We start from the raw sequence: 72,089 nt of genomic DNA on the forward strand, positions 1-72,089 counted from the left end.
TCCATTCAATTTAATACAAATGAAAAAGGCAAAGGGACGTGGAAATTTAACAATGCTTTATTATACGACAAAGAATTTATTGCTAATACTAAAACTTGTATTGCTGATTGTATTGATCAATATAAAATAGTTGATTCTGAAAATAGGGAAGAAATAGAATTTTCCATTTCAGACCAACTGTTTTGGGAAACATTAAAACTGATGATACGAGGAAAAACAATATCTTACTCATCTTTTAAAAAGAAAGAACGCAGTAGGGAAGAAGAAGAACTAGAAAATCAATTGAACAATTTGAATAATAATGAAAATATAAATGATAAAAGGGAAGAAATTACACGTATTGAACTTCAGTTAAGGTCTTTAAGAGAATCTAGAATAAAAGGGGCAATAATGAGAGCAAAAGCAAAATGGCAAATTGAAGGAGAGAGAAGTACAAAATATTTCTGTAATCTAGAGAAAAGAAATTATATTGAAAAAGTAATTCAAAAATTAACTTTAGATAATGGTGAAACTATCACTGATCAAGCAAAAATTCGTGCGGAACAAAAGTTATATTATGAGAATCTGTATTCATCCAAGAAAACACTTATAAATAATACACACAGAGCTAATTTCTTTTCTCTGGAAAACCCATTTATAAAAATTCTCTCTGATGAACAAAATATTAATTTAGAGGGGGAACTAAAAAGCTCAGAAATTCATAATGCATTAAAAAATATGAAAAATGGAAAATCTCCCGGTCTGGATGGTTTTACAACTGAGTTTTATAAATTTTTTTGGCACGACATTAATCCTTTCCTACTGCGTTCTTTCAAAGAAGCATTTCAAGGAGGTAAATTATCAATTTCACAAACACAAGGTGTTATTACCTGTCTACCCAAAGATGGTAAACCAAAACATTTTCTAAAAAATTGGCGACCTATTTCACTACTTAATGTAGACTATAAAATAGTATCAACATGTATTGCAAATAGAATTAAAAAAGTCCTAGATCACCTGATTAGTGAAACTCAAACTGGCTTTATGAAAGGCAGATATATTGGTGAGTGTACAAGACTTATATATGACCTCTTGAAAAAAGTAGATGAGGAAGATATTCCTGGCTTGCTTGTTTTGTTGGACTTTGAAAAAGCTTTCGACTCTCTTGAGTGGAACTTTATATGTGAAACCTTGAAATTTCTAGGTTTTGGTGACACAATAGTGAAATGGTTCACAACTCTTTACTACAATTCAAAAAGTTGCATTCAAAATAATGGCTATCTATCTGATTTTTTTGTAATAGAGAGGGGGGTACGACAAGGGGATCCACTGTCTCCCTATCTTTTTATTTTATGTTTGGAACTGCTTAGTGCATCAATAAAATATGACAACAACATTAATGGTATAAAGATTAAAAACTCTGAATTTTTACTCAGTCAGTATGCTGATGATTCGACTTTGATCCTGGATGATAGTGAAGAATCTCTCAACAGTGCTCTAAATAAGATAGACTTGTTTTACTCATGCTCTGGTTTGAAGGCTAATTTTGAAAAAACCCAAGTTATATGGATTGGGGCAAAAAGGGGCTGTGGTGAGGAGCTAAACACAAATAAAACAATAATATGGAACCATTCAGGAAATTTCAAACTCCTAGGCATTCAATATTGTTTGTCAAAAGTTGATATATGTGTTGATAATTATTTAGAAAAAATTCAAAAAGTAAAAAATCTTTTAAGTGATTGGTCATTCAGAAATATTACTATATATGGGAAAATTGTAGTTGTGAAAACTCTCGCCCTACCAATTCTAATTCAATGTTTTACTGTTTTACCAGATCCATCCCCAGATATATTAAAGCAGTTACAAGCTATGCTATACAGATTTGTATGGGATGGTAAAGGGGACAAAATTAAAAGAAATATACTTATCTCAAATTACGAGGATGGTGGTGTAAAAATGCCACATATTGAATCATTTATAAAATCACTTAAGTTATCATGGGTTAAAAAAGTTTTAGACCCCACAAATTATTCCTCATGGAAAGTTCTATTGGCAGATCACCTTGAAATGAATGGTGGAGAAAATATGTGGCATTTATCAAAATCAGCACTCAATGAAATTAAAAAAGAATTTAACCCTTTTTGGCAAAATGTAATTTCATCATTTGCCTCACTGTGTGAACCTCTGACCACAGCCCCAAGTGATATCTTGTCTCAACCATTGTTTTTAAATGAAAATATTATGATTGATGGAAAAACAGCTTTTTATAAAAGGTGGATACAGAATAATGTATTTTTCATAAATGATCTCATTAAGGAAAATGGAGAATTTTACAATTATGATGAATTTATTAGAAATTATAATATAAAAACAACTTTCTTAGAGTTCTATGGACTAATCTTGGCTCTTCCAAAGGAATGGAAGAATATTATTCATTCACAAGTATTTTTCAAACTAAATACTGTCAGTCACAAAATTGTTACCGCCATAAAAACAGTTGATAAAGTATCAAAACATTTGTATAAAATTTTTCTAGATAAAATAAAGGAAACCCCATCACGCATACAAGAGAAATGGAAAATAAAATTGGGAATAGATATTGTGGCCGAAGAATGGAATTATTTTTTTAGTCTTCCTTTACTTATTACTGAAGATCCCACATTAAGGGCATTTCAATACAGATTACTTCATAGAATTATAGGAACAAATGTTTTACTTATGAAGTGTAAATATAGTGAAACAGAACTGTGCACTTTTTGTACAGAAACTAAAGAAACATACATACACCTCTTTTTTGAATGTAGATACGTTCGAACATTCTGGCTTAATTTTTTTCAAAAGTTAGAAGATGTATGTAATGTAAGCTTTCTCCCAACCTTATCAAGTATAATCTTGGGTGTTAATTATCACCTATTTAAAGATATTCTTAATACATGTATTCTGATATTGAAGAGATATGTTTATTTATGTAGAGTTAGATTTACAGTCCCATCTGTTGCTGAAGCAATTGAATGGCTTAAATATTATTATAGGGTTGACATGGTCTCTATGAATTTGTGCTCTACCAATAAAGCAAAAAGAATAAAAGAAAAATGGTCAAACATTAATAATATTATCAAGAAATAGAGCTCAATACAGATGTATTCTGTATTCTTTGTACAATGTATTTTATAATTTATAACAAGTATGGTAAACCATATGTTTAGGATTTATAGCAGAATAATTTGTTTGTACATCTTTATTTGTAGATGAGATTTGAAAATGATATGAAAATAATAAAATATATATTACAAAAAAAAAAGATTTAGGCTCTAAATTTGCAATATGTGACATTTTACCCCCAAAAAGATTGAAATGTGGCTACTATTATCTCAAATGATCAGTTAAGACAAAAAAAAACAATTGTTTTCTGATTTTGATGTTTCACCGCATTTTGCTTAAAGAGACAAAAAAGTTGATTAGAAATCTTTTATTTTGCTTTATTCTTAATCCTTAGTCAATTTGTAGTTTAAAACAGCCTATCTGAGCATTATGCGACTTATAATAAAAATTTCACAGCTCAATTTAAACTGACTGTAATGTATGACTTTGATAGAAAATACTTGAAAATTTCATTTTGAGCTACAGGAACATAAACTTTCAATATCAAGATCATTGTTTGCTGATTTTTTCTTGTTTGTTCTACTTCTTTAAAGACTTCCAACAATTTTTGCAATGAATTTAGTTAAAAAAATCCAAGGTATTGAAGTGTCAAGGAATATTGACCCCCCTTTTTTTCATCTGGTGTCAGTAAAGTACTACAAATTGATCAAAAGTGCAGTCATGGTCATTTAACTGTGTTTATTTACATCAGTTAATAAAATTTAAGATATACAAATTTCATTTGGAATAATAAATGGAGCTTTTGTGAGTTTCTGCAGTGCTTACATTAGGCTATGCTATCTGCCAAGTACATAGTATGACGCAATGCTATAAGGGGTAAAAATCAAATAATTTCATTAAATCTGCATGACAAAATGTTTTTGGGGGTAGTAAACAACTTATGTTTCAATGTTTAACACCACAGAATAACTTTCTGTGCATTTATAACATTATTTAGGACATTTTTTATATAAAAGCATATTGTCAGGATGGGAAAAGCTAAAAATAGGACAAACTCAAGATTTAGGCTCTAAATTTGCAATATGTGACATTTTACCCCCAAAAAGATTGAAATGTGGCTACTATTATCTCAAATGATCAGTTAAGACAAAAAAAAACAATTGTTTTCTGATTTTGATGTTTCACCGCATTTTGCTTAAAGAGACAAAAAAGTTGATTAGAAATCTTTTATTTTGCTTTATTCTTAATCCTTAGTCAATTTGTAGTTTAAAACAGCCTATCTGAGCATTATGCGACTTATAATAAAAATTTCACAGCTCAATTTAAACTGACTGTAATGTATGACTTTGATAGAAAATACTTGAAAATTTCATTTTGAGCTACAGGAACATAAACTTTCAATATCAAGATCATTGTTTGCTGATTTTTTCTTGTTTGTTCTACTTCTTTAAAGACTTCCAACAATTTTTGCAATGAATTTAGTTAAAAAAATCCAAGGTATTGAAGTGTCAAGGAATATTGACCCCCCTTTTTTTCATCTGGTGTCAGTAAAGTACTACAAATTGATCAAAAGTGCAGTCATGGTCATTTAACTGTGTTTATTTACATCAGTTAATAAAATTTAAGATATACAAATTTCATTTGGAATAATAAATGGAGCTTTTGTGAGTTTCTGCAGTGCTTACATTAGGCTATGCTATCTGCCAAGTACATAGTATGACGCAATGCTATAAGGGGTAAAAATCAAATAATTTCATTAAATCTGCATGACAAAATGTTTTTGGGGGTAGTAAACAACTTATGTTTCAATGTTTAACACCACAGAATAACTTTCTGTGCATTTATAACATTATTTAGGACATTTTTTATATAAAAGCATATTGTCAGGATGGGAAAAGCTAAAAATAGGACAAACTCAAGATTTAGGCTCTAAATTTGCAATATGTGACATTTTACCCCCAAAAAGATTGAAATGTGGCTACTATTATCTCAAATGATCAGTTAAGACAAAAAAAAACAATTGTTTTCTGATTTTGATGTTTCACCGCATTTTGCTTAAAGAGACAAAAAAGTTGATTAGAAATCTTTTATTTTGCTTTATTCTTAATCCTTAGTCAATTTGTAGTTTAAAACAGCCTATCTGAGCATTATGCGACTTATAATAAAAATTTCACAGCTCAATTTAAACTGACTGTAATGTATGACTTTGATAGAAAATACTTGAAAATTTCATTTTGAGCTACAGGAACATAAACTTTCAATATCAAGATCATTGTTTGCTGATTTTTTCTTGTTTGTTCTACTTCTTTAAAGACTTCCAACAATTTTTGCAATGAATTTAGTTAAAAAAATCCAAGGTATTGAAGTGTCAAGGAATATTGACCCCCCTTTTTTTCATCTGGTGTCAGTAAAGTACTACAAATTGATCAAAAGTGCAGTCATGGTCATTTAACTGTGTTTATTTACATCAGTTAATAAAATTTAAGATATACAAATTTCATTTGGAATAATAAATGGAGCTTTTGTGAGTTTCTGCAGTGCTTACATTAGGCTATGCTATCTGCCAAGTACATAGTATGACGCAATGCTATAAGGGGTAAAAATCAAATAATTTCATTAAATCTGCATGACAAAATGTTTTTGGGGGTAGTAAACAACTTATGTTTCAATGTTTAACACCACAGAATAACTTTCTGTGCATTTATAACATTATTTAGGACATTTTTTATATAAAAGCATATTGTCAGGATGGGAAAAGCTAAAAATAGGACAAACTCAAGATTTAGGCTCTAAATTTGCAATATGTGACATTTTACCCCCAAAAAGATTGAAATGTGGCTACTATTATCTCAAATGATCAGTTAAGACAAAAAAAAACAATTGTTTTCTGATTTTGATGTTTCACCGCATTTTGCTTAAAGAGACAAAAAAGTTGATTAGAAATCTTTTATTTTGCTTTATTCTTAATCCTTAGTCAATTTGTAGTTTAAAACAGCCTATCTGAGCATTATGCGACTTATAATAAAAATTTCACAGCTCAATTTAAACTGACTGTAATGTATGACTTTGATAGAAAATACTTGAAAATTTCATTTTGAGCTACAGGAACATAAACTTTCAATATCAAGATCATTGTTTGCTGATTTTTTCTTGTTTGTTCTACTTCTTTAAAGACTTCCAACAATTTTTGCAATGAATTTAGTTAAAAAAATCCAAGGTATTGAAGTGTCAAGGAATATTGACCCCCCTTTTTTTCATCTGGTGTCAGTAAAGTACTACAAATTGATCAAAAGTGCAGTCATGGTCATTTAACTGTGTTTATTTACATCAGTTAATAAAATTTAAGATATACAAATTTCATTTGGAATAATAAATGGAGCTTTTGTGAGTTTCTGCAGTGCTTACATTAGGCTATGCTATCTGCCAAGTACATAGTATGACGCAATGCTATAAGGGGTAAAAATCAAATAATTTCATTAAATCTGCATGACAAAATGTTTTTGGGGGTAGTAAACAACTTATGTTTCAATGTTTAACACCACAGAATAACTTTCTGTGCATTTATAACATTATTTAGGACATTTTTTATATAAAAGCATATTGTCAGGATGGGAAAAGCTAAAAATAGGACAAACTCAAGATTTAGGCTCTAAATTTGCAATATGTGACATTTTACCCCCAAAAAGATTGAAATGTGGCTACTATTATCTCAAATGATCAGTTAAGACAAAAAAAAACAATTGTTTTCTGATTTTGATGTTTCACCGCATTTTGCTTAAAGAGACAAAAAAGTTGATTAGAAATCTTTTATTTTGCTTTATTCTTAATCCTTAGTCAATTTGTAGTTTAAAACAGCCTATCTGAGCATTATGCGACTTATAATAAAAATTTCACAGCTCAATTTAAACTGACTGTAATGTATGACTTTGATAGAAAATACTTGAAAATTTCATTTTGAGCTACAGGAACATAAACTTTCAATATCAAGATCATTGTTTGCTGATTTTTTCTTGTTTGTTCTACTTCTTTAAAGACTTCCAACAATTTTTGCAATGAATTTAGTTAAAAAAATCCAAGGTATTGAAGTGTCAAGGAATATTGACCCCCCTTTTTTTCATCTGGTGTCAGTAAAGTACTACAAATTGATCAAAAGTGCAGTCATGGTCATTTAACTGTGTTTATTTACATCAGTTAATAAAATTTAAGATATACAAATTTCATTTGGAATAATAAATGGAGCTTTTGTGAGTTTCTGCAGTGCTTACATTAGGCTATGCTATCTGCCAAGTACATAGTATGACGCAATGCTATAAGGGGTAAAAATCAAATAATTTCATTAAATCTGCATGACAAAATGTTTTTGGGGGTAGTAAACAACTTATGTTTCAATGTTTAACACCACAGAATAACTTTCTGTGCATTTATAACATTATTTAGGACATTTTTTATATAAAAGCATATTGTCAGGATGGGAAAAGCTAAAAATAGGACAAACTCAAGATTTAGGCTCTAAATTTGCAATATGTGACATTTTACCCCCAAAAAGATTGAAATGTGGCTACTATTATCTCAAATGATCAGTTAAGACAAAAAAAAACAATTGTTTTCTGATTTTGATGTTTCACCGCATTTTGCTTAAAGAGACAAAAAAGTTGATTAGAAATCTTTTATTTTGCTTTATTCTTAATCCTTAGTCAATTTGTAGTTTAAAACAGCCTATCTGAGCATTATGCGACTTATAATAAAAATTTCACAGCTCAATTTAAACTGACTGTAATGTATGACTTTGATAGAAAATACTTGAAAATTTCATTTTGAGCTACAGGAACATAAACTTTCAATATCAAGATCATTGTTTGCTGATTTTTTCTTGTTTGTTCTACTTCTTTAAAGACTTCCAACAATTTTTGCAATGAATTTAGTTAAAAAAATCCAAGGTATTGAAGTGTCAAGGAATATTGACCCCCCTTTTTTTCATCTGGTGTCAGTAAAGTACTACAAATTGATCAAAAGTGCAGTCATGGTCATTTAACTGTGTTTATTTACATCAGTTAATAAAATTTAAGATATACAAATTTCATTTGGAATAATAAATGGAGCTTTTGTGAGTTTCTGCAGTGCTTACATTAGGCTATGCTATCTGCCAAGTACATAGTATGACGCAATGCTATAAGGGGTAAAAATCAAATAATTTCATTAAATCTGCATGACAAAATGTTTTTGGGGGTAGTAAACAACTTATGTTTCAATGTTTAACACCACAGAATAACTTTCTGTGCATTTATAACATTATTTAGGACATTTTTTATATAAAAGCATATTGTCAGGATGGGAAAAGCTAAAAATAGGACAAACTCAAGATTTAGGCTCTAAATTTGCAATATGTGACATTTTACCCCCAAAAAGATTGAAATGTGGCTACTATTATCTCAAATGATCAGTTAAGACAAAAAAAAACAATTGTTTTCTGATTTTGATGTTTCACCGCATTTTGCTTAAAGAGACAAAAAAGTTGATTAGAAATCTTTTATTTTGCTTTATTCTTAATCCTTAGTCAATTTGTAGTTTAAAACAGCCTATCTGAGCATTATGCGACTTATAATAAAAATTTCACAGCTCAATTTAAACTGACTGTAATGTATGACTTTGATAGAAAATACTTGAAAATTTCATTTTGAGCTACAGGAACATAAACTTTCAATATCAAGATCATTGTTTGCTGATTTTTTCTTGTTTGTTCTACTTCTTTAAAGACTTCCAACAATTTTTGCAATGAATTTAGTTAAAAAAATCCAAGGTATTGAAGTGTCAAGGAATATTGACCCCCCTTTTTTTCATCTGGTGTCAGTAAAGTACTACAAATTGATCAAAAGTGCAGTCATGGTCATTTAACTGTGTTTATTTACATCAGTTAATAAAATTTAAGATATACAAATTTCATTTGGAATAATAAATGGAGCTTTTGTGAGTTTCTGCAGTGCTTACATTAGGCTATGCTATCTGCCAAGTACATAGTATGACGCAATGCTATAAGGGGTAAAAATCAAATAATTTCATTAAATCTGCATGACAAAATGTTTTTGGGGGTAGTAAACAACTTATGTTTCAATGTTTAACACCACAGAATAACTTTCTGTGCATTTATAACATTATTTAGGACATTTTTTATATAAAAGCATATTGTCAGGATGGGAAAAGCTAAAAATAGGACAAACTCAAGATTTAGGCTCTAAATTTGCAATATGTGACATTTTACCCCCAAAAAGATTGAAATGTGGCTACTATTATCTCAAATGATCAGTTAAGACAAAAAAAAACAATTGTTTTCTGATTTTGATGTTTCACCGCATTTTGCTTAAAGAGACAAAAAAGTTGATTAGAAATCTTTTATTTTGCTTTATTCTTAATCCTTAGTCAATTTGTAGTTTAAAACAGCCTATCTGAGCATTATGCGACTTATAATAAAAATTTCACAGCTCAATTTAAACTGACTGTAATGTATGACTTTGATAGAAAATACTTGAAAATTTCATTTTGAGCTACAGGAACATAAACTTTCAATATCAAGATCATTGTTTGCTGATTTTTTCTTGTTTGTTCTACTTCTTTAAAGACTTCCAACAATTTTTGCAATGAATTTAGTTAAAAAAATCCAAGGTATTGAAGTGTCAAGGAATATTGACCCCCCTTTTTTTCATCTGGTGTCAGTAAAGTACTACAAATTGATCAAAAGTGCAGTCATGGTCATTTAACTGTGTTTATTTACATCAGTTAATAAAATTTAAGATATACAAATTTCATTTGGAATAATAAATGGAGCTTTTGTGAGTTTCTGCAGTGCTTACATTAGGCTATGCTATCTGCCAAGTACATAGTATGACGCAATGCTATAAGGGGTAAAAATCAAATAATTTCATTAAATCTGCATGACAAAATGTTTTTGGGGGTAGTAAACAACTTATGTTTCAATGTTTAACACCACAGAATAACTTTCTGTGCATTTATAACATTATTTAGGACATTTTTTATATAAAAGCATATTGTCAGGATGGGAAAAGCTAAAAATAGGACAAACTCAAGATTTAGGCTCTAAATTTGCAATATGTGACATTTTACCCCCAAAAAGATTGAAATGTGGCTACTATTATCTCAAATGATCAGTTAAGACAAAAAAAAACAATTGTTTTCTGATTTTGATGTTTCACCGCATTTTGCTTAAAGAGACAAAAAAGTTGATTAGAAATCTTTTATTTTGCTTTATTCTTAATCCTTAGTCAATTTGTAGTTTAAAACAGCCTATCTGAGCATTATGCGACTTATAATAAAAATTTCACAGCTCAATTTAAACTGACTGTAATGTATGACTTTGATAGAAAATACTTGAAAATTTCATTTTGAGCTACAGGAACATAAACTTTCAATATCAAGATCATTGTTTGCTGATTTTTTCTTGTTTGTTCTACTTCTTTAAAGACTTCCAACAATTTTTGCAATGAATTTAGTTAAAAAAATCCAAGGTATTGAAGTGTCAAGGAATATTGACCCCCCTTTTTTTCATCTGGTGTCAGTAAAGTACTACAAATTGATCAAAAGTGCAGTCATGGTCATTTAACTGTGTTTATTTACATCAGTTAATAAAATTTAAGATATACAAATTTCATTTGGAATAATAAATGGAGCTTTTGTGAGTTTCTGCAGTGCTTACATTAGGCTATGCTATCTGCCAAGTACATAGTATGACGCAATGCTATAAGGGGTAAAAATCAAATAATTTCATTAAATCTGCATGACAAAATGTTTTTGGGGGTAGTAAACAACTTATGTTTCAATGTTTAACACCACAGAATAACTTTCTGTGCATTTATAACATTATTTAGGACATTTTTTATATAAAAGCATATTGTCAGGATGGGAAAAGCTAAAAATAGGACAAACTCAAGATTTAGGCTCTAAATTTGCAATATGTGACATTTTACCCCCAAAAAGATTGAAATGTGGCTACTATTATCTCAAATGATCAGTTAAGACAAAAAAAAACAATTGTTTTCTGATTTTGATGTTTCACCGCATTTTGCTTAAAGAGACAAAAAAGTTGATTAGAAATCTTTTATTTTGCTTTATTCTTAATCCTTAGTCAATTTGTAGTTTAAAACAGCCTATCTGAGCATTATGCGACTTATAATAAAAATTTCACAGCTCAATTTAAACTGACTGTAATGTATGACTTTGATAGAAAATACTTGAAAATTTCATTTTGAGCTACAGGAACATAAACTTTCAATATCAAGATCATTGTTTGCTGATTTTTTCTTGTTTGTTCTACTTCTTTAAAGACTTCCAACAATTTTTGCAATGAATTTAGTTAAAAAAATCCAAGGTATTGAAGTGTCAAGGAATATTGACCCCCCTTTTTTTCATCTGGTGTCAGTAAAGTACTACAAATTGATCAAAAGTGCAGTCATGGTCATTTAACTGTGTTTATTTACATCAGTTAATAAAATTTAAGATATACAAATTTCATTTGGAATAATAAATGGAGCTTTTGTGAGTTTCTGCAGTGCTTACATTAGGCTATGCTATCTGCCAAGTACATAGTATGACGCAATGCTATAAGGGGTAAAAATCAAATAATTTCATTAAATCTGCATGACAAAATGTTTTTGGGGGTAGTAAACAACTTATGTTTCAATGTTTAACACCACAGAATAACTTTCTGTGCATTTATAACATTATTTAGGACATTTTTTATATAAAAGCATATTGTCAGGATGGGAAAAGCTAAAAATAGGACAAACTCAAGATTTAGGCTCTAAATTTGCAATATGTGACATTTTACCCCCAAAAAGATTGAAATGTGGCTACTATTATCTCAAATGATCAGTTAAGACAAAAAAAAACAATTGTTTTCTGATTTTGATGTTTCACCGCATTTTGCTTAAAGAGACAAAAAAGTTGATTAGAAATCTTTTATTTTGCTTTATTCTTAATCCTTAGTCAATTTGTAGTTTAAAACAGCCTATCTGAGCATTATGCGACTTATAATAAAAATTTCACAGCTCAATTTAAACTGACTGTAATGTATGACTTTGATAGAAAATACTTGAAAATTTCATTTTGAGCTACAGGAACATAAACTTTCAATATCAAGATCATTGTTTGCTGATTTTTTCTTGTTTGTTCTACTTCTTTAAAGATTCCAACAATTTTTGCAATGAATTTAGTTAAAAAAATCCAAGGTATTGAAGTGTCAAGGAATATTGACCCCCCTTTTTTTCATCTGGTGTCAGTAAAGTACTACAAATTGATCAAAAGTGCAGTCATGGTCATTTAACTGTGTTTATTTACATCAGTTAATAAAATTTAAGATATACAAATTTCATTTGGAATAATAAATGGAGCTTTTGTGAGTTTCTGCAGTGCTTACATTAGGCTATGCTATCTGCCAAGTACATAGTATGACGCAATGCTATAAGGGGTAAAAATCAAATAATTTCATTAAATCTGCATGACAAAATGTTTTTGGGGGTAGTAAACAACTTATGTTTCAATGTTTAACACCACAGAATAACTTTCTGTGCATTTATAACATTATTTAGGACATTTTTTATATAAAAGCATATTGTCAGGATGGGAAAAGCTAAAAATAGGACAAACTCAAGATTTAGGCTCTAAATTTGCAATATGTGACATTTTACCCCCAAAAAGATTGAAATGTGGCTACTATTATCTCAAATGATCAGTTAAGACAAAAAAAAACAATTGTTTTCTGATTTTGATGTTTCACCGCATTTTGCTTAAAGTGTCATACCACCAATTAAAAGTCCCTATCTGTTCAACCAAATATTGCAATTTTCACAGCTTTCTAAATATTTTACCTTAAGTTTAACTTCATAGAAACTAGGTATATCCTGAATTGTACAGGTGTCACCTTTCTGCATGCCAATTTTCAACATACATTCAAAATCATATAAGAAAGCAGAGAGCTTCCGAAAGGAGGTACCACTAAAAATAACCCCTGGTTTTCTGGAAATCTTAAATTAGTATACTATGGAGCGCATTAATCCTCAATTTTTAATGCAAACTCATAGACAGGTAAATTTTAGCTCAAAATGGTCTTAATATATTTCTCTATCAACAAAACTTTCATTTCTGCAAATTTGTCAGTTAGTTTAGGTGAACAATGACATCAAATGCACTTTTTTTTGTCCGAGTAGGCCTACTTTCACATACGTTCTAAATTTGAGGGAGTAATTGGTGGTATGACACCTAAAGAGACAAAAAAGTTGATTAGAAATCTTTTATTTTGCTTTATTCTTAATCCTTAGTCAATTTGTAGTTTAAAACAGCCTATCTGAGCATTATGCGACTTATAATAAAAATTTCACAGCTCAATTTAAACTGACTGTAATGTATGACTTTGATAGAAAATACTTGAAAATTTCATTTTGAGCTACAGGAACATAAACTTTCAATATCAAGATCATTGTTTGCTGATTTTTTCTTGTTTGTTCTACTTCTTTAAAGACTTCCAACAATTTTTGCAATGAATTTAGTTAAAAAAATCCAAGGTATTGAAGTGTCAAGGAATATTGACCCCCCTTTTTTTCATCTGGTGTCAGTAAAGTACTACAAATTGATCAAAAGTGCAGTCATGGTCATTTAACTGTGTTTATTTACATCAGTTAATAAAATTTAAGATATACAAATTTCATTTGGAATAATAAATGGAGCTTTTGTGAGTTTCTGCAGTGCTTACATTAGGCTATGCTATCTGCCAAGTACATAGTATGACGCAATGCTATAAGGGGTAAAAATCAAATAATTTCATTAAATCTGCATGACAAAATGTTTTTGGGGGTAGTAAACAACTTATGTTTCAATGTTTAACACCACAGAATAACTTTCTGTGCATTTATAACATTATTTAGGACATTTTTTATATAAAAGCATATTGTCAGGATGGGAAAAGCTAAAAATAGGACAAACTCAAGATTTAGGCTCTAAATTTGCAATATGTGACATTTTACCCCCAAAAAGATTGAAATGTGGCTACTATTATCTCAAATGATCAGTTAAGACAAAAAAAAACAATTGTTTTCTGATTTTGATGTTTCACCGCATTTTGCTTAAAGGTGTCATACCACCAATTAAAAGTCCCTATCTGTTCAACCAAATATTGCAATTTTCACAGCTTTCTAAATATTTTACCTTAAGTTTAACTTCATAGAAACTAGGTATATCCTGAATTGTACAGGTGTCACCTTTCTGCATGCCAATTTTCAACATACATTCAAAATCATATAAGAAAGCAGAGAGCTTCCGAAAGGAGGTACCACTAAAAATAACCCCTGGTTTTCTGGAAATCTTAAATTAGTATACTATGGAGCGCATTAATCCTCAATTTTTAATGCAAACTCATAGACAGGTAAATTTTAGCTCAAAATGGTCTTAATATATTTCTCTATCAACAAAACTTTCATTTCTGCAAATTTGTCAGTTAGTTTAGGTGAACAATGACATCAAATGCACTTTTTTTTGTCCGAGTAGGCCTACTTTCACATACGTTCTAAATTTGAGGGAGTAATTGGTGGTATGACACCTAAAGAGACAAAAAAGTTGATTAGAAATCTTTTATTTTGCTTTATTCTTAATCCTTAGTCAATTTGTAGTTTAAAACAGCCTATCTGAGCATTATGCGACTTATAATAAAAATTTCACAGCTCAATTTAAACTGACTGTAATGTATGACTTTGATAGAAAATACTTGAAAATTTCATTTTGAGCTACAGGAACATAAACTTTCAATATCAAGATCATTGTTTGCTGATTTTTTCTTGTTTGTTCTACTTCTTTAAAGACTTCCAACAATTTTTGCAATGAATTTAGTTAAAAAAATCCAAGGTATTGAAGTGTCAAGGAATATTGACCCCCCTTTTTTTCATCTGGTGTCAGTAAAGTACTACAAATTGATCAAAAGTGCAGTCATGGTCATTTAACTGTGTTTATTTACATCAGTTAATAAAATTTAAGATATACAAATTTCATTTGGAATAATAAATGGAGCTTTTGTGAGTTTCTGCAGTGCTTACATTAGGCTATGCTATCTGCCAAGTACATAGTATGACGCAATGCTATAAGGGGTAAAAATCAAATAATTTCATTAAATCTGCATGACAAAATGTTTTTGGGGGTAGTAAACAACTTATGTTTCAATGTTTAACACCACAGAATAACTTTCTGTGCATTTATAACATTATTTAGGACATTTTTTATATAAAAGCATATTGTCAGGATGGGAAAAGCTAAAAATAGGACAAACTCAAGATTTAGGCTCTAAATTTGCAATATGTGACATTTTACCCCCAAAAAGATTGAAATGTGGCTACTATTATCTCAAATGATCAGTTAAGACAAAAAAAAACAATTGTTTTCTGATTTTGATGTTTCACCGCATTTTGCTTAAAGAGACAAAAAAGTTGATTAGAAATCTTTTATTTTGCTTTATTCTTAATCCTTAGTCAATTTGTAGTTTAAAACAGCCTATCTGAGCATTATGCGACTTATAATAAAAATTTCACAGCTCAATTTAAACTGACTGTAATGTATGACTTTGATAGAAAATACTTGAAAATTTCATTTTGAGCTACAGGAACATAAACTTTCAATATCAAGATCATTGTTTGCTGATTTTTTCTTGTTTGTTCTACTTCTTTAAAGACTTCCAACAATTTTTGCAATGAATTTAGTTAAAAAAATCCAAGGTATTGAAGTGTCAAGGAATATTGACCCCCCTTTTTTTCATCTGGTGTCAGTAAAGTACTACAAATTGATCAAAAGTGCAGTCATGGTCATTTAACTGTGTTTATTTACATCAGTTAATAAAATTTAAGATATACAAATTTCATTTGGAATAATAAATGGAGCTTTTGTGAGTTTCTGCAGTGCTTACATTAGGCTATGCTATCTGCCAAGTACATAGTATGACGCAATGCTATAAGGGGTAAAAATCAAATAATTTCATTAAATCTGCATGACAAAATGTTTTTGGGGGTAGTAAACAACTTATGTTTCAATGTTTAACACCACAGAATAACTTTCTGTGCATTTATAACATTATTTAGGACATTTTTTATATAAAAGCATATTGTCAGGATGGGAAAAGCTAAAAATAGGACAAACTCAAGATTTAGGCTCTAAATTTGCAATATGTGACATTTTACCCCCAAAAAGATTGAAATGTGGCTACTATTATCTCAAATGATCAGTTAAGACAAAAAAAAACAATTGTTTTCTGATTTTGATGTTTCACCGCATTTTGCTTAAAGAGACAAAAAAGTTGATTAGAAATCTTTTATTTTGCTTTATTCTTAATCCTTAGTCAATTTGTAGTTTAAAACAGCCTATCTGAGCATTATGCGACTTATAATAAAAATTTCACAGCTCAATTTAAACTGACTGTAATGTATGACTTTGATAGAAAATACTTGAAAATTTCATTTTGAGCTACAGGAACATAAACTTTCAATATCAAGATCATTGTTTGCTGATTTTTTCTTGTTTGTTCTACTTCTTTAAAGACTTCCAACAATTTTTGCAATGAATTTAGTTAAAAAAATCCAAGGTATTGAAGTGTCAAGGAATATTGACCCCCCTTTTTTTCATCTGGTGTCAGTAAAGTACTACAAATTGATCAAAAGTGCAGTCATGGTCATTTAACTGTGTTTATTTACATCAGTTAATAAAATTTAAAATATACAAATTTCATTTGGAATAATAAATGGAGCTTTTGTGAGTTTCTGCAGTGCTTACATTAGGCTATGCTATCTGCCAAGTACATAGTATGACGCAATGCTATAAGGGGTAAAAATCAAATAATTTCATTAAATCTGCATGACAAAATGTTTTTGGGGGTAGTAAACAACTTATGTTTCAATGTTTAACACCACAGAATAACTTTCTGTGCATTTATAACATTATTTAGGACATTTTTTATATAAAAGCATATTGTCAGGATGGGAAAAGCTAAAAATAGGACAAACTCAAGATTTAGGCTCTAAATTTGCAATATGTGACATTTTACCCCCAAAAAGATTGAAATGTGGCTACTATTATCTCAAATGATCAGTTAAGACAAAAAAAAACAATTGTTTTCTGATTTTGATGTTTCACCGCATTTTGCTTAAAGAGACAAAAAAGTTGATTAGAAATCTTTTATTTTGCTTTATTCTTAATCCTTAGTCAATTTGTAGTTTAAAACAGCCTATCTGAGCATTATGCGACTTATAATAAAAATTTCACAGCTCAATTTAAACTGACTGTAATGTATGACTTTGATAGAAAATACTTGAAAATTTCATTTTGAGCTACAGGAACATAAACTTTCAATATCAAGATCATTGTTTGTTGATTTTTTCTTGTTTGTTCTACTTCTTTAAAGACTTCCAACAATTTTTGCAATGAATTTAGTTAAAAAAATCCAAGGTATTGAAGTGTCAAGGAATATTGACCCCCCTTTTTTTCATCTGGTGTCAGTAAAGTACTACAAATTGATCAAAAGTGCAGTCATGGTCATTTAACTGTGTTTATTTACATCAGTTAATAAAATTTAAGATATACAAATTTCATTTGGAATAATAAATGGAGCTTTTGTGAGTTTCTGCAGTGCTTACATTAGGCTATGCTATCTGCCAAGTACATAGTATGACGCAATGCTATAAGGGGTAAAAATCAAATAATTTCATTAAATCTGCATGACAAAATGTTTTTGGGGGTAGTAAACAACTTATGTTTCAATGTTTAACACCACAGAATAACTTTCTGTGCATTTATAACATTATTTAGGACATTTTTTATATAAAAGCATATTGTCAGGATGGGAAAAGCTAAAAATAGGACAAACTCAAGATTTAGGCTCTAAATTTGCAATATGTGACATTTTACCCCCAAAAAGATTGAAATGTGGCTACTATTATCTCAAATGATCAGTTAAGACAAAAAAAAACAATTGTTTTCTGATTTTGATGTTTCACCGCATTTTGCTTAAAGAGACAAAAAAGTTGATTAGAAATCTTTTATTTTGCTTTATTCTTAATCCTTAGTCAATTTGTAGTTTAAAACAGCCTATCTGAGCATTATGCGACTTATAATAAAAATTTCACAGCTCAATTTAAACTGACTGTAATGTATGACTTTGATAGAAAATACTTGAAAATTTCATTTTGAGCTACAGGAACATAAACTTTCAATATCAAGATCATTGTTTGCTGATTTTTTCTTGTTTGTTCTACTTCTTTAAAGACTTCCAACAATTTTTGCAATGAATTTAGTTAAAAAAATCCAAGGTATTGAAGTGTCAAGGAATATTGACCCCCCTTTTTTTCATCTGGTGTCAGTAAAGTACTACAAATTGATCAAAAGTGCAGTCATGGTCATTTAACTGTGTTTATTTACATCAGTTAATAAAATTTAAGATATACAAATTTCATTTGGAATAATAAATGGAGCTTTTGTGAGTTTCTGCAGTGCTTACATTAGGCTATGCTATCTGCCAAGTACATAGTATGACGCAATGCTATAAGGGGTAAAAATCAAATAATTTCATTAAATCTGCATGACAAAATGTTTTTGGGGGTAGTAAACAACTTATGTTTCAATGTTTAACACCACAGAATAACTTTCTGTGCATTTATAACATTATTTAGGACATTTTTTATATAAAAGCATATTGTCAGGATGGGAAAAGCTAAAAATAGGACAAACTCAAGATTTAGGCTCTAAATTTGCAATATGTGACATTTTACCCCCAAAAAGATTGAAATGTGGCTACTATTATCTCAAATGATCAGTTAAGACAAAAAAAAACAATTGTTTTCTGATTTTGATGTTTCACCGCATTTTGCTTAAAGAGACAAAAAAGTTGATTAGAAATCTTTTATTTTGCTTTATTCTTAATCCTTAGTCAATTTGTAGTTTAAAACAGCCTATCTGAGCATTATGCGACTTATAATAAAAATTTCACAGCTCAATTTAAACTGACTGTAATGTATGACTTTGATAGAAAATACTTGAAAATTTCATTTTGAGCTACAGGAACATAAACTTTCAATATCAAGATCATTGTTTGCTGATTTTTTCTTGTTTGTTCTACTTCTTTAAAGACTTCCAACAATTTTTGCAATGAATTTAGTTAAAAAAATCCAAGGTATTGAAGTGTCAAGGAATATTGACCCCCCTTTTTTTCATCTGGTGTCAGTAAAGTACTACAAATTGATCAAAAGTGCAGTCATGGTCATTTAACTGTGTTTATTTACATCAGTTAATAAAATTTAAGATATACAAATTTCATTTGGAATAATAAATGGAGCTTTTGTGAGTTTCTGCAGTGCTTACATTAGGCTATGCTATCTGCCAAGTACATAGTATGACGCAATGCTATAAGGGGTAAAAATCAAATAATTTCATTAAATCTGCATGACAAAATGTTTTTGGGGGTAGTAAACAACTTATGTTTCAATGTTTAACACCACAGAATAACTTTCTGTGCATTTATAACATTATTTAGGACATTTTTTATATAAAAGCATATTGTCAGAATGGGAAAAGCTAAAAATAGGACAAACTCAAGATTTAGGCTCTAAATTTGCAATATGTGACATTTTACCCCCAAAAAGATTGAAATGTGGCTACTATTATCTCAAATGATCAGTTAAGACAAAAAAAAACAATTGTTTTCTGATTTTGATGTTTCACCGCATTTTGCTTAAAGAGACAAAAAAGTTGATTAGAAATCTTTTATTTTGCTTTATTCTTAATCCTTAGTCAATTTGTAGTTTAAAACAGCCTATCTGAGCATTATGCGACTTATAATAAAAATTTCACAGCTCAATTTAAACTGACTGTAATGTATGACTTTGATAGAAAATACTTGAAAATTTCATTTTGAGCTACAGGAACATAAACTTTCAATATCAAGATCATTGTTTGCTGATTTTTTCTTGTTTGTTCTACTTCTTTAAAGACTTCCAACAATTTTTGCAATGAATTTAGTTAAAAAAATCCAAGGTATTGAAGTGTCAAGGAATATTGACCCCCCTTTTTTTCATCTGGTGTCAGTAAAGTACTACAAATTGATCAAAAGTGCAGTCATGGTCATTTAACTGTGTTTATTTACATCAGTTAATAAAATTTAAGATATACAAATTTCATTTGGAATAATAAATGGAGCTTTTGTGAGTTTCTGCAGTGCTTACATTAGGCTATGCTATCTGCCAAGTACATAGTATGACGCAATGCTATAAGGGGTAAAAATCAAATAATTTCATTAAATCTGCATGACAAAATGTTTTTGGGGGTAGTAAACAACTTATGTTTCAATGTTTAACACCACAGAATAACTTTCTGTGCATTTATAACATTATTTAGGACATTTTTTATATAAAAGCATATTGTCAGGATGGGAAAAGCTAAAAATAGGACAAACTCAAGATTTAGGCTCTAAATTTGCAATATGTGACATTTTACCCCCAAAAAGATTGAAATGTGGCTACTATTATCTCAAATGATCAGTTAAGACAAAAAAAAACAATTGTTTTCTGATTTTGATGTTTCACCGCATTTTGCTTAAAGAGACAAAAAAGTTGATTAGAAATCTTTTATTTTGCTTTATTCTTAATCCTTAGTCAATTTGTAGTTTAAAACAGCCTATCTGAGCATTATGCGACTTATAATAAAAATTTCACAGCTCAATTTAAACTGACTGTAATGTATGACTTTGATAGAAAATACTTGAAAATTTCATTTTGAGCTACAGGAACATAAACTTTCAATATCAAGATCATTGTTTGCTGATTTTTTCTTGTTTGTTCTACTTCTTTAAAGACTTCCAACAATTTTTGTAATGAATTTAGTTAAAAAAATCCAAGGTATTGAAGTGTCAAGGAATATTGACCCCCCTTTTTTTCATCTGGTGTCAGTAAAGTACTACAAATTGATCAAAAGTGCAGTCATGGTCATTTAACTGTGTTTATTTACATCAGTTAATAAAATTTAAGATATACAAATTTCATTTGGAATAATAAATGGAGCTTTTGTGAGTTTCTGCAGTGCTTACATTAGGCTATGCTATCTGCCAAGTACATAGTATGACGCAATGCTATAAGGGGTAAAAATCAAATAATTTCATTAAATCTGCATGACAAAATGTTTTTGGGGGTAGTAAACAACTTATGTTTCAATGTTTAACACCACAGAATAACTTTCTGTGCATTTATAACATTATTTAGGACATTTTTTATATAAAAGCATATTGTCAGGATGGGAAAAGCTAAAAATAGGACAAACTCAAGATTTAGGCTCTAAATTTGCAATATGTGACATTTTACCCCCAAAAAGATTGAAATGTGGCTACTATTATCTCAAATGATCAGTTAAGACAAAAAAAAACAATTGTTTTCTGATTTTGATGTTTCACCGCATTTTGCTTAAAGAGACAAAAAAGTTGATTAGAAATCTTTTATTTTGCTTTATTCTTAATCCTTAGTCAATTTGTAGTTTAAAACAGCCTATCTGAGCATTATGCGACTTATAATAAAAATTTCACAGCTCAATTTAAACTGACTGTAATGTATGACTTTGATAGAAAATACTTGAAAATTTCATTTTGAGCTACAGGAACATAAACTTTCAATATCAAGATCATTGTTTGCTGATTTTTTCTTGTTTGTTCTACTTCTTTAAAGACTTCCAACAATTTTTGCAATGAATTTAGTTAAAAAAATCCAAGGTATTGAAGTGTCAAGGAATATTGACCCCCCTTTTTTTCATCTGGTGTCAGTAAAGTACTACAAATTGATCAAAAGTGCAGTCATGGTCATTTAACTGTGTTTATTTACATCAGTTAATAAAATTTAAGATATACAAATTTCATTTGGAATAATAAATGGAGCTTTTGTGAGTTTCTGCAGTGCTTACATTAGGCTATGCTATCTGCCAAGTACATAGTATGACGCAATGCTATAAGGGGTAAAAATCAAATAATTTCATTAAATCTGCATGACAAAATGTTTTTGGGGGTAGTAAACAACTTATGTTTCAATGTTTAACACCACAGAATAACTTTCTGTGCATTTATAACATTATTTAGGACATTTTTTATATAAAAGCATATTGTCAGGATGGGAAAAGCTAAAAATAGGACAAACTCAAGATTTAGGCTCTAAATTTGCAATATGTGACATTTTACCCCCAAAAAGATTGAAATGTGGCTACTATTATCTCAAATGATCAGTTAAGACAAAAAAAAACAATTGTTTTCTGATTTTGATGTTTCACCGCATTTTGCTTAAAGGTGTCATACCACCAATTAAAAGTCCCTATCTGTTCAACCAAATATTGCAATTTTCACAGCTTTCTAAATATTTTACCTTAAGTTTAACTTCATAGAAACTAGGTATATCCTGAATTGTACAGGTGTCACCTTTCTGCATGCCAATTTTCAACATACATTCAAAATCATATAAGAAAGCAGAGAGCTTCCGAAAGGAGGTACCACTAAAAATAACCCCTGGTTTTCTGGAAATCTTAAATTAGTATACTATGGAGCGCATTAATCCTCAATTTTTAATGCAAACTCATAGACAGGTAAATTTTAGCTCAAAATGGTCTTAATATATTTCTCTATCAACAAAACTTTCATTTCTGCAAATTTGTCAGTTAGTTTAGGTGAACAATGACATCAAATGCACTTTTTTTTGTCCGAGTAGGCCTACTTTCACATACGTTCTAAATTTGAGGGAGTAATTGGTGGTATGACACCTAAAGAGACAAAAAAGTTGATTAGAAATCTTTTATTTTGCTTTATTCTTAATCCTTAGTCAATTTGTAGTTTAAAACAGCCTATCTGAGCATTATGCGACTTATAATAAAAATTTCACAGCTCAATTTAAACTGACTGTAATGTATGACTTTGATAGAAAATACTTGAAAATTTCATTTTGAGCTACAGGAACATAAACTTTCAATATCAAGATCATTGTTTGCTGATTTTTTCTTGTTTGTTCTACTTCTTTAAAGACTTCCAACAATTTTTGCAATGAATTTAGTTAAAAAAATCCAAGGTATTGAAGTGTCAAGGAATATTGACCCCCCTTTTTTTCATCTGGTGTCAGTAAAGTACTACAAATTGATCAAAAGTGCAGTCATGGTCATTTAACTGTGTTTATTTACATCAGTTAATAAAATTTAAGATATACAAATTTCATTTGGAATAATAAATGGAGCTTTTGTGAGTTTCTGCAGTGCTTACATTAGGCTATGCTATCTGCCAAGTACATAGTATGACGCAATGCTATAAGGGGTAAAAATCAAATAATTTCATTAAATCTGCATGACAAAATGTTTTTGGGGGTAGTAAACAACTTATGTTTCAATGTTTAACACCACAGAATAACTTTCTGTGCATTTATAACATTATTTAGGACATTTTTTATATAAAAGCATATTGTCAGGATGGGAAAAGCTAAAAATAGGACAAACTCAAGATTTAGGCTCTAAATTTGCAATATGTGACATTTTACCCCCAAAAAGATTGAAATGTGGCTACTATTATCTCAAATGATCAGTTAAGACAAAAAAAAACAATTGTTTTCTGATTTTGATGTTTCACCGCATTTTGCTTAAAGGTGTCATACCACCAATTAAAAGTCCCTATCTGTTCAACCAAATATTGCAATTTTCACAGCTTTCTAAATATTTTACCTTAAGTTTAACTTCATAGAAACTAGGTATATCCTGAATTGTACAGGTGTCACCTTTCTGCATGCCAATTTTCAACATACATTCAAAATCATATAAGAAAGCAGAGAGCTTCCGAAAGGAGGTACCACTAAAAATAACCCCTGGTTTTCTGGAAATCTTAAATTAGTATACTATGGAGCGCATTAATCCTCAATTTTTAATGCAAACTCATAGACAGGTAAATTTTAGCTCAAAATGGTCTTAATATATTTCTCTATCAACAAAACTTTCATTTCTGCAAATTTGTCAGTTAGTTTAGGTGAACAATGACATCAAATGCACTTTTTTTTGTCCGAGTAGGCCTACTTTCACATACGTTCTAAATTTGAGGGAGTAATTGGTGGTATGACACCTAAAGAGACAAAAAAGTTGATTAGAAATCTTTTATTTTGCTTTATTCTTAATCCTTAGTCAATTTGTAGTTTAAAACAGCCTATCTGAGCATTATGCGACTTATAATAAAAATTTCACAGCTCAATTTAAACTGACTGTAATGTATGACTTTGATAGAAAATACTTGAAAATTTCATTTTGAGCTACAGGAACATAAACTTTCAATATCAAGATCATTGTTTGCTGATTTTTTCTTGTTTGTTCTACTTCTTTAAAGACTTCCAACAATTTTTGCAATGAATTTAGTTAAAAAAATCCAAGGTATTGAAGTGTCAAGGAATATTGACCCCCCTTTTTTTCATCTGGTGTCAGTAAAGTACTACAAATTGATCAAAAGTGCAGTCATGGTCATTTAACTGTGTTTATTTACATCAGTTAATAAAATTTAAGATATACAAATTTCATTTGGAATAATAAATGGAGCTTTTGTGAGTTTCTGCAGTGCTTACATTAGGCTATGCTATCTGCCAAGTACATAGTATGACGCAATGCTATAAGGGGTAAAAATCAAATAATTTCATTAAATCTGCATGACAAAATGTTTTTGGGGGTAGTAAACAACTTATGTTTCAATGTTTAACACCACAGAATAACTTTCTGTGCATTTATAACATTATTTAGGACATTTTTTATATAAAAGCATATTGTCAGGATGGGAAAAGCTAAAAATAGGACAAACTCAAGATTTAGGCTCTAAATTTGCAATATGTGACATTTTACCCTCAAAAAGATTGAAATGTGGCTACTATTATCTCAAATGATCAGTTAAGACAAAAAAAAACAATTGTTTTCTGATTTTGATGTTTCACCGCATTTTGCTTAAAGAGACAAAAAAGTTGATTAGAAATCTTTTATTTTGCTTTATTCTTAATCCTTAGTCAATTTGTAGTTTAAAACAGCCTATCTGAGCATTATGCGACTTATAATAAAAATTTCACAGCTCAATTTAAACTGACTGTAATGTATGACTTTGATAGAAAATACTTGAAAATTTCATTTTGAGCTACAGGAACATAAACTTTCAATATCAAGATCATTGTTTGCTGATTTTTTCTTGTTTGTTCTACTTCTTTAAAGACTTCCAACAATTTTTGCAATGAATTTAGTTAAAAAAATCCAAGGTATTGAAGTGTCAAGGAATATTGACCCCCCTTTTTTTCATCTGGTGTCAGTAAAGTACTACAAATTGATCAAAAGTGCAGTCATGGTCATTTAACTGTGTTTATTTACATCAGTTAATAAAATTTAAGATATACAAATTTCATTTGGAATAATAAATGGAGCTTTTGTGAGTTTCTGCAGTGCTTACATTAGGCTATGCTATCTGCCAAGTACATAGTATGACGCAATGCTATAAGGGGTAAAAATCAAATAATTTCATTAAATCTGCATGACAAAATGTTTTTGGGGGTAGTAAACAACTTATGTTTCAATGTTTAACACCACAGAATAACTTTCTGTGCATTTATAACATTATTTAGGACATTTTTTATATAAAAGCATATTGTCAGGATGGGAAAAGCTAAAAATAGGACAAACTCAAGATTTAGGCTCTAAATTTGCAATATGTGACATTTTACCCCCAAAAAGATTGAAATGTGGCTACTATTATCTCAAATGATCAGTTAAGACAAAAAAAAACAATTGTTTTCTGATTTTGATGTTTCACCGCATTTTGCTTAAAGAGACAAAAAAGTTGATTAGAAATCTTTTATTTTGCTTTATTCTTAATCCTTAGTCAATTTGTAGTTTAAAACAGCCTATCTGAGCATTATGCGACTTATAATAAAAATTTCACAGCTCAATTTAAACTGACTGTAATGTATGACTTTGATAGAAAATACTTGAAAATTTCATTTTGAGCTACAGGAACATAAACTTTCAATATCAAGATCATTGTTTGCTGATTTTTTCTTGTTTGTTCTACTTCTTTAAAGACTTCCAACAATTTTTGCAATGAATTTAGTTAAAAAAATCCAAGGTATTGAAGTGTCAAGGAATATTGACCCCCCTTTTTTTCATCTGGTGTCAGTAAAGTACTACAAATTGATCAAAAGTGCAGTCATGGTCATTTAACTGTGTTTATTTACATCAGTTAATAAAATTTAAGATATACAAATTTCATTTGGAATAATAAATGGAGCTTTTGTGAGTTTCTGCAGTGCTTACATTAGGCTATGCTATCTGCCAAGTACATAGTATGACGCAATGCTATAAGGGGTAAAAATCAAATAATTTCATTAAATCTGCATGACAAAATGTTTTTGGGGGTAGTAAACAACTTATGTTTCAATGTTTAACACCACAGAATAACTTTCTGTGCATTTATAACATTATTTAGGACATTTTTTATATAAAAGCATATTGTCAGGATGGGAAAAGCTAAAAATAGGACAAACTCAAGATTTAGGCTCTAAATTTGCAATATGTGACATTTTACCCCCAAAAAGATTGAAATGTGGCTACTATTATCTCAAATGATCAGTTAAGACAAAAAAAAACAATTGTTTTCTGATTTTGATGTTTCACCGCATTTTGCTTAAAGAGACAAAAAAGTTGATTAGAAATCTTTTATTTTGCTTTATTCTTAATCCTTAGTCAATTTGTAGTTTAAAACAGCCTATCTGAGCATTATGCGACTTATAATAAAAATTTCACAGCTCAATTTAAACTGACTGTAATGTATGACTTTGATAGAAAATACTTGAAAATTTCATTTTGAGCTACAGGAACATAAACTTTCAATATCAAGATCATTGTTTGCTGATTTTTTCTTGTTTGTTCTACTTCTTTAAAGACTTCCAACAATTTTTGCAATGAATTTAGTTAAAAAAATCCAAGGTATTGAAGTGTCAAGGAATATTGACCCCCCTTTTTTTCATCTGGTGTCAGTAAAGTACTACAAATTGATCAAAAGTGCAGTCATGGTCATTTAACTGTGTTTATTTACATCAGTTAATAAAATTTAAGATATACAAATTTCATTTGGAATAATAAATGGAGCTTTTGTGAGTTTCTGCAGTGCTTACATTAGGCTATGCTATCTGCCAAGTACATAGTATGACGCAATGCTATAAGGGGTAAAAATCAAATAATTTCATTAAATCTGCATGACAAAATGTTTTTGGGGGTAGTAAACAACTTATGTTTCAATGTTTAACACCACAGAATAACTTTCTGTGCATTTATAACATTATTTAGGACATTTTTTATATAAAAGCATATTGTCAGGATGGGAAAAGCTAAAAATAGGACAAACTCAAGATTTAGGCTCTAAATTTGCAATATGTGACATTTTACCCCCAAAAAGATTGAAATGTGGCTACTATTATCTCAAATGATCAGTTAAGACAAAAAAAAACAATTGTTTTCTGATTTTGATGTTTCACCGCATTTTGCTTAAAGAGACAAAAAAGTTGATTAGAAATCTTTTATTTTGCTTTATTCTTAATCCTTAGTCAATTTGTAGTTTAAAACAGCCTATCTGAGCATTATGCGACTTATAATAAAAATTTCACAGCTCAATTTAAACTGACTGTAATGTATGACTTTGATAGAAAATACTTGAAAATTTCATTTTGAGCTACAGGAACATAAACTTTCAATATCAAGATCATTGTTTGCTGATTTTTTCTTGTTTGTTCTACTTCTTTAAAGACTTCCAACAATTTTTGCAATGAATTTAGTTAAAAAAATCCAAGGTATTGAAGTGTCAAGGAATATTGACCCCCCTTTTTTTCATCTGGTGTCAGTAAAGTACTACAAATTGATCAAAAGTGCAGTCATGGTCATTTAACTGTGTTTATTTACATCAGTTAATAAAATTTAAGATATACAAATTTCATTTGGAATAATAAATGGAGCTTTTGTGAGTTTCTGCAGTGCTTACATTAGGCTATGCTATCTGCCAAGTACATAGTATGACGCAATGCTATAAGGGGTAAAAATCAAATAATTTCATTAAATCTGCATGACAAAATGTTTTTGGGGGTAGTAAACAACTTATGTTTCAATGTTTAACACCACAGAATAACTTTCTGTGCATTTATAACATTATTTAGGACATTTTTTATATAAAAGCATATTGTCAGGATGGGAAAAGCTAAAAATAGGACAAACTCAAGATTTAGGCTCTAAATTTGCAATATGTGACATTTTACCCCCAAAAAGATTGAAATGTGGCTACTATTATCTCAAATGATCAGTTAAGACAAAAAAAAACAATTGTTTTCTGATTTTGATGTTTCACCGCATTTTGCTTAAAGAGACAAAAAAGTTGATTAGAAATCTTTTATTTTGCTTTATTCTTAATCCTTAGTCAATTTGTAGTTTAAAACAGCCTATCTGAGCATTATGCGACTTATAATAAAAATTTCACAGCTCAATTTAAACTGACTGTAATGTATGACTTTGATAGAAAATACTTGAAAATTTCATTTTGAGCTACAGGAACATAAACTTTCAATATCAAGATCATTGTTTGCTGATTTTTTCTTGTTTGTTCTACTTCTTTAAAGACTTCCAACAATTTTTGCAATGAATTTAGTTAAAAAAATCCAAGGTATTGAAGTGTCAAGGAATATTGACCCCCCTTTTTTTCATCTGGTGTCAGTAAAGTACTACAAATTGATCAAAAGTGCAGTCATGGTCATTTAACTGTGTTTATTTACATCAGTTAATAAAATTTAAGATATACAAATTTCATTTGGAATAATAAATGGAGCTTTTGTGAGTTTCTGCAGTGCTTACATTAGGCTATGCTATCTGCCAAGTACATAGTATGACGCAATGCTATAAGGGGTAAAAATCAAATAATTTCATTAAATCTGCATGACAAAATGTTTTTGGGGGTAGTAAACAACTTATGTTTCAATGTTTAACACCACAGAATAACTTTCTGTGCATTTATAACATTATTTAGGACATTTTTTATATAAAAGCATATTGTCAGGATGGGAAAAGCTAAAAATAGGACAAACTCAAGATTTAGGCTCTAAATTTGCAATATGTGACATTTTACCCCCAAAAAGATTGAAATGTGGCTACTATTATCTCAAATGATCAGTTAAGACAAAAAAAAACAATTGTTTTCTGATTTTGATGTTTCACCGCATTTTGCTTAAAGGTGTCATACCACCAATTAAAAGTCCCTATCTGTTCAACCAAATATTGCAATTTTCACAGCTTTCTAAATATTTTACCTTAAGTTTAACTTCATAGAAACTAGGTATATCCTGAATTGTACAGGTGTCACCTTTCTGCATGCCAATTTTCAACATACATTCAAAATCATATAAGAAAGCAGAGAGCTTCCGAAAGGAGGTACCACTAAAAATAACCCCTGGTTTTCTGGAAATCTTAAATTAGTATACTATGGAGCGCATTAATCCTCAATTTTTAATGCAAACTCATAGACAGGTAAATTTTAGCTCAAAATGGTCTTAATATATTTCTCTATCAACAAAACTTTCATTTCTGCAAATTTGTCAGTTAGTTTAGGTGAACAATGACATCAAATGCACTTTTTTTTGTCCGAGTAGGCCTACTTTCACATACGTTCTAAATTTGAGGGAGTAATTGGTGGTATGACACCTAAAGAGACAAAAAAGTTGATTAGAAATCTTTTATTTTGTTTTATTCTTAATCCTTAGTCAATTTGTAGTTTAAAACAGCCTATCTGAGCATTATGCGACTTATAATAAAAATTTCACAGCTCAATTTAAACTGACTGTAATGTATGACTTTGATAGAAAATACTTGAAAATTTCATTTTGAGCTACAGGAACATAAACTTTCAATATCAAGATCATTGTTTGCTGATTTTTTCTTGTTTGTTCTACTTCTTTAAAGACTTCCAACAATTTTTGCAATGAATTTAGTTAAAAAAATCCAAGGTATTGAAGTGTCAAGGAATATTGACCCCCCTTTTTTTCATCTGGTGTCAGTAAAGTACTACAAATTGATCAAAAGTGCAGTCATGGTCATTTAACTGTGTTTATTTACATCAGTTAATAAAATTTAAGATATACAAATTTCATTTGGAATAATAAATGGAGCTTTTGTGAGTTTCTGCAGTGCTTACATTAGGCTATGCTATCTGCCAAGTACATAGTATGACGCAATGCTATAAGGGGTAAAAATCAAATAATTTCATTAAATCTGCATGACAAAATGTTTTTGGGGGTAGTAAACAACTTATGTTTCAATGTTTAACACCACAGAATAACTTTCTGTGCATTTATAACATTATTTAGGACATTTTTTATATAAAAGCATATTGTCAGGATGGGAAAAGCTAAAAATAGGACAAACTCAAGATTTAGGCTCTAAATTTGCAATATGTGACATTTTACCCCCAAAAAGATTGAAATGTGGCTACTATTATCTCAAATGATCAGTTAAGACAAAAAAAAAACAATTGTTTTCTGATTTTGATGTTTCACCGCATTTTGCTTAAAGAGACAAAAAAGTTGATTAGAAATCTTTTATTTTGCTTTATTCTTAATCCTTAGTCAATTTGTAGTTTAAAACAGCCTATCTGAGCATTATGCGACTTATAATAAAAATTTCACAGCTCAATTTAAACTGACTGTAATGTATGACTTTGATAGAAAATACTTGAAAATTTCATTTTGAGCTACAGGAACATAAACTTTCAATATCAAGATCATTGTTTGCTGATTTTTTCTTGTTTGTTCTACTTCTTTAAAGACTTCCAACAATTTTTGCAATGAATTTAGTTAAAAAAATCCAAGGTATTGAAGTGTCAAGGAATATTGACCCCCCTTTTTTTCATCTGGTGTCAGTAAAGTACTACAAATTGATCAAAAGTGCAGTCATGGTCATTTAACTGTGTTTATTTACATCAGTTAATAAAATTTAAGATATACAAATTTCATTTGGAATAATAAATGGAGCTTTTGTGAGTTTCTGCAGTGCTTACATTAGGCTATGCTATCTGCCAAGTACATAGTATGACGCAATGCTATAAGGGGTAAAAATCAAATAATTTCATTAAATCTGCATGACAAAATGTTTTTGGGGGTAGTAAACAACTTATGTTTCAATGTTTAACACCACAGAATAACTTTCTGTGCATTTATAACATTATTTAGGACATTTTTTATATAAAAGCATATTGTCAGGATGGGAAAAGCTAAAAATAGGACAAACTCAAGATTTAGGCTCTAAATTTGCAATATGTGACATTTTACCCCCAAAAAGATTGAAATGTGGCTACTATTATCTCAAATGATCAGTTAAGACAAAAAAAAACAATTGTTTTCTGATTTTGATGTTTCACCGCATTTTGCTTAAAGGTGTCATACCACCAATTAAAAGTCCCTATCTGTTCAACCAAATATTGCAATTTTCACAGCTTTCTAAATATTTTACCTTAAGTTTAACTTCATAGAAACTAGGTATATCCTGAATTGTACAGGTGTCACCTTTCTGCATGCCAATTTTCAACATACATTCAAAATCATATAAGAAAGCAGAGAGCTTCCGAAAGGAGGTACCACTAAAAATAACCCCTGGTTTTCTGGAAATCTTAAATTAGTATACTATGGAGCGCATTAATCCTCAATTTTTAATGCAAACTCATAGACAGGTAAATTTTAGCTCAAAATGGTCTTAATATATTTCTCTATCAACAAAACTTTCATTTCTGCAAATTTGTCAGTTAGTTTAGGTGAACAATGACATCAAATGCACTTTTTTTTGTCCGAGTAGGCCTACTTTCACATACGTTCTAAATTTGAGGGAGTAATTGGTGGTATGACACCTAAAGAGACAAAAAAGTTGATTAGAAATCTTTTATTTTGCTTTATTCTTAATCCTTAGTCAATTTGTAGTTTAAAACAGCCTATCTGAGCATTATGCGACTTATAATAAAAATTTCACAGCTCAATTTAAACTGACTGTAATGTATGACTTTGATAGAAAATACTTGAAAATTTCATTTTGAGCTACAGGAACATAAACTTTCAATATCAAGATCATTGTTTGCTGATTTTTTCTTGTTTGTTCTACTTCTTTAAAGACTTCCAACAATTTTTGCAATGAATTTAGTTAAAAAAATCCAAGGTATTGAAGTGTCAAGGAATATTGACCCCCCTTTTTTTCATCTGGTGTCAGTAAAGTACTACAAATTGATCAAAAGTGCAGTCATGGTCATTTAACTGTGTTTATTTACATCAGTTAATAAAATTTAAGATATACAAATTTCATTTGGAATAATAAATGGAGCTTTTGTGAGTTTCTGCAGTGCTTACATTAGGCTATGCTATCTGCCAAGTACATAGTATGACGCAATGCTATAAGGGGTAAAAATCAAATAATTTCATTAAATCTGCATGACAAAATGTTTTTGGGGGTAGTAAACAACTTATGTTTCAATGTTTAACACCACAGAATAACTTTCTGTGCATTTATAACATTATTTAGGACATTTTTTATATAAAAGCATATTGTCAGGATGGGAAAAGCTAAAAATAGGTCAAACTCAAGATTTAGGCTCTAAATTTGCAATATGTGACATTTTACCCCCAAAAAGATTGAAATGTGGCTACTATTATCTCAAATGATCAGTTAAGACAAAAAAAAAACAATTGTTTTCTGATTTTGATGTTTCACCGCATTTTGCTTAAAGAGACAAAAAAGTTGATTAGAAATCTTTTATTTTGCTTTATTCTTAATCCTTAGTCAATTTGTAGTTTAAAACAGCCTATCTGAGCATTATGCGACTTATAATAAAAATTTCACAGCTCAATTTAAACTGACTGTAATGTATGACTTTGATAGAAAATACTTGAAAATTTCATTTTGAGCTACAGGAACATAAACTTTCAATATCAAGATCATTGTTTGCTGATTTTTTCTTGTTTGTTCTACTTCTTTAAAGACTTCCAACAATTTTTGCAATGAATTTAGTTAAAAAAATCCAAGGTATTGAAGTGTCAAGGAATATTGACCCCCCTTTTTTTCATCTGGTGTCAGTAAAGTACTACAAATTGATCAAAAGTGCAGTCATGGTCATTTAACTGTGTTTATTTACATCAGTTAATAAAATTTAAGATATACAAATTTCATTTGGAATAATAAATGGAGCTTTTGTGAGTTTCTGCAGTGCTTACATTAGGCTATGCTATCTGCCAAGTACATAGTATGACGCAATGCTATTAGGGGTAAAAATCAAATAATTTCATTAAATCTGCATGACAAAATGTTTTTGGGGGTAGTAAACAACTTATGTTTCAATGTTTAACACCACAGAATAACTTTCTGTGCATTTATAACATTATTTAGGACATTTTTTATATAAAAGCATATTGTCAGGATGGGAAAAGCTAAAAATAGGACAAACTCAAGATTTAGGCTCTAAATTTGCAATATGTGACATTTTACCCCCAAAAAGATTGAAATGTGGCTACTATTATCTCAAATGATCAGTTAAGACAAAAAAAAACAATTGTTTTCTGATTTTGATGTTTCACCGCATTTTGCTTAAAGGTGTCATACCACCAATTAAAAGTCCCTATCTGTTCAACCAAATATTGCAATTTTCACAGCTTTCTAAATATTTTACCTTAAGTTTAACTTCATAGAAACTAGGTATATCCTAAATTGTACAGGTGTCACCTTTCTGCATGCCAATTTTCAACATACATTCAAAATCATATAAGAAAGCAGAGAGCTTCCGAAAGGAGGTACCACTAAAAATAACCCCTGGTTTTCTGGAAATCTTAAATTAGTATACTATGGAGCGCATTAATCCTCAATTTTTAATGCAAACTCATAGACAGGTAAATTTTAGCTCAAAATGGTCTTAATATATTTCTCTATCAACAAAACTTTCATTTCTGCAAATTTGTCAGTTAGTTTAGGTGAACAATGACATCAAATGCACTTTTTTTTGTCCGAGTAGGCCTACTTTCACATACGTTCTAAATTTGAGGGAGTAATTGGTGGTATGACACCTAAAGAGACAAAAAAGTTGATTAGAAATCTTTTATTTTGCTTTATTCTTAATCCTTAGTCAATTTGTAGTTTAAAACAGCCTATCTGAGCATTATGCGACTTATAATAAAAATTTCACAGCTCAATTTAAACTGACTGTAATGTATGACTTTGATAGAAAATACTTGAAAATTTCATTTTGAGCTACAGGAACATAAACTTTCAATATCAAGATCATTGTTTGCTGATTTTTTCTTGTTTGTTCTACTTCTTTAAAGACTTCCAACAATTTTTGCAATGAATTTAGTTAAAAAAATCCAAGGTATTGAAGTGTCAAGGAATATTGACCCCCCTTTTTTTCATCTGGTGTCAGTAAAGTACTACAAATTGATCAAAAGTGCAGTCATGGTCATTTAACTGTGTTTATTTACATCAGTTAATAAAATTTAAGATATACAAATTTCATTTGGAATAATAAATGGAGCTTTTGTGAGTTTCTGCAGTGCTTACATTAGGCTATGCTATCTGCCAAGTACATAGTATGACGCAATGCTATAAGGGGTAAAAATCAAATAATTTCATTAAATCTGCATGACAAAATGTTTTTGGGGGTAGTAAACAACTTATGTTTCAATGTTTAACACCACAGAATAACTTTCTGTGCATTTATAACATTATTTAGGACATTTTTTATATAAAAGCATATTGTCAGGATGGGAAAAGCTAAAAATAGGACAAACTCAAGATTTAGGCTCTAAATTTGCAATATGTGACATTTTACCCCCAAAAAGATTGAAATGTGGCTACTATTATCTCAAATGATCAGTTAAGACAAAAAAAAAACAATTGTTTTCTGATTTTGATGTTTCACCGCATTTTGCTTAAAGAGACAAAAAAGTTGATTAGAAATCTTTTATTTTGCTTTATTCTTAATCCTTAGTCAATTTGTAGTTTAAAACAGCCTATCTGAGCATTATGCGACTTATAATAAAAATTTCACAGCTCAATTTAAACTGACTGTAATGTATGACTTTGATAGAAAATACTTGAAAATTTCATTTTGAGCTACAGGAACATAAACTTTCAATATCAAGATCATTGTTTGCTGATTTTTTCTTGTTTGTTCTACTTCTTTAAAGACTTCCAACAATTTTTGCAATGAATTTAGTTAAAAAAATCCAAGGTATTGAAGTGTCAAGGAATATTGACCCCCCTTTTTTTCATCTGGTGTCAGTAAAGTACTACAAATTGATCAAAAGTGCAGTCATGGTCATTTAACTGTGTTTATTTACATCAGTTAATAAAATTTAAGATATACAAATTTCATTTGGAATAATAAATGGAGCTTTTGTGAGTTTCTGCAGTGCTTACATTAGGCTATGCTATCTGCCAAGTACATAGTATGACGCAATGCTATAAGGGGTAAAAATCAAATAATTTCATTAAATCTGCATGACAAAATGTTTTTGGGGGTAGTAAACAACTTATGTTTCAATGTTTAACACCACAGAATAACTTTCTGTGCATTTATAACATTATTTAGGACATTTTTTATATAAAAGCATATTGTCAGGATGGGAAAAGCTAAAAATAGGACAAACTCAAGATTTAGGCTCTAAATTTGCAATATGTGACATTTTACCCCCAAAAAGATTGAAATGTGGCTACTATTATCTCAAATGATCAGTTAAGACAAAAAAAAACAATTGTTTTCTGATTTTGATGTTTCACCGCATTTTGCTTAAAGGTGTCATACCACCAATTAAAAGTCCCTATCTGTTCAACCAAATATTGCAATTTTCACAGCTTTCTAAATATTTTACCTTAAGTTTAACTTCATAGAAACTAGGTATATCCTGAATTGTACAGGTGTCACCTTTCTGCATGCCAATTTTCAACATACATTCAAAATCATATAAGAAAGCAGAGAGCTTCCGAAAGGAGGTACCACTAAAAATAACCCCTGGTTTTCTGGAAATCTTAAATTAGTATACTATGGAGCGCATTAATCCTCAATTTTTAATGCAAACTCATAGACAGGTAAATTTTAGCTCAAAATGGTCTTAATATATTTCTCTATCAACAAAACTTTCATTTCTGCAAATTTGTCAGTTAGTTTAGGTGAACAATGACATCAAATGCACTTTTTTTTGTCCGAGTAGGCCTACTTTCACATACGTTCTAAATTTGAGGGAGTAATTGGTGGTATGACACCTAAAGAGACAAAAAAGTTGATTAGAAATCTTTTATTTTGCTTTATTCTTAATCCTTAGTCAATTTGTAGTTTAAAACAGCCTATCTGAGCATTATGCGACTTATAATAAAAATTTCACAGCTCAATTTAAACTGACTGTAATGTATGACTTTGATAGAAAATACTTGAAAATTTCATTTTGAGCTACAGGAACATAAACTTTCAATATCAAGATCATTGTTTGCTGATTTTTTCTTGTTTGTTCTACTTCTTTAAAGACTTCCAACAATTTTTGCAATGAATTTAGTTAAAAAAATCCAAGGTATTGAAGTGTCAAGGAATATTGACCCCCCTTTTTTTCATCTGGTGTCAGTAAAGTACTACAAATTGATCAAAAGTGCAGTCATGGTCATTTAACTGTGTTTATTTACATCAGTTAATAAAATTTAAGATATACAAATTTCATTTGGAATAATAAATGGAGCTTTTGTGAGTTTCTGCAGTGCTTACATTAGGCTATGCTATCTGCCAAGTACATAGTATGACGCAATGCTATAAGGGGTAAAAATCAAATAATTTCATTAAATCTGCATGACAAAATGTTTTTGGGGGTAGTAAACAACTTATGTTTCAATGTTTAACACCACAGAATAACTTTCTGTGCATTTATAACATTATTTAGGACATTTTTTATATAAAAGCATATTGTCAGGATGGGAAAAGCTAAAAATAGGACAAACTCAAGATTTAGGCTCTAAATTTGCAATATGTGACATTTTACCCCCAAAAAGATTGAAATGTGGCTACTATTATCTCAAATGATCAGTTAAGACAAAAAAAAAACAATTGTTTTCTGATTTTGATGTTTCACCGCATTTTGCTTAAAGAGACAAAAAAGTTGATTAGAAATCTTTTATTTTGCTTTATTCTTAATCCTTAGTCAATTTGTAGTTTAAAACAGCCTATCTGAGCATTATGCGACTTATAATAAAAATTTCACAGCTCAATTTAAACTGACTGTAATGTATGACTTTGATAGAAAATACTTGAAAATTTCATTTTGAGCTACAGGAACATAAACTTTCAATATCAAGATCATTGTTTGCTGATTTTTTCTTGTTTGTTCTACTTCTTTAAAGACTTCCAACAATTTTTGCAATGAATTTAGTTAAAAAAATCCAAGGTATTGAAGTGTCAAGGAATATTGACCCCCCTTTTTTTCATCTGGTGTCAGTAAAGTACTACAAATTGATCAAAAGTGCAGTCATGGTCATTTAACTGTGTTTATTTACATCAGTTAATAAAATTTAAGATATACAAATTTCATTTGGAATAATAAATGGAGCTTTTGTGAGTTTCTGCAGTGCTTACATTAGGCTATGCTATCTGCCAAGTACATAGTATGACGCAATGCTATAAGGGGTAAAAATCAAATAATTTCATTAAATCTGCATGACAAAATGTTTTTGGGGGTAGTAAACAACTTATGTTTCAATGTTTAACACCACAGAATAACTTTCTGTGCATTTATAACATTATTTAGGACATTTTTTATATAAAAGCATATTGTCAGGATGGGAAAAGCTAAAAATAGGACAAACTCAAGATTTAGGCTCTAAATTTGCAATATGTGACATTTTACCCCCAAAAAGATTGAAATGTGGCTACTATTATCTCAAATGATCAGTTAAGACAAAAAAAAACAATTGTTTTCTGATTTTGATGTTTCACCGCATTTTGCTTAAAGAGACAAAAAAGTTGATTAGAAATCTTTTATTTTGCTTTATTCTTAATCCTTAGTCAATTTGTAGTTTAAAACAGCCTATCTGAGCATTATGCGACTTATAATAAAAATTTCACAGCTCAATTTAAACTGACTGTAATGTATGACTTTGATAGAAAATACTTGAAAATTTCATTTTGAGCTACAGGAACATAAACTTTCAATATCAAGATCATTGTTTGCTGATTTTTTCTTGTTTGTTCTACTTCTTTAAAGACTTCCAACAATTTTTGCAATGAATTTAGTTAAAAAAATCCAAGGTATTGAAGTGTCAAGGAATATTGACCCCCCTTTTTTTCATCTGGTGTCAGTAAAGTACTACAAATTGATCAAAAGTGCAGTCATGGTCATTTAACTGTGTTTATTTACATCAGTTAATAAAATTTAAGATATACAAATTTCATTTGGAATAATAAATGGAGCTTTTGTGAGTTTCTGCAGTGCTTACATTAGGCTATGCTATCTGCCAAGTACATAGTATGACGCAATGCTATAAGGGGTAAAAATCAAATAATTTCATTAAATCTGCATGACAAAATGTTTTTGGGGGTAGTAAACAACTTATGTTTCAATGTTTAACACCACAGAATAACTTTCTGTGCATTTATAACATTATTTAGGACATTTTTTATATAAAAGCATATTGTCAGGATGGGAAAAGCTAAAAATAGGACAAACTCAAGATTTAGGCTCTAAATTTGCAATATGTGACATTTTACCCCCAAAAAGATTGAAATGTGGCTACTATTATCTCAAATGATCAGTTAAGACAAAAAAAAACAATTGTTTTCTGATTTTGATGTTTCACCGCATTTTGCTTAAAGAGACAAAAAAGTTGATTAGAAATCTTTTATTTTGCTTTATTCTTAATCCTTAGTCAATTTGTAGTTTAAAACAGCCTATCTGAGCATTATGCGACTTATAATAAAAATTTCACAGCTCAATTTAAACTGACTGTAATGTATGACTTTGATAGAAAATACTTGAAAATTTCATTTTGAGCTACAGGAACATAAACTTTCAATATCAAGATCATTGTTTGCTGATTTTTTCTTGTTTGTTCTACTTCTTTAAAGACTTCCAACAATTTTTGCAATGAATTTAGTTAAAAAAATCCAAGGTATTGAAGTGTCAAGGAATATTGACCCCCCTTTTTTTCATCTGGTGTCAGTAAAGTACTACAAATTGATCAAAAGTGCAGTCATGGTCATTTAACTGTGTTTATTTACATCAGTTAATAAAATTTAAGATATACAAATTTCATTTGGAATAATAAATGGAGCTTTTGTGAGTTTCTGCAGTGCTTACATTAGGCTATGCTATCTGCCAAGTACATAGTATGACGCAATGCTATAAGGGGTAAAAATCAAATAATTTCATTAAATCTGCATGACAAAATGTTTTTGGGGGTAGTAAACAACTTATGTTTCAATGTTTAACACCACAGAATAACTTTCTGTGCATTTATAACATTATTTAGGACATTTTTTATATAAAAGCATATTGTCAGGATGGGAAAAGCTAAAAATAGGACAAACTCAAGATTTAGGCTCTAAATTTGCAATATGTGACATTTTACCCCCAAAAAGATTGAAATGTGGCTACTATTATCTCAAATGATCAGTTAAGACAAAAAAAAACAATTGTTTTCTGATTTTGATGTTTCACCGCATTTTGCTTAAAGGTGTCATACCACCAATTAAAAGTCCCTATCTGTTCAACCAAATATTGCAATTTTCACAGCTTTCTAAATATTTTACCTTAAGTTTAACTTCATAGAAACTAGGTATATCCTGAATTGTACAGGTGTCACCTTTCTGCATGCCAATTTTCAACATACATTCAAAATCATATAAGAAAGCAGAGAGCTTCCGAAAGGAGGTACCACTAAAAATAACCCCTGGTTTTCTGGAAATCTTAAATTAGTATACTATGGAGCGCATTAATCCTCAATTTTTAATGCAAACTCATAGACAGGTAAATTTTAGCTCAAAATGGTCTTAATATATTTCTCTATCAACAAAACTTTCATTTCTGCAAATTTGTCAGTTAGTTTAGGTGAACAATGACATCAAATGCACTTTTTTTTGTCCGAGTAGGCCTACTTTCACATACGTTCTAAATTTGAGGGAGTAATTGGTGGTATGACACCTAAAGAGACAAAAAAGTTGATTAGAAATCTTTTATTTTGCTTTATTCTTAATCCTTAGTCAATTTGTAGTTTAAAACAGCCTATCTGAGCATTATGCGACTTATAATAAAAATTTCACAGCTCAATTTAAACTGACTGTAATGTATGACTTTGATAGAAAATACTTGAAAATTTCATTTTGAGCTACAGGAACATAAACTTTCAATATCAAGATCATTGTTTGCTGATTTTTTCTTGTTTGTTCTACTTCTTTAAAGACTTCCAACAATTTTTGCAATGAATTTAGTTAAAAAAATCCAAGGTATTGAAGTGTCAAGGAATATTGACCCCCCTTTTTTTCATCTGGTGTCAGTAAAGTACTACAAATTGATCAAAAGTGCAGTCATGGTCATTTAACTGTGTTTATTTACATCAGTTAATAAAATTTAAGATATACAAATTTCATTTGGAATAATAAATGGAGCTTTTGTGAGTTTCTGCAGTGCTTACATTAGGCTATGCTATCTGCCAAGTACATAGTATGACGCAATGCTATAAGGGGTAAAAATCAAATAATTTCATTAAATCTGCATGACAAAATGTTTTTGGGGGTAGTAAACAACTTATGTTTCAATGTTTAACACCACAGAATAACTTTCTGTGCATTTATAACATTATTTAGGACATTTTTTATATAAAAGCATATTGTCAGGATGGGAAAAGCTAAAAATAGGACAAACTCAAGATTTAGGCTCTAAATTTGCAATATGTGACATTTTACCCCCAAAAAGATTGAAATGTGGCTACTATTATCTCAAATGATCAGTTAAGACAAAAAAAAAACAATTGTTTTCTGATTTTGATGTTTCACCGCATTTTGCTTAAAGAGACAAAAAAGTTGATTAGAAATCTTTTATTTTGCTTTATTCTTAATCCTTAGTCAATTTGTAGTTTAAAACAGCCTATCTGAGCATTATGCGACTTATAATAAAAATTTCACAGCTCAATTTAAACTGACTGTAATGTATGACTTTGATAGAAAATACTTGAAAATTTCATTTTGAGCTACAGGAACATAAACTTTCAATATCAAGATCATTGTTTGCTGATTTTTTCTTGTTTGTTCTACTTCTTTAAAGACTTCCAACAATTTTTGCAATGAATTTAGTTAAAAAAATCCAAGGTATTGAAGTGTCAAGGAATATTGACCCCCCTTTTTTTCATCTGGTGTCAGTAAAGTACTACAAATTGATCAAAAGTGCAGTCATGGTCATTTAACTGTGTTTATTTACATCAGTTAATAAAATTTAAGATATACAAATTTCATTTGGAATAATAAATGGAGCTTTTGTGAGTTTCTGCAGTGCTTACATTAGGCTATACTATCTGCCAAGTACATAGTATGACGCAATGCTATAAGGGGTAAAAATCAAATAATTTCATTAAATCTGCATGACAAAATGTTTTTGGGGGTAGTAAACAACTTATGTTTCAATGTTTAACACCACAGAATAACTTTCTGTGCATTTATAACATTATTTAGGACATTTTTTATATAAAAGCATATTGTCAGGATGGGAAAAGCTAAAAATAGGACAAACTCAAGATTTAGGCTCTAAATTTGCAATATGTGACATTTTACCCCCAAAAAGATTGAAATGTGGCTACTATTATCTCAAATGATCAGTTAAGACAAAAAAAAACAATTGTTTTCTGATTTTGATGTTTCACCGCATTTTGCTTAAAGAGACAAAAAAGTTGATTAGAAATCTTTTATTTTGCTTTATTCTTAATCCTTAGTCAATTTGTAGTTTAAAACAGCCTATCTGAGCATTATGCGACTTATAATAAAAATTTCACAGCTCAATTTAAACTGACTGTAATGTATGACTTTGATAGAAAATACTTGAAAATTTCATTTTGAGCTACAGGAACATAAACTTTCAATATCAAGATCATTGTTTGCTGATTTTTTCTTGTTTGTTCTACTTCTTTAAAGACTTCCAACAATTTTTGCAATGAATTTAGTTAAAAAAATCCAAGGTATTGAAGTGTCAAGGAATATTGACCCCCCTTTTTTTCATCTGGTGTCAGTAAAGTACTACAAATTGATCAAAAGTGCAGTCATGGTCATTTAACTGTGTTTATTTACATCAGTTAATAAAATTTAAGATATACAAATTTCATTTGGAATAATAAATGGAGCTTTTGTGAGTTTCTGCAGTGCTTACATTAGGCTATGCTATCTGCCAAGTACATAGTATGACGCAATGCTATAAGGGGTAAAAATCAAATAATTTCATTAAATCTGCATGACAAAATGTTTTTGGGGGTAGTAAACAACTTATGTTTCAATGTTTAACACCACAGAATAACTTTCTGTGCATTTATAACATTATTTAGGACATTTTTTATATAAAAGCATATTGTCAGGATGGGAAAAGCTAAAAATAGGACAAACTCAAGATTTAGGCTCTAAATTTGCAATATGTGACATTTTACCCCCAAAAAGATTGAAATGTGGCTACTATTATCTCAAATGATCAGTTAAGACAAAAAAAAACAATTGTTTTCTGATTTTGATGTTTCACCGCATTTTGCTTAAAGAGACAAAAAAGTTGATTAGAAATCTTTTATTTTGCTTTATTCTTAATCCTTAGTCAATTTGTAGTTTAAAACAGCCTATCTGAGCATTATGCGACTTATAATAAAAATTTCACAGCTCAATTTAAACTGACTGTAATGTATGACTTTGATAGAAAATACTTGAAAATTTCATTTTGAGCTACAGGAACATAAACTTTCAATATCAAGATCATTGTTTGCTGATTTTTTCTTGTTTGTTCTACTTCTTTAAAGACTTCCAACAATTTTTGCAATGAATTTAGTTAAAAAAATCCAAGGTATTGAAGTGTCAAGGAATATTGACCCCCCTTTTTTTCATCTGGTGTCAGTAAAGTACTACAAATTGATCAAAAGTGCAGTCATGGTCATTTAACTGTGTTTATTTACATCAGTTAATAAAATTTAAGATATACAAATTTCATTTGGAATAATAAATGGAGCTTTTGTGAGTTTCTGCAGTGCTTACATTAGGCTATGCTATCTGCCAAGTACATAGTATGACGCAATGCTATAAGGGGTAAAAATCAAATAATTTCATTAAATCTGCATGACAAAATGTTTTTGGGGGTAGTAAACAACTTATGTTTCAATGTTTAACACCACAGAATAACTTTCTGTGCATTTATAACATTATTTAGGACATTTTTTATATAAAAGCATATTGTCAGGATGGGAAAAGCTAAAAATAGGACAAACTCAAGATTTAGGCTCTAAATTTGCAATATGTGACATTTTACCCCCAAAAAGATTGAAATGTGGCTACTATTATCTCAAATGATCAGTTAAGACAAAAAAAAACAATTGTTTTCTGATTTTGATGTTTCACCGCATTTTGCTTAAAGAGACAAAAAAGTTGATTAGAAATCTTTTATTTTGCTTTATTCTTAATCCTTAGTCAATTTGTAGTTTAAAACAGCCTATCTGAGCATTATGCGACTTATAATAAAAATTTCACAGCTCAATTTAAACTGACTGTAATGTATGACTTTGATAGAAAATACTTGAAAATTTCATTTTGAGCTACAGGAACATAAACTTTCAATATCAAGATCATTGTTTGCTGATTTTTTCTTGTTTGTTCTACTTCTTTAAAGACTTCCAACAATTTTTGCAATGAATTTAGTTAAAAAAATCCAAGGTATTGAAGTGTCAAGGAATATTGACCCCCCTTTTTTTCATCTGGTGTCAGTAAAGTACTACAAATTGATCAAAAGTGCAGTCATGGTCATTTAACTGTGTTTATTTACATCAGTTAATAAAATTTAAGATATACAAATTTCATTTGGAATAATAAATGGAGCTTTTGTGAGTTTCTGCAGTGCTTACATTAGGCTATGCTATCTGCCAAGTACATAGTATGACGCAATGCTATAAGGGGTAAAAATCAAATAATTTCATTAAATCTGCATGACAAAATGTTTTTGGGGGTAGTAAACAACTTATGTTTCAATGTTTAACACCACAGAATAACTTTCTGTGCATTTATAACATTATTTAGGACATTTTTTATATAAAAGCATATTGTCAGGATGGGAAAAGCTAAAAATAGGACAAACTCAAGATTTAGGCTCTAAATTTGCAATATGTGACATTTTACCCCCAAAAAGATTGAAATGTGGCTACTATTATCTCAAATGATCAGTTAAGACAAAAAAAAACAATTGTTTTCTGATTTTGATGTTTCACCGCATTTTGCTTAAAGAGACAAAAAAGTTGATTAGAAATCTTTTATTTTGCTTTATTCTTAATCCTTAGTCAATTTGTAGTTTAAAACAGCCTATCTGAGCATTATGCGACTTATAATAAAAATTTCACAGCTCAATTTAAACTGACTGTAATGTATGACTTTGATAGAAAATACTTGAAAATTTCATTTTGAGCTACAGGAACATAAACTTTCAATATCAAGATCATTGTTTGCTGATTTTTTCTTGTTTGTTCTACTTCTTTAAAGACTTCCAACAATTTTTGCAATGAATTTAGTTAAAAAAATCCAAGGTATTGAAGTGTCAAGGAATATTGACCCCCCTTTTTTTCATCTGGTGTCAGTAAAGTACTACAAATTGATCAAAAGTGCAGTCATGGTCATTTAACTGTGTTTATTTACATCAGTTAATAAAATTTAAGATATACAAATTTCATTTGGAATAATAAATGGAGCTTTTGTGAGTTTCTGCAGTGCTTACATTAGGCTATGCTATCTGCCAAGTACATAGTATGACGCAATGCTATAAGGGGTAAAAATCAAATAATTTCATTAAATCTGCATGACAAAATGTTTTTGGGGGTAGTAAACAACTTATGTTTCAATGTTTAACACCACAGAATAACTTTCTGTGCATTTATAACATTATTTAGGACATTTTTTATATAAAAGCATATTGTCAGGATGGGAAAAGCTAAAAATAGGACAAACTCAAGATTTAGGCTCTAAATTTGCAATATGTGACATTTTACCCCCAAAAAGATTGAAATGTGGCTACTATTATCTCAAATGATCAGTTAAGACAAAAAAAAACAATTGTTTTCTGATTTTGATGTTTCACCGCATTTTGCTTAAAGGTGTCATACCACCAATTAAAAGTCCCTATCTGTTCAACCAAATATTGCAATTTTCACAGCTTTCTAAATATTTTACCTTAAGTTTAACTTCATAGAAACTAGGTATATCCTGAATTGTACAGGTGTCACCTTTCTGCATGCCAATTTTCAACATACATTCAAAATCATATAAGAAAGCAGAGAGCTTCCGAAAGGAGGTACCACTAAAAATAACCCCTGGTTTTCTGGAAATCTTAAATTAGTATACTATGGAGCGCATTAATCCTCAATTTTTAATGCAAACTCATAGACAGGTAAATTTTAGCTCAAAATGGTCTTAATATATTTCTCTATCAACAAAACTTTCATTTCTGCAAATTTGTCAGTTAGTTTAGGTGAACAATGACATCAAATGCACTTTTTTTTGTCCGAGTAGGCCTACTTTCACATACGTTCTAAATTTGAGGGAGTAATTGGTGGTATGACACCTAAAGAGACAAAAAAGTTGATTAGAAATCTTTTATTTTGCTTTATTCTTAATCCTTAGTCAATTTGTAGTTTAAAACAGCCTATCTGAGCATTATGCGACTTATAATAAAAATTTCACAGCTCAATTTAAACTGACTGTAATGTATGACTTTGATAGAAAATACTTGAAAATTTCATTTTGAGCTACAGGAACATAAACTTTCAATATCAAGATCATTGTTTGCTGATTTTTTCTTGTTTGTTCTACTTCTTTAAAGACTTCCAACAATTTTTGCAATGAATTTAGTTAAAAAAATCCAAGGTATTGAAGTGTCAAGGAATATTGACCCCCCTTTTTTTCATCTGGTGTCAGTAAAGTACTACAAATTGATCAAAAGTGCAGTCATGGTCATTTAACTGTGTTTATTTACATCAGTTAATAAAATTTAAGATATACAAATTTCATTTGGAATAATAAATGGAGCTTTTGTGAGTTTCTGCAGTGCTTACATTAGGCTATGCTATCTGCCAAGTACATAGTATGACGCAATGCTATAAGGGGTAAAAATCAAATAATTTCATTAAATCTGCATGACAAAATGTTTTTGGGGGTAGTAAACAACTTATGTTTCAATGTTTAACACCACAGAATAACTTTCTGTGCATTTATAACATTATTTAGGACATTTTTTATATAAAAGCATATTGTCAGGATGGGAAAAGCTAAAAATAGGACAAACTCAAGATTTAGGCTCTAAATTTGCAATATGTGACATTTTACCCCCAAAAAGATTGAAATGTGGCTACTATTATCTCAAATGATCAGTTAAGACAAAAAAAAACAATTGTTTTCTGATTTTGATGTTTCACCGCATTTTGCTTAAAGAGACAAAAAAGTTGATTAGAAATCTTTTATTTTGCTTTATTCTTAATCCTTAGTCAATTTGTAGTTTAAAACAGCCTATCTGAGCATTATGCGACTTATAATAAAAATTTCACAGCTCAATTTAAACTGACTGTAATGTATGACTTTGATAGAAAATACTTGAAAATTTCATTTTGAGCTACAGGAACATAAACTTTCAATATCAAGATCATTGTTTGCTGATTTTTTCTTGTTTGTTCTACTTCTTTAAAGACTTCCAACAATTTTTGCAATGAATTTAGTTAAAAAAATCCAAGGTATTGAAGTGTCAAGGAATATTGACCCCCCTTTTTTTCATCTGGTGTCAGTAAAGTACTACAAATTGATCAAAAGTGCAGTCATGGTCATTTAACTGTGTTTATTTACATCAGTTAATAAAATTTAAGATATACAAATTTCATTTGGAATAATAAATGGAGCTTTTGTGAGTTTCTGCAGTGCTTACATTAGGCTATGCTATCTGCCAAGTACATAGTATGACGCAATGCTATAAGGGGTAAAAATCAAATAATTTCATTAAATCTGCATGACAAAATGTTTTTGGGGGTAGTAAACAACTTATGTTTCAATGTTTAACACCACAGAATAACTTTCTGTGCATTTATAACATTATTTAGGACATTTTTTATATAAAAGCATATTGTCAGGATGGGAAAAGCTAAAAATAGGACAAACTCAAGATTTAGGCTCTAAATTTGCAATATGTGACATTTTACCCCCAAAAAGATTGAAATGTGGCTACTATTATCTCAAATGATCAGTTAAGACAAAAAAAAACAATTGTTTTCTGATTTTGATGTTTCACCGCATTTTGCTTAAAGAGACAAAAAAGTTGATTAGAAATCTTTTATTTTGCTTTATTCTTAATCCTTAGTCAATTTGTAGTTTAAAACAGCCTATCTGAGCATTATGCGACTTATAATAAAAATTTCACAGCTCAATTTAAACTGACTGTAATGTATGACTTTGATAGAAAATACTTGAAAATTTCATTTTGAGCTACAGGAACATAAACTTTCAATATCAAGATCATTGTTTGCTGATTTTTTCTTGTTTGTTCTACTTCTTTAAAGACTTCCAACAATTTTTGCAATGAATTTAGTTAAAAAAATCCAAGGTATTGAAGTGTCAAGGAATATTGACCCCCCTTTTTTTCATCTGGTGTCAGTAAAGTACTACAAATTGATCAAAAGTGCAGTCATGGTCATTTAACTGTGTTTATTTACATCAGTTAATAAAATTTAAGATATACAAATTTCATTTGGAATAATAAATGGAGCTTTTGTGAGTTTCTGCAGTGCTTACATTAGGCTATGCTATCTGCCAAGTACATAGTATGACGCAATGCTATAAGGGGTAAAAATCAAATAATTTCATTAAATCTGCATGACAAAATGTTTTTGGGGGTAGTAAACAACTTATGTTTCAATGTTTAACACCACAGAATAACTTTCTGTGCATTTATAACATTATTTAGGACATTTTTTATATAAAAGCATATTGTCAGGATGGGAAAAGCTAAAAATAGGACAAACTCAAGATTTAGGCTCTAAATTTGCAATATGTGACATTTTACCCCCAAAAAGATTGAAATGTGGCTACTATTATCTCAAATGATCAGTTAAGACAAAAAAAAACAATTGTTTTCTGATTTTGATGTTTCACCGCATTTTGCTTAAAGAGACAAAAAAGTTGATTAGAAATCTTTTATTTTGCTTTATTCTTAATCCTTAGTCAATTTGTAGTTTAAAACAGCCTATCTGAGCATTATGCGACTTATAATAAAAATTTCACAGCTCAATTTAAACTGACTGTAATGTATGACTTTGATAGAAAATACTTGAAAATTTCATTTTGAGCTACAGGAACATAAACTTTCAATATCAAGATCATTGTTTGCTGATTTTTTCTTGTTTGTTCTACTTCTTTAAAGACTTCCAACAATTTTTGCAATGAATTTAGTTAAAAAAATCCAAGGTATTGAAGTGTCAAGGAATATTGACCCCCCTTTTTTTCATCTGGTGTCAGTAAAGTACTACAAATTGATCAAAAGTGCAGTCATGGTCATTTAACTGTGTTTATTTACATCAGTTAATAAAATTTAAGATATACAAATTTCATTTGGAATAATAAATGGAGCTTTTGTGAGTTTCTGCAGTGCTTACATTAGGCTATGCTATCTGCCAAGTACATAGTATGACGCAATGCTATAAGGGGTAAAAATCAAATAATTTCATTAAATCTGCATGACAAAATGTTTTTGGGGGTAGTAAACAACTTATGTTTCAATGTTTAACACCACAGAATAACTTTCTGTGCATTTATAACATTATTTAGGACATTTTTTATATAAAAGCATATTGTCAGGATGGGAAAAGCTAAAAATAGGACAAACTCAAGATTTAGGCTCTAAATTTGCAATATGTGACATTTTACCCCCAAAAAGATTGAAATGTGGCTACTATTATCTCAAATGATCAGTTAAGACAAAAAAAAACAATTGTTTTCTGATTTTGATGTTTCACCGCATTTTGCTTAAAGAGACAAAAAAGTTGATTAGAAATCTTTTATTTTGCTTTATTCTTAATCCTTAGTCAATTTGTAGTTTAAAACAGCCTATCTGAGCATTATGCGACTTATAATAAAAATTTCACAGCTCAATTTAAACTGACTGTAATGTATGACTTTGATAGAAAATACTTGAAAATTTCATTTTGAGCTACAGGAACATAAACTTTCAATATCAAGATCATTGTTTGCTGATTTTTTCTTGTTTGTTCTACTTCTTTAAAGACTTCCAACAATTTTTGCAATGAATTTAGTTAAAAAAATCCAAGGTATTGAAGTGTCAAGGAATATTGACCCCCCTTTTTTTCATCTGGTGTCAGTAAAGTACTACAAATTGATCAAAAGTGCAGTCATGGTCATTTAACTGTGTTTATTTACATCAGTTAATAAAATTTAAGATATACAAATTTCATTTGGAATAATAAATGGAGCTTTTGTGAGTTTCTGCAGTGCTTACATTAGGCTATGCTATCTGCCAAGTACATAGTATGACGCAATGCGATAAGGGGTAAAAATCAAATAATTTCATTAAATCTGCATGACAAAATGTTTTTGGGGGTAGTAAACAACTTATGTTTCAATGTTTAACACCACAGAATAACTTTCTGTGCATTTATAACATTATTTAGGACATTTTTTATATAAAAGCATATTGTCAGGATGGGAAAAGCTAAAAATAGGACAAACTCAAGATTTAGGCTCTAAATTTGCAATATGTGACATTTTACCCCCAAAAAGATTGAAATGTGGCTACTATTATCTCAAATGATCAGTTAAGACAAAAAAAAACAATTGTTTTCTGATTTTGATGTTTCACCGCATTTTGCTTAAAGGTGTCATACCACCAATTAAAAGTCCCTATCTGTTCAACCAAATATTGCAATTTTCACAGCTTTCTAAATATTTTACCTTAAGTTTAACTTCATAGAAACTAGGTATATCCTGAATTGTACAGGTGTCACCTTTCTGCATGCCAATTTTCAACATACATTCAAAATCATATAAGAAAGCAGAGAGCTTCCGAAAGGAGGTACCACTAAAAATAACCCCTGGTTTTCTGGAAATCTTAAATTAGTATACTATGGAGCGCATTAATCCTCAATTTTTAATGCAAACTCATAGACAGGTAAATTTTAGCTCAAAATGGTCTTAATATATTTCTCTATCAACAAAACTTTCATTTCTGCAAATTTGTCAGTTAGTTTAGGTGAACAATGACATCAAATGCACTTTTTTTTGTCCGAGTAGGCCTACTTTCACATACGTTCTAAATTTGAGGGAGTAATTGGTGGTATGACACCTAAAGAGACAAAAAAGTTGATTAGAAATCTTTTATTTTGCTTTATTCTTAATCCTTAGTCAATTTGTAGTTTAAAACAGCCTATCTGAGCATTATGCGACTTATAATAAAAATTTCACAGCTCAATTTAAACTGACTGTAATGTATGACTTTGATAGAAAATACTTGAAAATTTCATTTTGAGCTACAGGAACATAAACTTTCAATATCAAGATCATTGTTTGCTGATTTTTTCTTGTTTGTTCTACTTCTTTAAAGACTTCCAACAATTTTTGCAATGAATTTAGTTAAAAAAATCCAAGGTATTGAAGTGTCAAGGAATATTGACCCCCCTTTTTTTCATCTGGTGTCAGTAAAGTACTACAAATTGATCAAAAGTGCAGTCATGGTCATTTAACTGTGTTTATTTACATCAGTTAATAAAATTTAAGATATACAAATTTCATTTGGAATAATAAATGGAGCTTTTGTGAGTTTCTGCAGTGCTTACATTAGGCTATGCTATCTGCCAAGTACATAGTATGACGCAATGCTATAAGGGGTAAAAATCAAATAATTTCATTAAATCTGCATGACAAAATGTTTTTGGGGGTAGTAAACAACTTATGTTTCAATGTTTAACACCACAGAATAACTTTCTGTGCATTTATAACATTATTTAGGACATTTTTTATATAAAAGCATATTGTCAGGATGGGAAAAGCTAAAAATAGGACAAACTCAAGATTTAGGCTCTAAATTTGCAATATGTGACATTTTACCCCCAAAAAGATTGAAATGTGGCTACTATTATCTCAAATGATCAGTTAAGACAAAAAAAAACAATTGTTTTCTGATTTTGATGTTTCACCGCATTTTGCTTAAAGAGACAAAAAAGTTGATTAGAAATCTTTTATTTTGCTTTATTCTTAATCCTTAGTCAATTTGTAGTTTAAAACAGCCTATCTGAGCATTATGCGACTTATAATAAAAATTTCACAGCTCAATTTAAACTGACTGTAATGTATGACTTTGATAGAAAATACTTGAAAATTTCATTTTGAGCTACAGGAACATAAACTTTCAATATCAAGATCATTGTTTGCTGATTTTTTCTTGTTTGTTCTACTTCTTTAAAGACTTCCAACAATTTTTGCAATGAATTTAGTTAAAAAAATCCAAGGTATTGAAGTGTCAAGGAATATTGACCCCCCTTTTTTTCATCTGGTGTCAGTAAAGTACTACAAATTGATCAAAAGTGCAGTCATGGTCATTTAACTGTGTTTATTTACATCAGTTAATAAAATTTAAGATATACAAATTTCATTTGGAATAATAAATGGAGCTTTTGTGAGTTTCTGCAGTGCTTACATTAGGCTATGCTATCTGCCAAGTACATAGTATGACGCAATGCTATAAGGGGTAAAAATCAAATAATTTCATTAAATCTGCATGACAAAATGTTTTTGGGGGTAGTAAACAACTTATGTTTCAATGTTTAACACCACAGAATAACTTTCTGTGCATTTATAACATTATTTAGGACATTTTTTATATAAAAGCATATTGTCAGGATGGGAAAAGCTAAAAATAGGACAAACTCAAGATTTAGGCTCTAAATTTGCAATATGTGACATTTTACCCCCAAAAAGATTGAAATGTGGCTACTATTATCTCAAATGATCAGTTAAGACAAAAAAAAAACAATTGTTTTCTGATTTTGATGTTTCACCGCATTTTGCTTAAAGAGACAAAAAAGTTGATTAGAAATCTTTTATTTTGCTTTATTCTTAATCCTTAGTCAATTTGTAGTTTAAAACAGCCTATCTGAGCATTATGCGACTTATAATAAAAATTTCACAGCTCAATTTAAACTGACTGTAATGTATGACTTTGATAGAAAATACTTGAAAATTTCATTTTGAGCTACAGGAACATAAACTTTCAATATCAAGATCATTGTTTGCTGATTTTTTCTTGTTTGTTCTACTTCTTTAAAGACTTCCAACAATTTTTGCAATGAATTTAGTTAAAAAAATCCAAGGTATTGAAGTGTCAAGGAATATTGACCCCCCTTTTTTTCATCTGGTGTCAGTAAAGTACTACAAATTGATCAAAAGTGCAGTCATGGTCATTTAACTGTGTTTATTTACATCAGTTAATAAAATTTAAGATATACAAATTTCATTTGGAATAATAAATGGAGCTTTTGTGAGTTTCTGCAGTGCTTACATTAGGCTATGCTATCTGCCAAGTACATAGTATGACGCAATGCTATAAGGGGTAAAAATCAAATAATTTCATTAAATCTGCATGACAAAATGTTTTTGGGGGTAGTAAACAACTTATGTTTCAATGTTTAACACCACAGAATAACTTTCTGTGCATTTATAACATTATTTAGGACATTTTTTATATAAAAGCATATTGTCAGGATGGGAAAAGCTAAAAATAGGACAAACTCAAGATTTAGGCTCTAAATTTGCAATATGTGACATTTTACCCCCAAAAAGATTGAAATGTGGCTACTATTATCTCAAATGATCAGTTAAGACAAAAAAAAACAATTGTTTTCTGATTTTGATGTTTCACCGCATTTTGCTTAAAGAGACAAAAAAGTTGATTAGAAATCTTTTATTTTGCTTTATTCTTAATCCTTAGTCAATTTGTAGTTTAAAACAGCCTATCTGAGCATTATGCGACTTATAATAAAAATTTCACAGCTCAATTTAAACTGACTGTAATGTATGACTTTGATAGAAAATACTTGAAAATTTCATTTTGAGCTACAGGAACATAAACTTTCAATATCAAGATCATTGTTTGCTGATTTTTTCTTGTTTGTTCTACTTCTTTAAAGACTTCCAACAATTTTTGCAATGAATTTAGTTAAAAAAATCCAAGGTATTGAAGTGTCAAGGAATATTGACCCCCCTTTTTTTCATCTGGTGTCAGTAAAGTACTACAAATTGATCAAAAGTGCAGTCATGGTCATTTAACTGTGTTTATTTACATCAGTTAATAAAATTTAAGATATACAAATTTCATTTGGAATAATAAATGGAGCTTTTGTGAGTTTCTGCAGTGCTTACATTAGGCTATGCTATCTGCCAAGTACATAGTATGACGCAATGCTATAAGGGGTAAAAATCAAATAATTTCATTAAATCTGCATGACAAAATGTTTTTGGGGGTAGTAAACAACTTATGTTTCAATGTTTAACACCACAGAATAACTTTCTGTGCATTTATAACATTATTTAGGACATTTTTTATATAAAAGCATATTGTCAGGATGGGAAAAGCTAAAAATAGGACAAACTCAAGATTTAGGCTCTAAATTTGCAATATGTGACATTTTACCCCCAAAAAGATTGAAATGTGGCTACTATTATCTCAAATGATCAGTTAAGACAAAAAAAAACAATTGTTTTCTGATTTTGATGTTTCACCGCATTTTGCTTAAAGAGACAAAAAAGTTGATTAGAAATCTTTTATTTTGCTTTATTCTTAATCCTTAGTCAATTTGTAGTTTAAAACAGCCTATCTGAGCATTATGCGACTTATAATAAAAATTTCACAGCTCAATTTAAACTGACTGTAATGTATGACTTTGATAGAAAATACTTGAAAATTTCATTTTGAGCTACAGGAACATAAACTTTCAATATCAAGATCATTGTTTGCTGATTTTTTCTTGTTTGTTCTACTTCTTTAAAGACTTCCAACAATTTTTGCAATGAATTTAGTTAAAAAAATCCAAGGTATTGAAGTGTCAAGGAATATTGACCCCCCTTTTTTTCATCTGGTGTCAGTAAAGTACTACAAATTGATCAAAAGTGCAGTCATGGTCATTTAACTGTGTTTATTTACATCAGTTAATAAAATTTAAGATATACAAATTTCATTTGGAATAATAAATGGAGCTTTTGTGAGTTTCTGCAGTGCTTACATTAGGCTATGCTATCTGCCAAGTACATAGTATGACGCAATGCTATAAGGGGTAAAAATCAAATAATTTCATTAAATCTGCATGACAAAATGTTTTTGGGGGTAGTAAACAACTTATGTTTCAATGTTTAACACCACAGAATAACTTTCTGTGCATTTATAACATTATTTAGGACATTTTTTATATAAAAGCATATTGTCAGGATGGGAAAAGCTAAAAATAGGACAAACTCAAGATTTAGGCTCTAAATTTGCAATATGTGACATTTTACCCCCAAAAAGATTGAAATGTGGCTACTATTATCTCAAATGATCAGTTAAGACAAAAAAAAACAATTGTTTTCTGATTTTGATGTTTCACCGCATTTTGCTTAAAGAGACAAAAAAGTTGATTAGAAATCTTTTATTTTGCTTTATTCTTAATCCTTAGTCAATTTGTAGTTTAAAACAGCCTATCTGAGCATTATGCGACTTATAATAAAAATTTCACAGCTCAATTTAAACTGACTGTAATGTATGACTTTGATAGAAAATACTTGAAAATTTCATTTTGAGCTACAGGAACATAAACTTTCAATATCAAGATCATTGTTTGCTGATTTTTTCTTGTTTGTTCTACTTCTTTAAAGACTTCCAACAATTTTTGCAATGAATTTAGTTAAAAAAATCCAAGGTATTGAAGTGTCAAGGAATATTGACCCCCCTTTTTTTCATCTGGTGTCAGTAAAGTACTACAAATTGATCAAAAGTGCAGTCATGGTCATTTAACTGTGTTTATTTACATCAGTTAATAAAATTTAAGATATACAAATTTCATTTGGAATAATAAATGGAGCTTTTGTGAGTTTCTGCAGTGCTTACATTAGGCTATGCTATCTGCCAAGTACATAGTATGACGCAATGCTATAAGGGGTAAAAATCAAATAATTTCATTAAATCTGCATGACAAAATGTTTTTGGGGGTAGTAAACAACTTATGTTTCAATGTTTAACACCACAGAATAACTTTCTGTGCATTTATAACATTATTTAGGACATTTTTTATATAAAAGCATATTGTCAGGATGGGAAAAGCTAAAAATAGGACAAACTCAAGATTTAGGCTCTAAATTTGCAATATGTGACATTTTACCCCCAAAAAGATTGAAATGTGGCTACTATTATCTCAAATGATCAGTTAAGACAAAAAAAAACAATTGTTTTCTGATTTTGATGTTTCACCGCATTTTGCTTAAAGAGACAAAAAAGTTGATTAGAAATCTTTTATTTTGCTTTATTCTTAATCCTTAGTCAATTTGTAGTTTAAAACAGCCTATCTGAGCATTATGCGACTTATAATAAAAATTTCACAGCTCAATTTAAACTGACTGTAATGTATGACTTTGATAGAAAATACTTGAAAATTTCATTTTGAGCTACAGGAACATAAACTTTCAATATCAAGATCATTGTTTGCTGATTTTTTCTTGTTTGTTCTACTTCTTTAAAGACTTCCAACAATTTTTGCAATGAATTTAGTTAAAAAAATCCAAGGTATTGAAGTGTCAAGGAATATTGACCCCCCTTTTTTTCATCTGGTGTCAGTAAAGTACTACAAATTGATCAAAAGTGCAGTCATGGTCATTTAACTGTGTTTATTTACATCAGTTAATAAAATTTAAGATATACAAATTTCATTTGGAATAATAAATGGAGCTTTTGTGAGTTTCTGCAGTGCTTACATTAGGCTATGCTATCTGCCAAGTACATAGTATGACGCAATGCTATAAGGGGTAAAAATCAAATAATTTCATTAAATCTGCATGACAAAATGTTTTTGGGGGTAGTAAACAACTTATGTTTCAATGTTTAACACCACAGAATAACTTTCTGTGCATTTATAACATTATTTAGGACATTTTTTATATAAAAGCATATTGTCAGGATGGGAAAAGCTAAAAATAGGACAAACTCAAGATTTAGGCTCTAAATTTGCAATATGTGACATTTTACCCCCAAAAAGATTGAAATGTGGCTACTATTATCTCAAATGATCAGTTAAGACAAAAAAAAACAATTGTTTTCTGATTTTGATGTTTCACCGCATTTTGCTTAAAGAGACAAAAAAGTTGATTAGAAATCTTTTATTTTGCTTTATTCTTAATCCTTAGTCAATTTGTAGTTTAAAACAGCCTATCTGAGCATTATGCGACTTATAATAAAAATTTCACAGCTCAATTTAAACTGACTGTAATGTATGACTTTGATAGAAAATACTTGAAAATTTCATTTTGAGCTACAGGAACATAAACTTTCAATATCAAGATCATTGTTTGCTGATTTTTTCTTGTTTGTTCTACTTCTTTAAAGACTTCCAACAATTTTTGCAATGAATTTAGTTAAAAAAATCCAAGGTATTGAAGTGTCAAGGAATATTGACCCCCCTTTTTTTCATCTGGTGTCAGTAAAGTACTACAAATTGATCAAAAGTGCAGTCATGGTCATTTAACTGTGTTTATTTACATCAGTTAATAAAATTTAAGATATACAAATTTCATTTGGAATAATAAATGGAGCTTTTGTGAGTTTCTGCAGTGCTTACATTAGGCTATGCTATCTGCCAAGTACATAGTATGACGCAATGCTATAAGGGGTAAAAATCAAATAATTTCATTAAATCTGCATGACAAAATGTTTTTGGGGGTAGTAAACAACTTATGTTTCAATGTTTAACACCACAGAATAACTTTCTGTGCATTTATAACATTATTTAGGACATTTTTTATATAAAAGCATATTGTCAGGATGGGAAAAGCTAAAAATAGGACAAACTCAAGATTTAGGCTCTAAATTTGCAATATGTGACATTTTACCCCCAAAAAGATTGAAATGTGGCTACTATTATCTCAAATGATCAGTTAAGACAAAAAAAAACAATTGTTTTCTGATTTTGATGTTTCACCGCATTTTGCTTAAAGAGACAAAAAAGTTGATTAGAAATCTTTTATTTTGCTTTATTCTTAATCCTTAGTCAATTTGTAGTTTAAAACAGCCTATCTGAGCATTATGCGACTTATAATAAAAATTTCACAGCTCAATTTAAACTGACTGTAATGTATGACTTTGATAGAAAATACTTGAAAATTTCATTTTGAGCTACAGGAACATAAACTTTCAATATCAAGATCATTGTTTGCTGATTTTTTCTTGTTTGTTCTACTTCTTTAAAGACTTCCAACAATTTTTGCAATGAATTTAGTTAAAAAAATCCAAGGTATTGAAGTGTCAAGGAATATTGACCCCCCTTTTTTTCATCTGGTGTCAGTAAAGTACTACAAATTGATCAAAAGTGCAGTCATGGTCATTTAACTGTGTTTATTTACATCAGTTAATAAAATTTAAGATATACATATTTCATTTGGAATAATAAATGGAGCTTTTGTGAGTTTCTGCAGTGCTTACATTAGGCTATGCTATCTGCCAAGTACATAGTATGACGCAATGCTATAAGGGGTAAAAATCAAATAATTTCATTAAATCTGCATGACAAAATGTTTTTGGGGGTAGTAAACAACTTATGTTTCAATGTTTAACACCACAGAATAACTTTCTGTGCATTTATAACATTATTTAGGACATTTTTTATATAAAAGCATATTGTCAGGATGGGAAAAGCTAAAAATAGGACAAACTCAAGATTTAGGCTCTAAATTTGCAATATGTGACATTTTACCCCCAAAAAGATTGAAATGTGGCTACTATTATCTCAAATGATCAGTTAAGACAAAAAAAAACAATTGTTTTCTGATTTTGATGTTTCACCGCATTTTGCTTTAAAGAGACAAAAAAGTTGATTAGAAATCTTTTATTTTGCTTTATTCTTAATCCTTAGTCAATTTGTAGTTTAAAACAGCCTATCTGAGCATTATGCGACTTATAATAAAAATTTCACAGCTCAATTTAAACTGACTGTAATGTATGACTTTGATAGAAAATACTTGAAAATTTCATTTTGAGCTACAGGAACATAAACTTTCAATATCAAGATCATTGTTTGCTGATTTTTTCTTGTTTGTTCTACTTCTTTAAAGACTTCCAACAATTTTTGCAATGAATTTAGTTAAAAAAATCCAAGGTATTGAAGTGTCAAGGAATATTGACCCCCCTTTTTTTCATCTGGTGTCAGTAAAGTACTACAAATTGATCAAAAGTGCAGTCATGGTCATTTAACTGTGTTTATTTACATCAGTTAATAAAATTTAAGATATACAAATTTCATTTGGAATAATAAATGGAGCTTTTGTGAGTTTCTGCAGTGCTTACATTAGGCTATGCTATCTGCCAAGTACATAGTATGACGCAATGCTATAAGGGGTAAAAATCAAATAATTTCATTAAATCTGCATGACAAAATGTTTTTGGGGGTAGTAAACAACTTATGTTTCAATGTTTAACACCACAGAATAACTTTCTGTGCATTTATAACATTATTTAGGACATTTTTTATATAAAAGCATATTGTCAGGATGGGAAAAGCTAAAAATAGGACAAACTCAAGATTTAGGCTCTAAATTTGCAATATGTGACATTTTACCCCCAAAAAGATTGAAATGTGGCTACTATTATCTCAAATGATCAGTTAAGACAAAAAAAAACAATTGTTTTCTGATTTTGATGTTTCACCGCATTTTGCTTAAAGGTGTCATACCACCAATTAAAAGTCCCTATCTGTTCAACCAAATATTGCAATTTTCACAGCTTTCTAAATATTTTACCTTAAGTTTAACTTCATAGAAACTAGGTATATCCTGAATTGTACAGGTGTCACCTTTCTGCATGCCAATTTTCAACATACATTCAAAATCATATAAGAAAGCAGAGAGCTTCCGAAAGGAGGTACCACTAAAAATAACCCCTGGTTTTCTGGAAATCTTAAATTAGTATACTATGGAGCGCATTAATCCTCAATTTTTAATGCAAACTCATAGACAGGTAAATTTTAGCTCAAAATGGTCTTAATATATTTCTCTATCAACAAAACTTTCATTTCTGCAAATTTGTCAGTTAGTTTAGGTGAACAATGACATCAAATGCACTTTTTTTTGTCCGAGTAGGCCTACTTTCACATACGTTCTAAATTTGAGGGAGTAATTGGTGGTATGACACCTAAAGAGACAAAAAAGTTGATTAGAAATCTTTTATTTTGCTTTATTCTTAATCCTTAGTCAATTTGTAGTTTAAAACAGCCTATCTGAGCATTATGCGACTTATAATAAAAATTTCACAGCTCAATTTAAACTGACTGTAATGTATGACTTTGATAGAAAATACTTGAAAATTTCATTTTGAGCTACAGGAACATAAACTTTCAATATCAAGATCATTGTTTGCTGATTTTTTCTTGTTTGTTCTACTTCTTTAAAGACTTCCAACAATTTTTGCAATGAATTTAGTTAAAAAAATCCAAGGTATTGAAGTGTCAAGGAATATTGACCCCCCTTTTTTTCATCTGGTGTCAGTAAAGTACTACAAATTGATCAAAAGTGCAGTCATGGTCATTTAACTGTGTTTATTTACATCAGTTAATAAAATTTAAGATATACAAATTTCATTTGGAATAATAAATGGAGCTTTTGTGAGTTTCTGCAGTGCTTACATTAGGCTATGCTATCTGCCAAGTACATAGTATGACGCAATGCTATAAGGGGTAAAAATCAAATAATTTCATTAAATCTGCATGACAAAATGTTTTTGGGGGTAGTAAACAACTTATGTTTCAATGTTTAACACCACAGAATAACTTTCTGTGCATTTATAACATTATTTAGGACATTTTTTATATAAAAGCATATTGTCAGGATGGGAAAAGCTAAAAATAGGACAAACTCAAGATTTAGGCTCTAAATTTGCAATATGTGACATTTTACCCCCAAAAAGATTGAAATGTGGCTACTATTATCTCAAATGATCAGTTAAGACAAAAAAAAACAATTGTTTTCTGATTTTGATGTTTCACCGCATTTTGCTTAAAGAGACAAAAAAGTTGATTAGAAATCTTTTATTTTGCTTTATTCTTAATCCTTAGTCAATTTGTAGTTTAAAACAGCCTATCTGAGCATTATGCGACTTATAATAAAAATTTCACAGCTCAATTTAAACTGACTGTAATGTATGACTTTGATAGAAAATACTTGAAAATTTCATTTTGAGCTACAGGAACATAAACTTTCAATATCAAGATCATTGTTTGCTGATTTTTTCTTGTTTGTTCTACTTCTTTAAAGACTTCCAACAATTTTTGCAATGAATTTAGTTAAAAAAATCCAAGGTATTGAAGTGTCAAGGAATATTGACCCCCCTTTTTTTCATCTGGTGTCAGTAAAGTACTACAAATTGATCAAAAGTGCAGTCATGGTCATTTAACTGTGTTTATTTACATCAGTTAATAAAATTTAAGATATACAAATTTCATTTGGAATAATAAATGGAGCTTTTGTGAGTTTCTGCAGTGCTTACATTAGGCTATGCTATCTGCCAAGTACATAGTATGACGCAATGCTATAAGGGGTAAAAATCAAATAATTTCATTAAATCTGCATGACAAAATGTTTTTGGGGGTAGTAAACAACTTATGTTTCAATGTTTAACACCACAGAATAACTTTCTGTGCATTTATAACATTATTTAGGACATTTTTTATATAAAAGCATATTGTCAGGATGGGAAAAGCTAAAAATAGGACAAACTCAAGATTTAGGCTCTAAATTTGCAATATGTGACATTTTACCCCCAAAAAGATTGAAATGTGGCTACTATTATCTCAAATGATCAGTTAAGACAAAAAAAAACAATTGTTTTCTGATTTTGATGTTTCACCGCATTTTGCTTAAAGGTGTCATACCACCAATTAAAAGTCCCTATCTGTTCAACCAAATATTGCAATTTTCACAGCTTTCTAAATATTTTACCTTAAGTTTAACTTCATAGAAACTAGGTATATCCTGAATTGTACAGGTGTCACCTTTCTGCATGCCAATTTTCAACATACATTCAAAATCATATAAGAAAGCAGAGAGCTTCCGAAAGGAGGTACCACTAAAAATAACCCCTGGTTTTCTGGAAATCTTAAATTAGTATACTATGGAGCGCATTAATCCTCAATTTTTAATGCAAACTCATAGACAGGTAAATTTTAGCTCAAAATGGTCTTAATATATTTCTCTATCAACAAAACTTTCATTTCTGCAAATTTGTCAGTTAGTTTAGGTGAACAATGACATCAAATGCACTTTTTTTTGTCCGAGTAGGCCTACTTTCACATACGTTCTAAATTTGAGGGAGTAATTGGTGGTATGACACCTAAAGAGACAAAAAAGTTGATTAGAAATCTTTTATTTTGCTTTATTCTTAATCCTTAGTCAATTTGTAGTTTAAAACAGCCTATCTGAGCATTATGCGACTTATAATAAAAATTTCACAGCTCAATTTAAACTGACTGTAATGTATGACTTTGATAGAAAATACTTGAAAATTTCATTTTGAGCTACAGGAACATAAACTTTCAATATCAAGATCATTGTTTGCTGATTTTTTCTTGTTTGTTCTACTTCTTTAAAGACTTCCAACAATTTTTGCAATGAATTTAGTTAAAAAAATCCAAGGTATTGAAGTGTCAAGGAATATTGACCCCCCTTTTTTTCATCTGGTGTCAGTAAAGTACTACAAATTGATCAAAAGTGCAGTCATGGTCATTTAACTGTGTTTATTTACATCAGTTAATAAAATTTAAGATATACAAATTTCATTTGGAATAATAAATGGAGCTTTTGTGAGTTTCTGCAGTGCTTACATTAGGCTATGCTATCTGCCAAGTACATAGTATGACGCAATGCTATAAGGGGTAAAAATCAAATAATTTCATTAAATCTGCATGACAAAATGTTTTTGGGGGTAGTAAACAACTTATGTTTCAATGTTTAACACCACAGAATAACTTTCTGTGCATTTATAACATTATTTAGGACATTTTTTATATAAAAGCATATTGTCAGGATGGGAAAAGCTAAAAATAGGACAAACTCAAGATTTAGGCTCTAAATTTGCAATATGTGACATTTTACCCCCAAAAAGATTGAAATGTGGCTACTATTATCTCAAATGATCAGTTAAGACAAAAAAAAACAATTGTTTTCTGATTTTGATGTTTCACCGCATTTTGCTTAAAGAGACAAAAAAGTTGATTAGAAATCTTTTATTTTGCTTTATTCTTAATCCTTAGTCAATTTGTAGTTTAAAACAGCCTATCTGAGCATTATGCGACTTATAATAAAAATTTCACAGCTCAATTTAAACTGACTGTAATGTATGACTTTGATAGAAAATACTTGAAAATTTCATTTTGAGCTACAGGAACATAAACTTTCAATATCAAGATCATTGTTTGCTGATTTTTTCTTGTTTGTTCTACTTCTTTAAAGACTTCCAACAATTTTTGCAATGAATTTAGTTAAAAAAATCCAAGGTATTGAAGTGTCAAGGAATATTGACCCCCCTTTTTTTCATCTGGTGTCAGTAAAGTACTACAAATTGATCAAAAGTGCAGTCATGGTCATTTAACTGTGTTTATTTACATCAGTTAATAAAATTTAAGATATACAAATTTCATTTGGAATAATAAATGGAGCTTTTGTGAGTTTCTGCAGTGCTTACATTAGGCTATGCTATCTGCCAAGTACATAGTATGACGCAATGCTATAAGGGGTAAAAATCAAATAATTTCATTAAATCTGCATGACAAAATGTTTTTGGGGGTAGTAAACAACTTATGTTTCAATGTTTAACACCACAGAATAACTTTCTGTGCATTTATAACATTATTTAGGACATTTTTTATATAAAAGCATATTGTCAGGATGGGAAAAGCTAAAAATAGGACAAACTCAAGATTTAGGCTCTAAATTTGCAATATGTGACATTTTACCCCCAAAAAGATTGAAATGTGGCTACTATTATCTCAAATGATCAGTTAAGACAAAAAAAAAACAATTGTTTTCTGATTTTGATGTTTCACCGCATTTTGCTTAAAGAGACAAAAAAGTTGATTAGAAATCTTTTATTTTGCTTTATTCTTAATCCTTAGTCAATTTGTAGTTTAAAACAGCCTATCTGAGCATTATGCGACTTATAATAAAAATTTCACAGCTCAATTTAAACTGACTGTAATGTATGACTTTGATAGAAAATACTTGAAAATTTCATTTTGAGCTACAGGAACATAAACTTTCAATATCAAGATCATTGTTTGCTGATTTTTTCTTGTTTGTTCTACTTCTTTAAAGACTTCCAACAATTTTTGCAATGAATTTAGTTAAAAAAATCCAAGGTATTGAAGTGTCAAGGAATATTGACCCCCCTTTTTTTCATCTGGTGTCAGTAAAGTACTACAAATTGATCAAAAGTGCAGTCATGGTCATTTAACTGTGTTTATTTACATCAGTTAATAAAATTTAAGATATACAAATTTCATTTGGAATAATAAATGGAGCTTTTGTGAGTTTCTGCAGTGCTTACATTAGGCTATGCTATCTGCCAAGTACATAGTATGACGCAATGCTATAAGGGGTAAAAATCAAATAATTTCATTAAATCTGCATGACAAAATGTTTTTGGGGGTAGTAAACAACTTATGTTTCAATGTTTAACACCACAGAATAACTTTCTGTGCATTTATAACATTATTTAGGACATTTTTTATATAAAAGCATATTGTCAGGATGGGAAAAGCTAAAAATAGGACAAACTCAAGATTTAGGCTCTAAATTTGCAATATGTGACATTTTACCCCCAAAAAGATTGAAATGTGGCTACTATTATCTCAAATGATCAGTTAAGACAAAAAAAAACAATTGTTTTCTGATTTTGATGTTTCACCGCATTTTGCTTAAAGAGACAAAAAAGTTGATTAGAAATCTTTTATTTTGCTTTATTCTTAATCCTTAGTCAATTTGTAGTTTAAAACAGCCTATCTGAGCATTATGCGACTTATAATAAAAATTTCACAGCTCAATTTAAACTGACTGTAATGTATGACTTTGATAGAAAATACTTGAAAATTTCATTTTGAGCTACAGGAACATAAACTTTCAATATCAAGATCATTGTTTGCTGATTTTTTCTTGTTTGTTCTACTTCTTTAAAGACTTCCAACAATTTTTGCAATGAATTTAGTTAAAAAAATCCAAGGTATTGAAGTGTCAAGGAATATTGACCCCCCTTTTTTTCATCTGGTGTCAGTAAAGTACTACAAATTGATCAAAAGTGCAGTCATGGTCATTTAACTGTGTTTATTTACATCAGTTAATAAAATTTAAGATATACAAATTTCATTTGGAATAATAAATGGAGCTTTTGTGAGTTTCTGCAGTGCTTACATTAGGCTATGCTATCTGCCAAGTACATAGTATGACGCAATGCTATAAGGGGTAAAAATCAAATAATTTCATTAAATCTGCATGACAAAATGTTTTTGGGGGTAGTAAACAACTTATGTTTCAATGTTTAACACCACAGAATAACTTTCTGTGCATTTATAACATTATTTAGGACATTTTTTATATAAAAGCATATTGTCAGGATGGGAAAAGCTAAAAATAGGACAAACTCAAGATTTAGGCTCTAAATTTGCAATATGTGACATTTTACCCCCAAAAAGATTGAAATGTGGCTACTATTATCTCAAATGATCAGTTAAGACAAAAAAAAACAATTGTTTTCTGATTTTGATGTTTCACCGCATTTTGCTTAAAGAGACAAAAAAGTTGATTAGAAATCTTTTATTTTGCTTTATTCTTAATCCTTAGTCAATTTGTAGTTTAAAACAGCCTATCTGAGCATTATGCGACTTATAATAAAAATTTCACAGCTCAATTTAAACTGACTGTAATGTATGACTTTGATAGAAAATACTTGAAAATTTCATTTTGAGCTACAGGAACATAAACTTTCAATATCAAGATCATTGTTTGCTGATTTTTTCTTGTTTGTTCTACTTCTTTAAAGACTTCCAACAATTTTTGCAATGAATTTAGTTAAAAAAATCCAAGGTATTGAAGTGTCAAGGAATATTGACCCCCCTTTTTTTCATCTGGTGTCAGTAAAGTACTACAAATTGATCAAAAGTGCAGTTATGGTCATTTAACTGTGTTTATTTACATCAGTTAATAAAATTTAAGATATACAAATTTCATTTGGAATAATAAATGGAGCTTTTGTGAGTTTCTGCAGTGCTTACATTAGGCTATGCTATCTGCCAAGTACATAGTATGACGCAATGCTATAAGGGGTAAAAATCAAATAATTTCATTAAATCTGCATGACAAAATGTTTTTGGGGGTAGTAAACAACTTATGTTTCAATGTTTAACACCACAGAATAACTTTCTGTGCATTTATAACATTATTTAGGACATTTTTTATATAAAAGCATATTGTCAGGATGGGAAAAGCTAAAAATAGGACAAACTCAAGATTTAGGCTCTAAATTTGCAATATGTGACATTTTACCCCCAAAAAGATTGAAATGTGGCTACTATTATCTCAAATGATCAGTTAAGACAAAAAAAAACAATTGTTTTCTGATTTTGATGTTTCACCGCATTTTGCTTAAAGGTGTCATACCACCAATTAAAAGTCCCTATCTGTTCAACCAAATATTGCAATTTTCACAGCTTTCTAAATATTTTACCTTAAGTTTAACTTCATAGAAACTAGGTATATCCTGAATTGTACAGGTGTCACCTTTCTGCATGCCAATTTTCAACATACATTCAAAATCATATAAGAAAGCAGAGAGCTTCCGAAAGGAGGTACCACTAAAAATAACCCCTGGTTTTCTGGAAATCTTAAATTAGTATACTATGGAGCGCATTAATCCTCAATTTTTAATGCAAACTCATAGACAGGTAAATTTTAGCTCAAAATGGTCTTAATATATTTCTCTATCAACAAAACTTTCATTTCTGCAAATTTGTCAGTTAGTTTAGGTGAACAATGACATCAAATGCACTTTTTTTTGTCCGAGTAGGCCTACTTTCACATACGTTCTAAATTTGAGGGAGTAATTGGTGGTATGACACCTAAAGAGACAAAAAAGTTGATTAGAAATCTTTTATTTTGCTTTATTCTTAATCCTTAGTCAATTTGTAGTTTAAAACAGCCTATCTGAGCATTATGCGACTTATAATAAAAATTTCACAGCTCAATTTAAACTGACTGTAATGTATGACTTTGATAGAAAATACTTGAAAATTTCATTTTGAGCTACAGGAACATAAACTTTCAATATCAAGATCATTGTTTGCTGATTTTTTCTTGTTTGTTCTACTTCTTTAAAGACTTCCCAACAATTTTTGCAATGAATTTAGTTAAAAAAATCCAAGGTATTGAAGTGTCAAGGAATATTGACCCCCCTTTTTTTCATCTGGTGTCAGTAAAGTACTACAAATTGATCAAAAGTGCAGTCATGGTCATTTTACTGTGTTTATTTACATCAGTTAATAAAATTTAAGATATACAAATTTCATTTGGAATAATAAATGGAGCTTTTGTGAGTTTCTGCAGTGCTTACATTAGGCTATGCTATCTGCCAAGTACATAGTATGACGCAATGCTATAAGGGGTAAAAATCAAATAATTTCATTAAATCTGCATGACAAAATGTTTTTGGGGGTAGTAAACAACTTATGTTTCAATGTTTAACACCACAGAATAACTTTCTGTGCATTTATAACATTATTTAGGACATTTTTTATATAAAAGCATATTGTCAGGATGGGAAAAGCTAAAAATAGGACAAACTCAAGATTTAGGCTCTAAATTTGCAATATGTGACATTTTACCCCCAAAAAGATTGAAATGTGGCTACTATTATCTCAAATGATCAGTTAAGACAAAAAAAAACAATTGTTTTCTGATTTTGATGTTTCACCGCATTTTGCTTAAAGAGACAAAAAAGTTGATTAGAAATCTTTTATTTTGCTTTATTCTTAATCCTTAGTCAATTTGTAGTTTAAAACAGCCTATCTGAGCATTATGCGACTTATAATAAAAATTTCACAGCTCAATTTAAACTGACTGTAATGTATGACTTTGATAGAAAATACTTGAAAATTTCATTTTGAGCTACAGGAACATAAACTTTCAATATCAAGATCATTGTTTGCTGATTTTTTCTTGTTTGTTCTACTTCTTTAAAGACTTCCAACAATTTTTGCAATGAATTTAGTTAAAAAAATCCAAGGTATTGAAGTGTCAAGGAATATTGACCCCCCTTTTTTTCATCTGGTGTCAGTAAAGTACTACAAATTGATCAAAAGTGCAGTCATGGTCATTTAACTGTGTTTATTTACATCAGTTAATAAAATTTAAGATATACAAATTTCATTTGGAATAATAAATGGAGCTTTTGTGAGTTTCTGCAGTGCTTACATTAGGCTATGCTATCTGCCAAGTACATAGTATGACGCAATGCTATAAGGGGTAAAAATCAAATAATTTCATTAAATCTGCATGACAAAATGTTTTTGGGGGTAGTAAACAACTTATGTTTCAATGTTTAACACCACAGAATAACTTTCTGTGCATTTATAACATTATTTAGGACATTTTTTATATAAAAGCATATTGTCAGGATGGGAAAAGCTAAAAATAGGACAAACTCAAGATTTAGGCTCTAAATTTGCAATATGTGACATTTTACCCCCAAAAAGATTGAAATGTGGCTACTATTATCTCAAATGATCAGTTAAGACAAAAAAAAACAATTGTTTTCTGATTTTGATGTTTCACCGCATTTTGCTTAAAGAGACAAAAAAGTTGATTAGAAATCTTTTATTTTGCTTTATTCTTAATCCTTAGTCAATTTGTAGTTTAAAACAGCCTATCTGAGCATTATGCGACTTATAATAAAAATTTCACAGCTCAATTTAAACTGACTGTAATGTATGACTTTGATAGAAAATACTTGAAAATTTCATTTTGAGCTACAGGAACATAAACTTTCAATATCAAGATCATTGTTTGCTGATTTTTTCTTGTTTGTTCTACTTCTTTAAAGACTTCCAACAATTTTTGCAATGAATTTAGTTAAAAAAATCCAAGGTATTGAAGTGTCAAGGAATATTGACCCCCCTTTTTTTCATCTGGTGTCAGTAAAGTACTACAAATTGATCAAAAGTGCAGTCATGGTCATTTAACTGTGTTTATTTACATCAGTTAATAAAATTTAAGATATACAAATTTCATTTGGAATAATAAATGGAGCTTTTGTGAGTTTCTGCAGTGCTTACATTAGGCTATGCTATCTGCCAAGTACATAGTATGACGCAATGCTATAAGGGGTAAAAATCAAATAATTTCATTAAATCTGCATGACAAAATGTTTTTGGGGGTAGTAAACAACTTATGTTTCAATGTTTAACACCACAGAATAACTTTCTGTGCATTTATAACATTATTTAGGACATTTTTTATATAAAAGCATATTGTCAGGATGGGAAAAGCTAAAAATAGGACAAACTCAAGATTTAGGCTCTAAATTTGCAATATGTGACATTTTACCCCCAAAAAGATTGAAATGTGGCTACTATTATCTCAAATGATCAGTTAAGACAAAAAAAAAACAATTGTTTTCTGATTTTGATGTTTCACCGCATTTTGCTTAAAGAGACAAAAAAGTTGATTAGAAATCTTTTATTTTGCTTTATTCTTAATCCTTAGTCAATTTGTAGTTTAAAACAGCCTATCTGAGCATTATGCGACTTATAATAAAAATTTCACAGCTCAATTTAAACTGACTGTAATGTATGACTTTGATAGAAAATACTTGAAAATTTCATTTTGAGCTACAGGAACATAAACTTTCAATATCAAGATCATTGTTTGCTGATTTTTTCTTGTTTGTTCTACTTCTTTAAAGACTTCCAACAATTTTTGCAATGAATTTAGTTAAAAAAATCCAAGGTATTGAAGTGTCAAGGAATATTGACCCCCCTTTTTTTCATCTGGTGTCAGTAAAGTACTACAAATTGATCAAAAGTGCAGTCATGGTCATTTAACTGTGTTTATTTACATCAGTTAATAAAATTTAAGATATACAAATTTCATTTGGAATAATAAATGGAGCTTTTGTGAGTTTCTGCAGTGCTTACATTAGGCTATGCTATCTGCCAAGTACATAGTATGACGCAATGCTATAAGGGGTAAAAATCAAATAATTTCATTAAATCTGCATGACAAAATGTTTTTGGGGGTAGTAAACAACTTATGTTTCAATGTTTAACACCACAGAATAACTTTCTGTGCATTTATAACATTATTTAGGACATTTTTTATATAAAAGCATATTGTCAGGATGGGAAAAGCTAAAAATAGGACAAACTCAAGATTTAGGCTCTAAATTTGCAATATGTGACATTTTACCCCCAAAAAGATTGAAATGTGGCTACTATTATCTCAAATGATCAGTTAAGACAAAAAAAAACAATTGTTTTCTGATTTTGATGTTTCACCGCATTTTGCTTAAAGAGACAAAAAAGTTGATTAGAAATCTTTTATTTTGCTTTATTCTTAATCCTTAGTCAATTTGTAGTTTAAAACAGCCTATCTGAGCATTATGCGACTTATAATAAAAATTTCACAGCTCAATTTAAACTGACTGTAATGTATGACTTTGATAGAAAATACTTGAAAATTTCATTTTGAGCTACAGGAACATAAACTTTCAATATCAAGATCATTGTTTGCTGATTTTTTCTTGTTTGTTCTACTTCTTTAAAGACTTCCAACAATTTTTGCAATGAATTTAGTTAAAAAAATCCAAGGTATTGAAGTGTCAAGGAATATTGACCCCCCTTTTTTTCATCTGGTGTCAGTAAAGTACTACAAATTGATCAAAAGTGCAGTCATGGTCATTTAACTGTGTTTATTTACATCAGTTAATAAAATTTAAGATATACAAATTTCATTTGGAATAATAAATGGAGCTTTTGTGAGTTTCTGCAGTGCTTACATTAGGCTATGCTATCTGCCAAGTACATAGTATGACGCAATGCTATAAGGGGTAAAAATCAAATAATTTCATTAAATCTGCATGACAAAATGTTTTTGGGGGTAGTAAACAACTTATGTTTCAATGTTTAACACCACAGAATAACTTTCTGTGCATTTATAACATTATTTAGGACATTTTTTATATAAAAGCATATTGTCAGGATGGGAAAAGCTAAAAATAGGACAAACTCAAGATTTAGGCTCTAAATTTGCAATATGTGACATTTTACCCCCAAAAAGATTGAAATGTGGCTACTATTATCTCAAATGATCAGTTAAGACAAAAAAAAACAATTGTTTTCTGATTTTGATGTTTCACCGCATTTTGCTTAAAGAGACAAAAAAGTTGATTAGAAATCTTTTATTTTGCTTTATTCTTAATCCTTAGTCAATTTGTAGTTTAAAACAGCCTATCTGAGCATTATGCGACTTATAATAAAAATTTCACAGCTCAATTTAAACTGACTGTAATGTATGACTTTGATAGAAAATACTTGAAAATTTCATTTTGAGCTACAGGAACATAAACTTTCAATATCAAGATCATTGTTTGCTGATTTTTTCTTGTTTGTTCTACTTCTTTAAAGACTTCCAACAATTTTTGCAATGAATTTAGTTAAAAAAATCCAAGGTATTGAAGTGTCAAGGAATATTGACCCCCCTTTTTTTCATCTGGTGTCAGTAAAGTACTACAAATTGATCAAAAGTGCAGTTATGGTCATTTAACTGTGTTTATTTACATCAGTTAATAAAATTTAAGATATACAAATTTCATTTGGAATAATAAATGGAGCTTTTGTGAGTTTCTGCAGTGCTTACATTAGGCTATGCTATCTGCCAAGTACATAGTATGACGCAATGCTATAAGGGGTAAAAATCAAATAATTTCATTAAATCTGCATGACAAAATGTTTTTGGGGGTAGTAAACAACTTATGTTTCAATGTTTAACACCACAGAATAACTTTCTGTGCATTTATAACATTATTTAGGACATTTTTTATATAAAAGCATATTGTCAGGATGGGAAAAGCTAAAAATAGGACAAACTCAAGATTTAGGCTCTAAATTTGCAATATGTGACATTTTACCCCCAAAAAGATTGAAATGTGGCTACTATTATCTCAAATGATCAGTTAAGACAAAAAAAAACAATTGTTTTCTGATTTTGATGTTTCACCGCATTTTGCTTAAAGGTGTCATACCACCAATTAAAAGTCCCTATCTGTTCAACCAAATATTGCAATTTTCACAGCTTTCTAAATATTTTACCTTAAGTTTAACTTCATAGAAACTAGGTATATCCTGAATTG

The sequence above is a fragment of the Mytilus galloprovincialis genome, chromosome 4, assembly GCF_965363235.1.
Source record: "Mytilus galloprovincialis chromosome 4, xbMytGall1.hap1.1, whole genome shotgun sequence".
NCBI lineage: Eukaryota > Metazoa > Mollusca > Bivalvia > Mytilida > Mytilidae > Mytilus > Mytilus galloprovincialis.